General features: G+C 48.3%; 2 protein-coding genes across 2 annotated transcripts; one reads left to right on the top strand and one right to left on the bottom strand.

Annotated features, from left to right (window-relative positions):
• Positions 1-11,928: 11,928 nt before the first annotated feature.
• Positions 11,929-16,099, top strand: LOC136476256 (protein SMAX1-like). The gene is made up of 3 exons (XM_066474026.1): positions 11,929-13,445; positions 13,756-14,038; positions 14,126-16,099. The coding sequence occupies exons 1-3, from the start codon at positions 12,181-12,183 to the stop codon at positions 15,695-15,697; spliced, it is 3,120 nt and encodes a 1,039-aa protein (XP_066330123.1). The 5' UTR covers positions 11,929-12,180; the 3' UTR covers positions 15,698-16,099.
• Positions 16,100-41,123: 25,024 nt separating this feature from the next.
• On the bottom strand, positions 41,124-70,143 carry LOC136471791 (thioredoxin domain-containing protein 9 homolog). Its single transcript, XM_066469542.1, has 4 exons — positions 69,977-70,143; positions 69,614-69,886; positions 41,674-41,832; positions 41,124-41,590 (listed from the first exon to the last, which is right to left on the bottom strand). Exons 1-4 carry the CDS (start codon positions 69,995-69,997, stop codon positions 41,411-41,413), a joined length of 633 nt encoding a protein of 210 aa, XP_066325639.1. The 5' UTR covers positions 69,998-70,143; the 3' UTR covers positions 41,124-41,410.
• Between the last annotated feature and the right edge of the window lie 1,946 nt (positions 70,144-72,089).

The raw sequence follows: 72,089 nt of genomic DNA, 5'->3' as shown, positions 1-72,089 counted from the left end.
CACTCAACTTGCCATGCCACTCAATCCTAGCAATGATGCAAAGTTAGATCACTCGAGTGGCACTTAGATGACCGATATGCAAACAAGTTTGCCCCTCTTGATAGTATGGCCATCTATCCTAAACCCGGTCATCAACTTCTCTACACACCTATGACCAGTGAAATGAAATGCCCTAGGTTATACCTTTGCCTTGCGTATTCCATTCCATCTCCTCCAATGTCGATGCAACACATGCACCAACATGATCAACAATGATATGATCCACTTCATATCATCATGTGATCATATTGGTTCATCGATCTTGACTTCACTTGCTTTTCACCGTTGCCTTCATCCATCGACGCCAAGTCTTGCTCAAGCTTCACCGCCACGCCATCCATCGCTCCAAAGCCTCCGACTTGCCCTTCATGCTTGCAACCGGTCCATCAAGCCAAGTCTTGTCTTGATCTTCTCCACCTTGATCACATAACTCAATGTCATGTCTCATGTGCAATGAGCTCCTTCATCATCACATGTGTGAGCTTTACAACATCTCCAAGCCATTTTCACCTTCATGGCATATGTTGCTCACACATATGTACCTATGGACTAATCACCTATGTATCTCACATAAACATAATTAGTCCACCTAGGTTGTCTCTCAATTACCAAAACCACACAAGGACCTTTCACCCTACCTCTCCTCTTCTTCTGTATCTCCCCCAGGATCATCTCCCCCATCTGCCGCTTGCCATCCCTCTTCACTCTCTTGAACTTACCCCCAAATTTATCTTTCTCCCCTTCCTTATTCTTCATAGCAGGAGTATTCTGGGCTTTTTTGCATGGTACTATTCACATGCCCCTTACTATGCTCATCGCCCACCTCCTTTGGAAACAGCTCAGTCCTCACTGCACCTAGGGTCTTCTCTGAGAGTTGCATCTCCTTTATAGGGCTCGTCACCTCTTTCCCATCATCCTTCCTTCCTTTGATCACCTTCACAGCTCCCTTCTCTACATCCTTCCTCCAAGAAGGACCATCCGACCGAGACTTGCTTCCACTGCTCCAGCTATTAGAACGCCTAGCTCTACATGACCCTGATCCTCCAAATCCCCTGATCGGCTTACAAGGTGGTATATACCGCAACTCCCTACTATATGGGGCTTTCTCACCCTTCCCCAACTTCTTCGAACAAGCACGATCCACATGACCGATCAGCCCGCAAATGTAGCAGAAATCAAGCAAGTGTTCATAAGTGATCGGGCACCACCGATCTCCTTTGTCTAGTCCTAGACCCGCTAAGATGCCCCGACGGAGAGGTTTATGGATATCCATTCGGACCTTGAGACACAGATCTCTCCCTACTGCTAAGTCACTTCCATCCGCATCCACCTCCATGAACTCTCCAACATCATCACCAATCACCCTAGTTGCTGCCCGATTCATTAGACCTAGAGGAAGGCGCTCCACCCGCATCTAGATTGGAACAACAGAGAAGTCAAATTAATCCACCAATTTTGCCTCATCAAACTCCGTAACCACCAGAAGTTCCTTTGAAATCATCTAGGGCCCATCATCCAACGCCCTCCTCAAACCCGATGCCTAGTTGAACGAAATCAAGAAGACATTACCTCCAAGATCTTTGCTGAGATTCCCCTCGCTGGACACCAGATCCACCCCATAGATAGCTCAATGACATCAGGACAAACGTTCCTCTCCAAGAACAGCTTTGCGATCGCCTGAGGTGGGTGACCATTCTCCCCGCTCCTCGCCTCTGCCTCAAACTTGATGCTTCTCATCTCCGACGATAGTTGTAGTTTCTTTAACATCCCCTCCAGCCCCTCCATCAGAACCCCACTCGGGAGCCTGCCTCCATACTACTAATGCTCCAAAGGCGATCCGGAAGTCTGTGGACACAAGGTGCAAGGGCTAGCAGAAACTAGGGTTTTGGGGTTTTCGTGGACACACGGGGAAAAACTATACCAAACACGTAGAGTGCAGTCAGAATGGGAGGAAAACCTAGGCAAGGAATCTCCAAGGCAATGGTGCGCTCGGAGGATTAAGGAAGAGGGAGGAAGAGACAAAGATTCGGACGCCACCAACTGAATCGCTCGAGTCGCCTAGGGAAACCCTAGGTGAAGAGAAGAAAGCTTTTCTCCCTGGCTCCTGGCGGCGCAATAGATGGTGTCTGCTGCAGCCGGCCTTCCTTGCGTCTTATTTTCCCCACATCAAGTTTTCCACTTTTTAGTTTTGTTTTGAATGTATGGTTTCTTTTTCTTCCATGTTTGGTTTTCTGTTTTTCTTTGGCGTCTTACTTTTTTCTTTTCTCCACGTTATGTTTCCTCTTCTCAGTCTTTTTTCCGTTTGATCTCCTATTATGTTTTTTATCTGATTTTCCATAAATAAGTAAAATAAATAAAAATATAATATTATAGATTTTTGAACTCTTGATATTTTTAAGGAAAAAAATCCACCACCAAGATAGTGTAGTTTCAATTAGGAATAAAATTTATCTTATTTTAAATGGTTCAGTCTTTGGCCCAACCAATCAAATTATAAACTCAAATCTTGACCAAATTGTTATAGGTACGTTCCAAACTATACATATGTACCAGTGCAATCCCAGATGAGGGTTTTCATATGGAGAATTGAGAGATATCTCCCATCATAATCATTAGCTGGCCGACCAGTCCTTCGATTATGGGTCCCCAAAGGAAGTCTTAGAACTCGATATTTAATTATATCAATGCATAAATAGTAGAAAAATATCTTTATATTTTGTAATGGAAGAAAAAATTTATCAAGATTATATTATAAATTTGATACTTAATATGGCGTTGTCATATTATTACCAACATTAGTGAAGGGGACCATGATGCCTAAGAGAGGGTGAATTAGGCAACTTAAAAATATAACTTCTAAACTTGGGCCTCTTTTTCTAACCCTAGCAAAACATATACAATAGATAAACTATCTAAATGTGTAACTATGGTTTGGCTAGTGTGTTGCTATCTCTACCGCAAAAGGAGTAATACAATCAATGTAAATGCGAAAGCTAAAGAGCAAGGTAGAGATATGCAAACTCCCATCGATGACTCCGGTATTTTTACCGAGGTATCGAGAAGCATGCAAGCTTCCCCCTAGTCCTTGTTGGAACCCCTCACAAGGAATCCCTCACAAGGGCCAAGCTCTGGTCAGGTAACTCCGTGGATAGCCTCGGGCCTTCCCCACGCGCAAGTGGGTCTCCGACGTGCCTTCCGACAATCCTCTCTCGGATGCTCCCTGCCGTCTTCACTATCAAGCTTCTGGCCAAAACACCGTGGGCCTTGGTCCCTCTAGTACACGGTGGCGGCCACACCACAAACACGGTTGGTGTGATCTCGTAAGACTACAAGCCCCTCAGATGTACAATAATGGTGCGTGCAAGCACCGAGTGGTAAGAGGTATGCAAACCTCACTAAACACTAGGCCTAAACCTAGAGCAAGCGCATAAGCGGTGGTCTAATCAACCTAAGCACTTCGCAAAGCACCTATGCTAATCACCTAATAAAACACTAAGCACTATGCAAGTGGAGATCACTAGAATGGTGTATCAACACCCTTAGTATGTTTCCTTAGCTCCACTCTTCTCATTTGGCCAGTTGGGGGTTGTATTTATATGCCCCACTAAGAAAGTAGCCATTAGGGACGAAATCCCACTTTTCTGCTACTAACCGGACGCTGATCACGTCCTAACCAGACGCGTCCGATCGTCCCGACCGTTAGAGCTATGATCAACTGATCGGATACTGCCAGCGTCCGGTCACATGCCACCAAATGCGTCCGGTCGCAAGTTCGATGCTCTAGAACCTCTCTATACTCGATCGGACGCTGCTGTCCTACGTCCGGTGGGTTTGCCGTCAGCGTCCGGTCAAAGCTAAATGTGTTGCCGGACTAGTGAATAGTGCCATTAGTCCAGTTGTTTTGCTTATTCAGCGTCCGATCGTTGCAGCTGACACCTGCTTTAGTCGAGTCACTGATCGAAGCATCCGGTCACTTCCCTCCATCGTTCGGTCCATCATCTGGTCACCTCTGTGAGCTCGTTTCTTTGTGATCTTGTGTACGGCTTGGTTCTTATCTTTATGCTTAGACTTTGCTTGATATCTTGGGTCTTCTCTTGTGCTCCTAAGGTCTTGCTTAAGGTGTTGATCATCGGATCATCACGTCGCCTTCGTCCAAGTCACGTCTTGCACCATATTGAACTACAAAACAAACACTTGCAAATTTTTTAGTCCAATTTGGTTGTGTTGGTCATCAAACACCAAAATCCAAAGTAAATGGGCCTAGGGTCCATTTTCCTTACAATCTCCCCCTTTTTGGTGATTGATGACAACACGACCAAAGCAAGCAAATAATAGAATTTTGAAATTTAAAAACTACCTACTTGCTAGGATGCAATGCAAGGGGCAAGATCATATGATGCTAAAAGATACTACTTGTAAAACTAATGAATATCACATTAACAACTTATCTTGCCCCTGGAAAACGTCCCCTTGTGGCATTATGGATTTTAGCCTTGCTTCCTACAAATTGTCCATATTACATAGGCTAATCCATAATCCACTATCCTCCCTTTCTCGGACCATTACCACTTGTAGACCATTATCACTTGTAAATAATCTAGCTTTTGGTCCTACAAATTGATGCTTGCTTTTGGTTCTCTAAATTCTCCCCCTTTGGAATCAAACACCGAAAAGGAAGACATTAGTAGCACAAGGGAGGGTCAAACTTTGTGATCCTTTGTGTGTAGAGTGGAATATGTCACAAAATTTGGCTCTCACATTATACAGACTAAGCTCCCCCTAAATATATGCATACATATGGTAGAAGACCAAGTATATGCATAATTGGCAAATTATTGCACAAGGAAATTTAATCTATATAATGCATGGAGAAAGCATATAAATATCAAAATGAAATCAACATTACAATATCAGTTTAGAAATACCACATGTGGAAGCCAATTTAATTTCTACCACTTGCAATAGGTGGTGGATATTTGAAATGTGATGCTTAACTCCGGGGACTCCATTTTCCATGCAATGAGACTACTACACACAAGATAAGCTTGAAAAGGTGTTAGTCTCAAAGCATCTAACTTGTAGAGTAACCTCCCCCTAAATTTGTGCATACAAGTATGGAATACTTGTAGGTAACATGCACATTGATTTTAGAATAAAAAATACCACTTGAAAGATGACATCACATAAACATGAGAGTCATTTTTTAAGACAATATTCAAGAGAGATTATCTACAATTTGGACTTTGGCACATATTAGATGAACAATTGTAAGACAAACTATGTGTCGTGCTCCTAAATAATTTTAAACCATGTAGGTTTGCTCCAAGGGTTAATAATGAAACCGAGCAAGCCTACCATAAGATATACCTAGTGTATACATGACAAAAGATATAAGCATGCAAATGCAAACATAGGCATGTAAAGTAACTAGATGCTTAAAGATACTAATTTATAAAAAAAAGTTAAATCTAATACCAATTGAAGCAAATATAATCTAGTTACCTAACATGGGAAGGGGAATTTGGGTCCATAGTATTCACTAACCCACTTGGCAATGACTTTATCCATAATGATGCACCCCATGAAATGCACCCATACTTTTGCCAAGTCTTCAAATTCCCCGAAGTCTATCGGACTTCTCACCTTCCCTTTCAGGATCTAAACCTTCTTGGTACTCTTCATGTTGGAAATGATTTCCTTTGGCACCCAAAAGCATTTGACCCCATTGTTGGCTTGCTTGTTCACCTTGATGGCCACCACCTTGTCATTTTTCTTCTTTTTCAAGAGATAAGGTGTGGAGGCCTTCTTGTCCACCTTGTTGGTGTAGGTGTTGGAGAGCTTGCTTGTTTGCTTCTTCTCTTTCTTCTTTGCTCCTCCCCCATTCTTCACCTTACACTCATAGGACTTGTGACCTTCCTTGTGGCACACGTAGCAAACCATGGTTTGTCCTTCATCAAGCTTCTTCACTCCCTTGACGGTGTTATCTTAATGAAGTTGGGATTGCTTCGCCTTGCCTTTCACTTGAGTCAAGTCCTTGGTGAGGCGAGCTACTTCTTGCTTTAGTTGCTCATTCTCCTTTGCAACTTCTTGTGTTGCATGTATCTACAACAACTTTCTCAACACAAACTTGGTTGCACAAAGATGAGTCTAAACATAAATCATTACAAGAAGCAGAGGCATCCATTTTAGACATGTTAAAGGTAGAACTTTTCTTTTTAGATGCCTTGGTGGGGGTTGTACTAACGGCTTTAAGATTAGCAACTTTATTAGTTAGCTCATCACAATGTTTGCACATGGTTTCCATTTTAGCAAGCAAACTTTTATAAGCATCTTGTGAGCTAGCTAACTTTTCTTTTAATTTTTCATTTTTCTCTACAAGTTGCTCATCATTGATTGTGCATGCATTTGTTGTTGCACTAGCCTCAAGTCGCTCAATTTTAGTAGATAGTTTAACATTTAGATTAGCAAAGCTCTCATATTGTTCAAGCAAAGTTTTGTATGCTTCTTGTGAACTATCTATCTTTTTATTTTATTTTTCTGAGCTTCTTTTGTTGACTAGTGCAAACTTTAGCATAATTAAGATTTTGTTGCACAATTTCTTCATAAAAAGGCATTTCATCATCACTCTCACTCTCACTAGAGGATGAGCTTTCGTTACCTCGTGCCATACGGTACACAAGAGAAGAGCTTGATGATGAGTGCTTGCGCCCTCGCCTCTTGTGATGGTGTTCTTCTTCACTTGAAGAATCATCCCATGACCTTATTGATGTGAGGGCTTGGTTCTTGCATGCCTTCTTCTTTGTCTTGGGTGTGGGCTTGTTTGGACAAACTTCCATAAAGTGCCCCAACTCACCGCATCCATAGCATCCTCTCTTTCTTTGCTCATTTCTTTGATTGGTGAAAATAAGATCTTGGATTTGGATGGGCACACCCTTAACATTGAGCTTTTGGATCATCTTCTCCACCTTGTTGATTAGTTTGATTGATTCTTCATCAAGGTCGGAGGTGGAGGAGGAAGATTGATCATCACTTGAATCTTCATCATCATCATCATCATCATCATCATCATCATCATCATCATCCTCATCTTCTTCCTCATCTTCACTTGAGGAGCTTAAGCTTGAGCTTGTCTCAACTTGCTTGCCCTTCATCTTCTTTTTCTCGCTACATGCGAGAGCTTTGCCTTTGCTTGATGAAGAGGCTTCTTCTTGACCCATCTTGCGTGACATTTCAAATGCCACTATCTTGCCAATGACTATGGCGGGGGTCATGGTGCTCAAGTCCTCCATGTTGTGAAGGATGGTGATGATGCTTGCATATTTCTTTTGTGGTAGCATGGAGATGACCTTCCTCATGATGTCCGCATCATCTAGCTTTGTTAATCCTATAGAATGGAGCTCATTGATAATTAGATTCAAACGAGAATACAAATCACGAACAAGCTTATCATCATTCATTGTAAAGGAATCATAATTTTGTTTAGCTAGATAATGTTTTTGCTCACGGACATTAGATGTGCCGTCATGGAGCTCTTGGAGTTTTAACCAAATTTCATGTGCTATATTTAAAGTGAACACTTGGTTAAAGACATCCATGCTAAAAGATTCAAACAAGCAATTCTTAGCTCTAGCATTGAAGTGAATTTCCTTTTCTTCACTTTTTGTGGGTTCATCAGTATTCTTAATGGGTTTCATCCCATCATGAGTGACTCTCCAAACTCCCAAATCAACCATCTCAAGGTAGCAAGCCATGCTAGCTCTATAGTAGGGGAAGTTAGTCGTCAAAGTGCAGAACCCTAGAGGTATCTATCTCAACCACTGTAAATAGTGTTGGCTCAACGGCGGTTAAGCTAAAGGTTCAAATTGAGCCAACCGGCTCTAATACCAATTGAAGGGGACCGTGACGCCTAAGAGGGGGGAGAATTAGGCTACTTAAAAATCTAACTTCTAAACTTGGGCCTCTTTTTCTAACCCTAGCAAAACCTATGCAATAGATAAACTATCTAAATGTGCCACTACGGTTTTGCTAGTGTGTTGCTATCTCTACCGCAAAAGGAGTAATACAATCAATATAAATGTGGAAGCTAAAGAGTAAGGTAGAGATATGCAAACTCCCATCGACGACTCTGGTATTTTTACCGAGGTATCGAGAAGCGCGTAAGTTTCCTCCTAGTCCTCGTTGGAGCCCCTTACAAGGAATCCCTCGTAAGAGCCAAGCTCCTAGTCGGGTAACTCCATGGATAGCCTCGGGCCTTCCCCCACGTGTAAGTGGGTCTCCGACGTGCCTTCCGGCAAGCCTCTCCCAGATGCTCCCTGCCATCTTCACTATCAAGCTTTGGACCGAAACACCGTAGGCCTTGTTCCCTCCAGTAGACGGTGGCAACCACACCACAAATGCGGTTGGTGTGATCTCGTAAGACTATAAGCCCTCTGATATACAACAATGGTGCGCGCAAGCACCGAGTGCTAAGAGGTATGCAAACCTCACTAAACACTAGGCCTAAACCTAGAGCAAGCGCATAAGCGGTGGTCTAATCAACCTAAGCACTTCGCAAAGCACCTACGCTAATCACCTAATAAAACACTAAGCATTATGCAAGTGGAGATCACTAGAATGGTGTATCAACACCTTTCGTATGTTTCCTCAGCTCCACTCTTCTTATTTGGTCAGTTGGGGTTGTATTTATAAGCCCCACTGAGAAAGTAGCCATTGGGGACGAAATTCCACTTTTCTGCTACTGACCGGACGCTGATCATGTCCTGACCAGACATGTCCGGTTGTCCCAACCGTTAGAGCTACGATCAACTGATCGGACGTTGCCAGCGTCCGGTCACATGCCACTGGATGCGCCCGGTCTGAAGTTCGCTGCTCTGGAACCTCTCTGTACTCGATCGGACACTGTTGTCCTATGTCCGATCAGTTTGCCGCCAGCGTCCGGTCAATGTTGAATGTGTTGTCGGACTGATAAACAGTGCCATCAGTGCGTCCGGTCGTTTTGCTTGTTCAGCGTCTAGTCGCTGCTGCTGACGCCTGTCGTAGTTGAGTCACTGATTGGAGCGTCCGATCACTTTGCTCTAGCGTCCGGTCCATCGTCCGGTCACCTCTGTGAGCTTATTTCTTTGCGATCTTACGTACGGCTTGGTTTCTATCTTCGTGCTTGGACTTTGCTTTATATCTTGGGTCTTCTCTTGTGCTCCGAAGGTCTTGCTTAAGGTGTTGATCATCGAATCATCACGTCGCCTTCATCCAAGTCAAGTCTTGCACCCTATTGAACTACAAAACAAACACTTGCAAATTCTTTAGTCTAATTTGGTTGTGTTGGTCATCAAACACCAAAATCTAAAGTAAATGGGCCTAGGGTTCATTTTACTTACAATTAGCTTATATTATAGATGTTATGATTATCATAAAATAAATTAGTTTTTAAATTTTATGGAAATGGTAAAACATAAATAGATATGTATTATTCACAATGTTGTTTTTCATGGATGTTTGATAGTTTTTCTCCTGTTGCATCACACGGACATATTTGCTAGTCACTAATAAAAAGTGAATTGGATTTGGATGGGTTTGCATGCATGCATATGCCAGGTGGGGGTATCTTTTGTTCACCTTTCTGCTAAGATGTTTCTATGCTCGGTGAAGAAGTTTATGATTGTAGATTTTGGTTTTTATACATGCATGCAGTGGTTGAAGAACCAACTCAGACCATAATCCCAAATGTAAAACTCAAGTCTAGGTTTCCTTGGCTACTCTACTTTTTCTCTCGCCCCATCCTCAAAACTTTGCTCATTGGCCATAGGAGAAGATACAGTTAGCGCCTATGGGTGGATGCGCAGGGGTGAGGGCAGCGGTAGTGACTTGGGCTATAGCCTACGCTCGCCTGGTGCGGAGGGCGATGCAACGTTCGATGGGGCAGGAAGCGACAACATTGAGGGATTGTTAGCTGGCGTCGAGGTGAAGTGTAGAAGAGACGAGGATCATCGTAGGGGAGAACCTATTAGGCTTTGAAGCATTTTTTAATTGTAGGCAGAGCCCACAACTAGACCTTTGCATTGGCTTGATAGCGATAACTAAAGATCACTTCAATTTTATACATCGCTCATGCCCTTCACATATATATCTCCTATTATTATCGATGGTCAACCTGACCACCAGACATACCTTTTGTGTTCCTTCCATTTGTTAGGTCATCTTGTGTTAATAATTTGAATGTTTTTGAATTACGTGGATCAAATCCAAGGTATTTACTAAAAAGTCGTTGAATAATGAAACCTTCCATAATTTTCAACAAACAGTTTTACAATTAAAAGACATGAAAAGGAATAAAGATCACAACAATTTTGTAGACTTTATACATCACCCGTGGTCTCCACTATAGATAAAGCAGCAACATATCGGCCACTGAATTTGGCATGAAGACGAGCAAGCCCTACTTGACCACTTGCCGTTGATGACCTCGCCACGAGGTGAGCTTGGTGAAGACAAGTGTCGTTGCCATATGGTAAATCTATTGAGGGCTCTCCGGCCTCTTCACCTATCGTCGTCGTCGCTGCTATGGTTTCCTCGGCTACTCTACTTTTTCTCTCGCCCCATCCTCAAAACTTTGCTCATTGGCCACAGGAGAAGATACAGACAACGCCTATTGGTGGATGTGCAGGGGTGAGGGTGACGGTAGTGACTTAGGCTATAGTCTACGCTCGCTAGGTGCGGAGGGTGATGGTAGCGTTCGATGGGGCAAGAAGCGACAGCATCGAGGACTCGAGGGAGTGGTAGTTGGCGCCGGGGGTGAAGTGTAGAAGAGATGAGATCATCGCAGGGGAGAACCTATTAGGCTTTGAGGCATTTTTTAATTGTAGGTAGAGTCCACAAATAGACCTTTACATTGGGAGGGAGTTATCGCGCGACCGCTGAGGGGGTGCGTGACCCGTCTTCAACCTCCCGCCGCGCCCTCCTCCTCCACCACCTCCTCGTGCCCTCCGCCACCGAACCTCGTCCTCGTTCCCGCCCTCGTCCTCGACCCCGCCCTACCGCCGACCACCACCGGCGACCCTAGCACACCGGAGCTCCGACGAACCCTAGCGCCAACGGTGGTCGCCTTCTTCCCCTCCCCCCTCACCCCACCGCCGCCATCTTCTCCAACTCCGACGGGCTGGGCCGCCGCCATCTCCAACTCCAGCGAGACTCCCCCGCCCCGACTTGGCCTGACCACCGCTACCACCGCCAGGGCCCCTAAATCGCCCAGCCACCATACCCACCGCCTGGCTTGCTTGCCTCCCCCTAGCCAGCCCCTTCTATAGCCACCAAAGTTGGAGAAGAAAGAGGGGCGATAGGCTAGCCGGAACCCTAGCCATCGCCATCGTCGTGGCGATAGGCTAGCCGGAACCCTAGCCATCGCCATCGTCGTCTTCGTCTCCGGTGATCACAGATCTAGTAGGAGGAGGAAGAGGAACCAATCTACCCGGGCGCGTGCGAGGCTGCGAGGGCTTCACGACCGTCGTGGTTAGAATTTCCGTTTACATTGTGGCATATAGAAATAACTAAAGATCGCTTCCATTTATACATCATTCATGCCCTCACATACATATCTGCTATTAATATCAATGGTCAATCTAACCACCTGACATACCTTATGTGAAATTCCATTTGTTAGGTCGTCTTGTGTTAATAGTTTGAACTTTTTGAATTAAGTGGATCAAATAAGTAGGAGACCTTATAGTAAAAAACATAAATGTATAATATACACAATACATATAATTAATAATAATAGAAAAGGAAAAAGAAAAGAAAAAAAACTGTTCACCTCCTTCCCTGGACCGCGTGGGTAACAAGAAGATGGTGTGGTGATGAAATGCGACGTCGTCGGGGAGATGTTGTAGGAGACGAAGATTCTATTCGCCTTCCCCTTCTCTCTGCTCACCTTCTCTCTCTGCCCTCACCTGACTCCCTCCTTCCTGCCCTCTCTCTCTCTCTCTCGATACCACCGCCTCCGCTCCCCTCCAAGCCTCTCCTTTTTCCGCGCTCCGACGTCCTCCGACTTCCAGGCCGGCGCCGGGCAACAACTACTTCTTGGTCACCGAACCAAAAGGGGATTCTTTTTTCGTTGCTCGCTGATCGATTGATGAGCGGCGGGCGGCGGCGATGAGGGCGGATCTCAGCACCATCCAGCAGACGCTCACGCCGGAGGCGGCGGCGGCGCTGGCGCGGGCCATCGATGAGGCTGCGCGGAGGAGGCATGGCCAGACCACGCCGCTCCACGTCGCCGCCGCGCTGCTCGCCGCGCCGGCCGGGCTGCTGCGCCAGGCGTGCGCTCGCGCGGCCGCCGCCTGTGCGCACCCGCTACAGTGCCGCGCCCTCGAGCTCTGCTTCTCCGTCGCCCTCGACAGGCTGCCGGCCGCGGCCTCGGTGGCGGCGGCGCATGCGGCGGGGCCGCCGGTGTCCAACGCCCTCGTCACGGCGCTCAAGCGCGCGCAGGCGCAGCAGCGTCGGGGGTGCCCCGAGGCCGCGCAGCAGCCGCTGCTCGCCGTCAAGGTCGAGCTCGAGCAGCTCGTCCTCTCCATCCTCGACGACCCGTCCGTCAGCCGCGTCATGCGCGAGGCCTCCTTCTCCTCCGCAGCCGTCAAGACCACCATCGAGCAGTCGCTCGCGTCGCCCTCCGCCGCCGTCTCCACCCGGACGGTCGCCGCGACTACACCCCTGGCCCCCTCCCCCTCTCCGCTCCCGCGTGTCGGCCCAGCCAACGCCTACATCAACCCTCGCCTTGCGGCAGTCGCAGGCGGCGGCGGGGACAACGCCTACATTAACCCTCGCCTTGCGGCCGTCGCAGGCGGCGGCGGGGACAACGCCTACATTAACCCTCGCCTTGCGGCCGTCGCAGGCGGCGGCGGGGACGATGCGCGCAAGGTGCTCGACGTCATGCTCAAGCCGGCGCGCCGCAACCCGGTGCTCGTGGGCGACGCCGGGCCGGACGCGGTGCTCAAGGAGGCGGTACGCAGGATCCCGACGGCTGGCTCCCCTGCTCTTGCCGGAGCGAAGGTCTTGCCGCTCGAGGCGGACCTCGCCAAGCTCGCCGGCGACAAGGCCGCCATGGCGGCGAGGATTGGGGACCTGGGTGCGGTGGTCCAGAGGCTCCTCGCGGACCACGGCGCCGTGGTTCTTGATCTTGGAGATCTCAAGTGGCTGGAGGACGGGCCGGCGGCAGCAGCATCAGAGGGGGGCAAGGCGGTCGTGTCGGAGATGGCGCGGCTGCTGAGGCGGTTCGGAAGCGGCAAGGTCTGGGCCGTCGGTACAGCCGCCTGCGCCACCTACCTCCGATGCAAGGTCTACCACCCAACCATGGAGGCCGAGTGGGACCTCCAGGCCGTGCCTATCGCCCGCAGCGCGCCGCTCGCCGGCGCAGCTCTCAGGTGTGTTTTTCTTCGCTATTTCGCCTTTTTGTTGCATCTGCCATGTCTGCTGTTCTTGTTATTGTTTTTTGGTGACTCAAACTTGTATCAGTTTTTCCGTTGTCTTGGACCAGAGTATGTCTTGGACCAGAGTAAAATGATCAAATTAGTTTATTCTTGATAACCAAAATTTACTACAGTTGAATAGTTCATCATGATTGCTAGTACTACTCTAAAAAGTTTGGTGCCTTTTCTAATAATGCAATAGGTTTCTAATTTTGTACTCTGTGATCCAAAACAAATGATCTAATCAATTTATTGAAATTTATAGGCCTGGAGGCACTGGAATTCTGGGCAACTCAATGGGGACGTTATCACCTACGCTCCGGCCTATGCCGCTGACACCAACAGCAACAGCACTCCGATGGCCACCAGGGGCGGGGAGTGACCATCCTCTGATGGCTAAGCCGGCCATGTGCCTGAGTTGCAAGGGTAGCTATGATCGTGAGCTTGCCAAGCTCGTGGCGGAGCAGAAGGAAAAGCCAGTGTCACGCTCTGAGGCTGCTAAGCCTGGTTTGCCACACTGGATGCAGCCCAGCAGTGATCAACCACAGGTTTGTGTCTTTTCTATGTGTTAGCTCGTAAAAGTAGCTTTGGTTCTAATGGAAAGGTGATTGATATAGTTATTTATGCTTTCACAGACCAAGGAACAAGAGTTGAAACGGAAGGAGGCTGCCGAAGAGCTTGAGAAGAAATGGCGTGAGACTTGCGCCCGTACCCACGGTAACCGTGCTGGGGCGCCAGCTCTCTCCTTGCCGCTGGCTGCCTTAGCTCCACGCCCGCCCGTCGAGCCCAAGCTACAACTTGCCAGGGGTGGTGTTCCCACCCTTAAGATGAACACCAACTGGGAGAAGCCTGAGGGTACCCCTACGTCTGAGCTTCGTAGGAGTCCGCCAGGCAGCCCAGTGAAGACTGACCTTGCCCTTGGTCCCTTGGATCCTGGTGCTACTGTGGAGAAAGACCAGAAGGAAAATTACACAGAAGGGCTAACTGCTATGCAAAAGGCTAAGATAGCTGGAATCTCTGATATCGAGTCTTTCAAAAGGCTCCTCAAGGTGCTCACAGAGAAGGTCAGCTGGCAATCTGATGCTGCCTCAGCAATTGCTGCTGTTGTAATACAATGCAGAACTGGCAGTGGGAAGCGGCGAAACATTGGGACAAGAGGCGACATATGGCTCCTGTTTGTTGGTCCTGACCAGGCAGGCAAGAGGAAGATGGTGAATGCATTGTCTGAGCAGATGGTAAATGCTCAACCAGTGGTTATAAACTTTGGTGGTGACTCTCGTTTAGGCAAGGATGGTAATGCGGGTTTCTGGGGGAAAACCTCTCTTGACCGGGTCACTGAGGCAGTTCGACAAAATCCATGTTCAGTTATCGTTCTTGAGGGCATTGATCAAGTCGACGCTGTTGTGCGGGGAAAGATCAAGCGTGCAATGGAGACCGGTCGCCTGCCAGACTCCCGGGGCCGTGAGGTCAGCCTTGGTAATGTCATCTTTGTTCTCACCACAAATTGGTTACCTGAGGAACTCAGGAGACCAAAGTTTGAAACATTGCTCCAAGATGAAGGAAGGATGTTTGAGGTAGCAAGCTCTAATTGGCAGCTAGAGCTTTCTATTGGGGACAAGCAGGTTAAGCACCAAGCGGATTGGCTATGTGATGATGCTCGTCCAGCAAAGGTAGCCAAAGAATTGTCCGGTGGGCATGGTCTATCGCTTGACCTCAATTTAGCAGTTGGGGCATTGGATGACACTGAGGGCTCACGGAATTCCAGTGATCTCTCTGTGGAACAAGATCAGGAGAAAGGGCACCTTGCAGTCAAGTGTTCAACACCAGGCCCTGACTGTGATCTCTTGAATCTCGTTGACGATGCCATTGTGTTTCGGCCAGTTGACTTTGCACCATTTAGGAAGACTGTCACAGATTGCATATCGGCAAAATTCGACTCAGTCATCAGGAGCAGCAACTCGTTCAGAATCGATGAAGACGCTGTTGATCGGATGGCTGGCAGCATCTGGCTCACTGACGAGAAGCTTGAAGACTGGGCCGAGAAAGTGCTTATGCCCAGCATCGAACGATTGTGGCGCAATGTGAAGCATTACAACAGCCGTGCTGTTGTCCGTCTTGCAGCAGTCACAGACAAGGCATTGCCAAGGTGGGGAGGGGGGCGAGAAGGGCTACCAACGACGGTACCGATCGCCATTGATGGCATGTAGGGAGGGAATTGGGGGAAGTACATTCTTTTGTATGGTAGGTATGTAAATATTGGGGAGAAACTCGGGGGGAGGTTACTATATGAAACATATAGGGGAGGAAGGGAGAACATCCCTTTGACTACCAAATAGGCATGGAGGTTATAGATTTTATAACAAAAAAGATGTGGTCTATAGTTTTAGCTATGTTCCTTGAAACAAAAAAAAGGTTTCTCTTTTGCACTTGCTAATGTTGCTAGGGTTGATGGTGTAGAGGAAGCAAATAATGATGTAGCCCTCAATCAAACTCAGACTCCTATCAGAGCAGTTGTGATGCATAAACTGTTGAGCTTGCATCAAGTGGCAAAGATTTGACATGTGAATATATGGGTTTTCTTTTCTGGGAGCTCTCTAGAGGTGTTTGCTTTGTTTGATGCGAATGTATCAATACATCATCCTCAGCTTCCTGTATGCCTCGGCATTTCTGTGGAAGGCTACTGTTGGAAAATGAGACTCATATGCTTTGTTTAGTTCTAGAGTGTAAAGTTTTGGGTGTCACATCGGGTATCATATGGAGGTGTCATAAGGGGTGTTTGGATATTAATAAAAAAAAAACAAATTACAGAATCCGTTAGTAAACCGCGAGACGAATTTATTAAGCCTAATTAATACGTCATTAGCGCATGTGTGTACTGTAGCACTTTATTGTCAAATCATGAACTAATTAGGCTTAAAAGATTCGTCTCGCAAAGTAGTCGTAATATGTGCAATTCGTTATTTTTTTAGTCTATATTTAATACTCGTTCAAATATTGATGGGATAGTGTGTAAATTTTTGGGATGAACTAAATGAGGCCATATTGATAGTTGTCTTTCTACTGCAGAATAGTAAGGTCAAATAGATTAAATGAAGAAACACGTGTGGTCCCTCTGTTTTTGTTCGAAAAAGTTTACTTCTATTTTTTTAATCACACTAGGTTGCGTGTCCATGTGTTGCTATGGGATAACTAACAATTTATACTTAAAAACACATGGATCACACGATAAAATAATAATACTGTAAAAATTAAATACCAACGTTAAAGTGACATTTAATCCAAAGACAAAAGGCCCTCCCTCGATCGGTTTGTTTATCCGATCATGCTGTGTCACTAAAAGCTTTTCGAAAAGACATGGCGACTGTTTAAAGCCCCTTTCCATGTGACAAAAAGATAAGGTCTCGCACCATTTTTGTCTGATATTGACATGGGAGAGGAGGCGTTCGTTGGTGGCCTGTTGGATCAGCATCAGCATCCTTCTCAGACGGCCGCAGATAAACTTGGCTTTCAGGGGGTCCACTTGTCACTGAATGATTGGGTGGCCATACCGCTGCTGCTGCAAGGGTCGTAGGTAATACGTTTTAGTCAGTCACCATGCATGGTGGGGGAAAGGTTAGCAAGCCGTGTGACTGAGTGGGCACTATCAGTTGCCTTTTGCCCAGGCTTTTTAGTTGCTAATGGGTTCATGCGTCTCCTTCTTTTCTTGTTTATTTTATTATTGATTATTGATCTCCCCGTCACTTGTTTGTGACTTCACCTTTTTATGGCCTTCTTGTCCCATGTGGAGCGAAAGTGATCATCATGAAGCAACAGCTTGGCTTTGAATGGCAGTTTTCCTTTTGTTTCGGTCACGTTCGCTTGAACTTATCAGCTAGAATCTACAATATTTTTCTCTCACAACAAACACAGCTTCAGCCGGCTTATGTATCAACCGAACAGAGCTGAAACTATAGATACAAAGTGGAGGATGGAGTGAAAAGATTATGTATTGGCTTTTTTTAGCCTAGAGCAATTCTAGCATGGCTCCTACTTGAGTCGTCGTCCTACTTTTCAAGGCTGAGAGTGAAAAACTGTATAACTTTTCAAGGCTAAGAGTGAAAAAGTGCACAACGGGTCTCTACTAGTACATACCCTTCAAATTAGAGAGGGCCCAATCCTACCCCTCATTCCTAGGGGTCTGGGTCTGGTCCAAGCCCTCAAATCACCATTTCCGACAGTTACCTGTGCGCGCTTCTTTCCCGTTCATGACAGAAACCTGCGCTCACCACCCGCTTCCCTCGCTTATGCGCAGCCCATTTCCCTATCCACGTGTCACCCACTTCCCTGCCCGCGCGTATCCCCATCCACATGCCACTCTAGCAAGAAGACACTACGCCACCGGATCTGCCGAAGATGTCGCGCCCCCAGCTCCTTACTTCCGGTGGCTTCCCCTCCCCATCTGCGTGCCGCCGGAGCAGGAACATACCGGCGCTGCCGTATCTGCTGGAGAGGTCGCGCATCGGCTCCTTCCCCTCCCAGCTGGAGTCCCTCCCCAACCGCTGCTACATGGCCATGTTTGTCAACGGGGAGAAGATGATAGAGGAAGAAGAAAGGAAAGAGGGTGTCAAGTGGGTCATATGTATCATTCTCTGTTAGAGTGAATGAGGGTCCTACTTTGAGGGTTTTTGTTGGAGTGCAACCCAGAAAAAGAGTCCTGAAATAAAAAGTAAGGGTCCTATTTTCAGGGCTACCGCTGAAGTTGCTCCAAGAATTCTACATGGAAGGTTTTTATGCCGAAATTCAGGTAGGGTGGCATGGGCATGGCACGTGCTCCCTCCGTCTCAAATTATTCGTCGCTTTTGGTTTCCGTGTCACAAATTTGATTTGATTTATAGAAAATACGTGCAACATTTGTATTTCTAAATAAATTTATTAAAAAACCAAACTCAAAGATCTTTCCAACGATACAAATTATGTAGCATTAATATTAATATTTTTTAATATATATACTTTGTCAAAGTTGTTTTTGGGAAGCGAAAACGATAAATATTTTGGGATAGAGGGATTACCACGCGAGGTTTACATGAGTGCTTCTCAAAGAGATAACATTCCTACAGCGTTAATAAGCACATGTCTGTATAAAAATAAAAATGAGTTCCTCTAGACTCCCTCCCATGCAAATGGGTACTTGAAAGTACTACCCTGGGAGTGGAGAGATGGCGGGAATAGCGTGTACCCACGTGGCAATGGGCTGGATTGGTGGAGTACTGTATTCTCGGGTGGCGTGGACCCATTCTTGTTTTAGAGGATCCGAGGGTAGGTTGGTATATGTAGGTCGGGGACTTGCATATGTCGTGTGGTCTGTAATTCCCAGCTGGGTTTTTAATCAGTTTGAATCGTCGTTGCTCCTCGGTTATGGAGACTCAACTCACTGTTCATCATCGTAGATTAATAACTGGAACTTGAATAATGCTTGTGAAGGTGTTGGATATGAAGTTTCATGATCTCATCATGGATCGTGTCAGCTTTGTATATGATTTTATGAAGTTTTCTATATAAAGAATTTTGTTAAAAAGCTTTTACGCAAAAGAACTTTGATTATTGTTAAAGCCATACCTTGAATCCTATGAACCGGCATTCCTGAGTTCTATCAGTTTTATTTCGGTTAAGTCTTGTTGAGTACTTTTGTACTCAGGGTTCGTTGACCCTTGTTGCAGGTGAGCCTCATGAGCAGATCTGTTTTGGATCGTGCTGCATGATAGTTGTACCTTGTGATGACGATGAGAAGTAAATGTGTGGCCCTTGGGCAGGGCAGTCTCATTGTGTGTTTTGTATTATATTATAATGCCACTCCACTATTTCGTTTTGTAATAAACATCGAACCTAGTTGCGAGGTTTGAAACTACTGTTTTGTAAATTATGTTATTGTAAGACTTCCGTTGTTTTTACTCTGGTATTGATGTTTGAATAAATGTTGTAATACCGCAATGACTCTGTAACGTGATCCTGCTCAGAAATCGTGGATGATTCGGGGTTCCCCGAGGACACCGACAGTCTTTTTAAGTTATTGGAAACATATGCATAAATGTCAAAGGTCGTCGAACAGTGACAGGTGCATGTGGGCCCTATAACTTAGGAGGTTCTGCCACAGAATGGTATCAGAGCGATCGTTACAAGGTTTTTGTTGTATTGTTTTACAAAAACTTCAAAATAATTTGGGATGACTAAATTTAACTTGATAATTTGGTCCAAATTGCTTCTGACTTATCTTATTTCTTTCTCACCATTCCGTATTTGATTAAAAAGGTCTTGTGTGGTGGAGTAGTAATTTTACTATGCCCTATATAAAAATAAATGTTGTTTATGTGCATTATAAACTTTGATGTTTTTGTTCGTAAGAACGATTCATGCATCATGATTAATTCACTCGTTACTTCCTTCACCTCTTAGTCTGGAGTTGAGTAGTGAGACTGGTTTGAGTAATGTAATCCATCATAGCTGTTCTTTAGACTTTGATCAAATGGTCTTACTTGGATTAAATTGGTTTCCTACAGTATGGCTCGTGCCAAGATGACGCCCCGTAAGTCCACTGGACCCAAAGGAGTTCCTCGTCACCAACTTGCCCCTAGAAATGACGGTGCTAGCAGTAGCAGTTCTAGGCCTGATCCCCAAACAGAGATACAGAGGATTTCTATAGAGTTAGCACAAGCTACTAGAGATAGGGCTTTGGATGCTATACAGGTAGGAGAATTACAGGATCAATTGAGGCGTCTCACCACCGCACATAGGAACTGCGAAAGCATGTTAGTTCGTACGGTGGAGGGACGAAATGAGGCTTGGCATAGGGAAAATGTAGCTAGAGCTAGAACTCATGAGCTAGAATTCTATGTAGAAGATTTAGAAGAACATAATACCTATCTACATGAGGAAGTTCATAGACTTAGTAATCTGCTAAATCCGAATCATGAGCCTCAAGCTGATGCCATGGACCCCGGTGTCATCCTTGCCGATGATAACGAATCGGAAGAGGAAGAAGAAGAAGATCCTGAAGAATTAGTAATGATCAATGAAAGTGATGACGAAGGCGGTAATAATTCCGAAATGGATACCGAGTCTGAAGTTTGAAGTAATCACGGAAAAGAGTAGAGTTGTATAATAGTTAATTAGGGTTAAGCTATGTATCTTGTTTTGGTACTTATAGGTTCTGGTGTTTATAGTAGTAAACCCTATGCAAGGTGTTTAGAGTAAGCTTTTGTGCAATTCAATAAAGGCTTGTGAATAAAGTTTGGTTTGTTATGAGCAGATGCATCGTACGCGGGGTTCGTATGTTCCTAGAACTTCGCAAGATGAGGATGGTATTCCAGATCCGCCACCAGTTCCAACAAATCTAGCTGATGCTATAACCGCACTTGTTAATGTGACAGCTGAAAATTCCCGTTTGCTTCATGAGATCGCTCTAAGTAATCCGAATCAGATGCAAGGAAACCGTGGTCGTCACCATAACAGACAGGAGGCTACATATGTTGACTTTACAGACAGAAGACCACCGGTGTTCACCAAGTAGATGAACCATTGGAGGCTGATGACTGGCTTCGAACCATGGAGCAGAAATTTGACCTTATTCTATGCACGGAGTATCAGAAACCTGCGTTTGCCGCCCAGCAACTTAGAGGAGCAGCAAGTGCTTGGTGGGCAAACTTAGTAGCTATGCAACCAGCTGGCATTCCAATAACTTGGGCTGAGTTCCGTACTGCCTTCAGAGCCCATTATATCCCTGAAGGAGTGATGGCGATGAAGCTAGATGAATTCCTTACTTTGAAACAAGGAGATCAAACAGTGATGCAGTATGTGGGAAGATTCAATCACGTGTCACAATATGCATCCGAACATGTTAATACTGATGCCAAGAAGAAGAGGTGGTTTATGAGAGGTTTGAATACCAAGCTGCAAACAATGATGACAACTTGCACCAATGTCACTTATCATGAGGCAGTAAATATTGCAATTGCTTCAGAGTCAAAGTATCGGCAGCATAAGGAGCTCAAAAAGAAAAAGAGTATGCCATCTGGATCTTTTGGGGGAAATCAGAAAAGGCAGAGGGTGATTTATCATCCAGTACATCATAATTGTCATCCTTACCGTCCACCATAGTCTCAAGCCGGGCAACAGTCAAATGTCCATCCTGCTATAACCTATCCGAACTCACAGTCGACCAATGCTCCTGGTGGCAATGCTCCAACGTCCTAGGGTCACAACTATCCATGTTACAATTGTGGAAGGACTGGTCATTTCTCTAGGGAATGTCCATATCCTAGGCAGGCTAATCAAAATTATCAGAAGGTCCCTGCCAATCAACAACAGGGTCAGGCACCAAACAAGAACCCCAATCAGAATGCTCAGAAGGGCAAAGATGAGAGGAAGACAGGACGGGTGTTCTATATTCAAGCTGGAGAAATTCCAGAAGGGGAGCCAGTGATGATGGGTATGTTTCCTGTTGCCAATCACCCTACAGTTATACTTTTTGATTCTGGCGCATCGCATTCATTCATCAATAGAACATTTGTCGTGAAGCATGAAATTTCAATTGGGGCAACAAAGGAAAGTTTCTTTATACAGTCGCCCGGGGGACGTCTATGTACTAAGGAAATGGTATACCAGGTACCCGTAAACCTGGGTGGGCATATTTTTCCCACTACCATGATTATCCTTAAGGATCAGGATATAGATATAATCTTGGGAATGAATTGGATGTATCAGCATAAGGCTGTTATAGATGCTTTGAATAGGACCTTAAGAGTAAGTTTGCCTGATAGTAATTCTCAACTTCTCATCCAGCTTCCAACCCTAAGAAGATCAGTGGACAAGATTTGTGCAACTGCTGTCAAAGAGATTAGAGATATTCTGGTAGTGTATGAATTTCCGGATGTGTTTCCTGAAGATTTACCCGGTCTACCACCTGATAGGGATGTACAGTTTAACATAGAGTTACAACCTGGAACAGCTCCGATTTCTCGGAGAGCTTATAGAATGCCACCTAAGGAATTGGCCGAGTTGAAGACTCAGTTACAAGAATTGATTGAGAAGGGGTTTATCCAACCTAGTTCCTCACCTTGGGGATGTTCAGCAATTTTTGTGAAAAAGAAGGATGAGACCCTAAGGTTATGTGTTGACTATCGTCCGTTGAATGAAGTGACCATCAAGAATAAGTATCCCTTACCTCGGATAGATTTGCTTTTTGATCAATTGGCCGGAGCCAAAGTTTTCTCCAAGATAGATTTGAGATCAAGGATATCACCAAATCAAGATAAAGCCTAAGATATTCCCAAAACGGACATTTACCACAAGATATGGATTATATGAATACTTGGTAATGTCTTTTGGATTGACAAATGCTCCAGCTCATTTCATGTATCTGATGAACTCAGTATTCATGCCTGAGCTAGACAAGTTTGTAGTGGTGTTTATTGATGACATTCTAGTATATTCCAAGAATAAGAAAGAACATGCGAAACATCTCAGAATTGTTCTGACCCGCTTGAGAGAACATCAACTATATGCCAAGTTCAGCAAGTGTGATTTTTGGCTTAAGGAAGTGCAATTTCTTGGACATGTCTTGTCAGCCGAAGGAGTTGCAGTTGATCCCGGCAAAGTGAGTGATGTACTTGATTGGAAACCGCCAACCATAGTTCATCAAGTTCGGAGTTTTCTAGGATTGGCGGGGTATTACCGTCAGTTTATTCTAGAATTCTCTAAAGTATCAAAGCCTATAACTGAATTGTTGAAGAACCAAGTCAAGTTTGTCTGGTCATCAGATTGTGAAGAGGCTTTCCAGACCTTGAAGAGACTGTTGACTACTGCACCAGTATTAGCCCAACCTGATATCGAGAAGCCGTTTGATGTGTATTGTGATGCTTCAGGTATTGGTATTGGATGTGTGTTGATGCAAGAAGGCCGAGTCATTGCCTATGCGTCCAGGCAACTTAAGTAGCATGAAGAACACTATCCGACTCATGATCTGGAGTTAGCAGCTGTGGTTCATGCTCTGAAGATTTGGCGGCATTACCTGCTTGGTAATACATGCCATATGTATACAGACCACAAGAGCTTAAAGTATATCTTTACTCAGTCAGAATTGAACATGCGACAAAGAAGATGGTTAGAACCGATTAAGGATTATGATTTGGAAGTACATTATCACCCGGGTAAAGCAAATGTGGTTGCAGATGCCCTTAGTCGCAAAAGTTATTGCAATTGTCTGACAGTGAGAACAATGGGTTTGAATTTATGTCAAGAAATGGAGAAGTTGAATGTAGAAGTAATTCAACAAGGAAGTTTGACCAACATAATTGTTGAAGCTACTATTCGAGATCAAGTTATTGCTGCTCAGAAGGAAAACAAGGGTATAGCCCATATCAAGGAAAAAGTCAAGAATGGAAAAGCGGAATGCTTTAGCATAGATGATGAAGATGTGTTATGGTTCAAGGATCGCCTGGTGGTACCAAAAGTTCCTGAGTTGCGGCAGTCAATTCTAGATGAGGCACATGCTACTAGGTTATCTATCCATTCGGGAAGCAACAAGATGTACCATGATTTGAAGCAAAGATTCTGGTGGACTAAAATGAAAATAGAGATTGCTAGATATATAGCGAAGTGTGATACTTGTCAAAAGGTGAAAGCTATACATTTGAGGTCTGCTGGTGAATTACAACCATTGCCTATTCCATCTTGGAAGTGGGAGGACATAAGTATGGATTTTATTGTTGGTCTACCCAAGACATCAAAGGGATTTGACTCAGTATGGGTTATTGTAGATCGACTCACTAAGTCAGCACATTTTCTTCCAGTTAAGACAATATATCCCATGATCCAATATGCCAAGATGTACTTAGCAAGAATCATGAGTTTGCATGGGGTACCAAAAACCATAGTGTCAGATAGGGGTACACAGTTTGTCTCCAGCTTTTGGAAACACTTACATGCTTCGTTAGGTACCAAACTTCAGTATAGTACAGCTTATCATCCGCAGACTGATGGGCAGACTGAAAGAGTCAATCAAGTACTTGAAGACCTGTTAAGATGTTGTGTCCTTAACTATTCCAATAAGTGGGATGAGTGCTTACCTTTGGCCGAGTTCTCATACAACAATAGTTATCAGGAAAGCATTAGAATGGCTCCATTTGAAGCACTCTATGGTCGTAGATGTAGAACATCATGAGTTGGTCTGAGCCGGGAGAGAGAAGATTCTTTGGAGTTGACCTTGTGAAAGAAACAGAAGACAAGGTTAGGCAAACACAGAGTAATCTAAAGATAGCTCAGTCCCGCCAAAAGAGTTATGCGGATAGACGACGGAGACCATTGGTATTTAACAAAGGAGATTTTGTATATCTGAAAGTATCACCAATGAAGGGAGTTACCTGTTTTGGTGTTAAAGGAAAGTTGGCGCCCCGATACATTGGACCGTATCAAATTTTGGAGAGGTATGGAAAAGTAGCATATCGCTTGAAATTACCTGAATATCTCGCAGCTGTGCATGATGTGTTCCATGTTTCTTAATTGAAGAAGTGTCTTCGAGTGCCTGAACAGAATGTTGAAGTTGAAGGAGTGGAACTAGAACCGGATTTAACTTATTCCGAATATCCTATCCGAGTGTTAGATCAGAAAGATCGTGTTACTCGAAGATGGACAATCAAGTTCTATAAAATACAATGGAATCAACATTCAGAAGAGGAAGCTACTTGGGAATCAGAAGATTACTTGTTAGAAAAGTTTCCAGAGTTTCTAGCGTCAATATAGAATAGAGTAATGTTAGTTGAGCTTCGGTGGTACAAGTTGTGTTTTGTAAAGGGACCTCAGCTGTTTTATGGACAAGTTTTGGATGTTTTTGGACTGACACATTTCCTTTTCCATTACTTACTCTATGGCTTTGAATCTCGGGGCGAGATTTCTTTTAGGGGGAAGGATTGTAACACCTCGGGTGTTTAAATATTAAAATCTGACATGTCATCATATGCATTGCAAAGCATTTGGCATTTGGTGAAAACTTTGAGATGCATACACTAATACAAGTTTATATTTATGTGGTATGTGTTGCATTATATTGTTTGACTCAAGTTCAAAGTTTGTTTGGATTTTGAATTTTTCGAGAAAACCCCGCTTTTCAGCATTTAAATCCTACCCTGAAAATCCATTTCAAAATCTAAGCATATTTTGGGGTTGAGCCCAAAAGCAAAAGTGTAGAGCTTGGCAAGTTATACAAAGTTTGTTTTTGGAGTTTTTCAAGTTGTTTAGTAAAATTTGGAGTAATTCCAAAAGGCGTAATTCGTTAAATTTCCCTATTCAAATTCAAAAGTTCATTTCAAAATCTAGACCGAATTAGGAGATGGTTATAAAAGCAAAGTTTTAGAACTTTTGATTTTGAACAACTTTTGTTTTTGGAGATTTTTGAGTTGTTATGAAAAATTAGGAGTAATTTGTGAAATTTGGCGAATGGCAATTCTGTAATTTCGATGAACAGTGTTCACCGCTTGCGCTACACCGCCGACGAGCTTCGGTTAGCTTCTAGTCGCGCGCGTGGCCGTCTGGGCGTCGCGTTGGCACGGCGAAGGCTTCCGCGTGGCTTCTTTGCGCTTTCTTGGTCGCGTTATAAGCCAGCCACCGTTGCCGTTCTTCATTTTCTCTTCTCCTCTGTTTTCCAGTCACTGCCGCCGCAGCTCCGTCGAGCCCTCGCCGTTGAACATACGTCTACGTTGTCGTGGCATAGTGCTAGATAGCTTCGCAGTTTCCTTACGCACCCAGCCAGCTAGCTCTGGTCGATTGATTTCGCCGTGAGTTCGCCGTTCGTCGCTTTCTTCCTCGTGGCCGGCAACCTCACCCGAGACTCCGTTTCACCGCGGCCAGCCTACTCCGGTGAGCCGTTGGCCTTGATCGGTGTACCTACGGCTTCGTCTCGATGCTGTGGTGCTTAATCCTATGTTGCTTGCTCATTTTGATCACTGCAGTCGCCGGTTCTTCCTCACCAACGATCTTTGCTCCGCCGTGATCACCGTGATCGTCGTCACGCCTCTCCGTTGCTTCTCCGACCTCGCTCCTTGCTTCAACGCGTTCGGGGTGAGCCACTGGTGCTTCCTGGATCCCTTGTTTGAGCTCTACCGATCGCACACCGCCGGCGTAGCGCTGCCGTGCCACCGCGTCCGCCATGGCCGACGACGAGCTAGTATAGGGCCGTAATCAGTGCTGATAGGGACGTCGATCGATGCGCCTAGTCTTGGTGATCATTTTGGTACGTTGGTCGTCGCCGTTGGACTCACCGTCGACGAGTTTACGTCGGTCAGCGCCGTCGCCGTCGTGGTCAAACGCGCGAGGTTAGGGATGACAGGTGGGACCCGTTGTCAGTGACTCAGCGTTCAAATGGATTTTTCTATTTTCAGATTTGAATGAATAGTGTCTGTTTTTGTTATTTTTGTGTAGATTTATTTAGAGCTCCAAAAATTATGAAAATTTTTGTGTGACTTCTCTGGGATGTATAGTATTTAATAAAAATATTAAATAATGTTTTTCAGTAATTTTTGAATGTGATAAAAATTGCTCAATTTATTAATAAATGGATTTCCATGATTTTTCTAGGCTTATTTAATTGTCCAAAAATTATGAAATTTGTTTTTCCACTTACTTATCATGTAATGAACATGTACTAAAATTTTGAGTTCAATTAGAATAAGTTGATTTATTTCATAATTTTGAATTAAATAATTAATTCATAAAAGCAAATAGTAACCTTTAATGATTTAGGTTTTGTTTGCAATTTTGGATTGAGTGATGATATTGGGTCATTTGTTGATAATGATCCTTGGCCATTGATGTATGTGTTACAAAAAAGATTTAGTTTGTTTAACTTGCAACTGTACCGCGAAGGAAAGTTGTATTCAAATTATTAATTTTTCATCCATCATCGAGCATCATGTTTCGTATTCCGTATCATGTTAAACATGGCATTGTTATTACATGTAGTGAACGAAGGTGAAAACGTGGTAGTTAATCAAGTTGTTGAGGAGGTTAATCCGTCTGTTGAGGTCGGATCGAATACTTGTGAAACATCGCAGGAGCCGGACTTTTTCGTCAACGAAGGTAAGCCCCAGATGCATACAACCCTACCTTGTGTTTTATAAATTAATTTCGCTTTTGCTTTCCGTTACTGCATTTAGTGATTAGGAGTTAAGTAAGAGCCTAATTGGTGCATTACCACCCTTGTTATTCCATATTTACCATATTACCAGTTTTAAACTCATATATGCCTAGTTTTGCTTAGCTATGCGTAGAACGATGAAAGTCGGGTGACTACCTGCCACCTGCAAGTTTTAAATAAAACATTGGTTAATTATGTTAGCATGTGATATGGGAATGTGGAGTAATAAATCTAGACCGGGCGGACTCGGTGAGTGTGAGCCACCAGACATGGAGGTCTGGTGAGCGGGTTCTTTCCGCCTGTGTCGATTAAGGCACGTCCGTTGTTGAATTGCATGAGGTGAGAATTTGTAGTACTAACCACATACTCCGGTAAGCCTGAACTTGGCAATTCTATTACGAGAATGGCTACTCGCGCACTAGGAGTGGAGAGATGGTGGGAATAGCGTGTACCCACGTGGCAATGGGCTGGATTGGTGGAGTACTGTATTCTCGGGTGGCGTGGACCCGTTCTTGTTTTAGAGGATCCGAGGGTAGGTTGGTATATGTAGGTCGGAGACTTGCATATGTCGTGTGGTCTGGAATTCCTAGCTGGGTTTTTAATCGGTTCGAATCGTCGTTGCTCCTCGGTTATGGAGACTCAACTCACTGTTCATCATCGTAGATTAATAACTGGAACTTGAATAATGCTTGTGAAGGTGTTGGATATGAAGTTTTATGATCTCATCATGGATCGTGTCAGCTTTGTATATGATTTTATGAAGTTTTCTATATAAAGAATTTTGTTAAAGAGCTTTTACGCAAAAGAACTTTGATTATTGTTAAAGCCATACCTTGAATCCTATGAACCGACATTCCTGAGTTCTATCAGTTTTATTTCGGTTAAGTCTTGTTGAGTACTTTTGTACTCAGGGTTCGTTGACCCTTGTTGCAGGTGAGCCTCATGAGCAGATCTGTTTTGGATCGTGCTGCATGACAGTTGTACCTTGTGATGACGATGAGAAGTAAATGTGTGGCCCTTGGGTAGGGCAGTCTCATTGTGTGTTTTGTATTATATTATAATGCCACTCCACTATTTCGTTTTGTAATAAACATCGAACCTAGTTGCGAGGGTTGAAACTACTGTTTTGTAAATTATGTTATTGTAAGACTTCCACTGTTTTTACTCTGGTATTGATGTTTGAATAAATGTTGTAATACCGCAATGACTCTGTAACGTGATCCTGCTCGGAAATCGTGGATGATTCGGGGTTCCCCGAGGACACCCGACAGTCTTTTTAAGTTATTGGAAACATATGCATAAATGTCAAAGGTCGTCGGACAGTGACAGGTGCATGTGGGCCCTATAACTTAGGAGGTTCTACCACAACACCCTAAGGGAGAACCCAAAAATCCTCATTTTTGCCATCAGGATCACAAACGAGAGAATAAAGCTTACATTATTCGTAACCATTTCTTACATCACTTTTAATACAACATCAGAGTATAATATTTATTAATATAACAGCGGAATGAAATCATATTATCAGAGTTATAAACAATTTAATTGAACAGCAGGATATAAACATGTGAACAGAGTTACAACGGAAATAAACATCTATTAATGACATGATGAAGTATTGGTATATAGACTACGACAACAGATTATGAAACTTTTATTTATAAAAGTATTTGGTGAGAGTTATAAATAACAACTACGATCGCAGCGTAAAGGAGTCCTCGCTGAGCCCACTAGGAGGAATCCACACACAAGAGTCAGCTTTAGCATCCACCTGTCACCTGCAACAGGGGGAATAAAACCCTGAGTACTCAATTGTACTTAGCAAGACTTACCCGACAGGAGGAAAGAAAAGACTCTAAGGATATGCAAGGCTATCTGGCTTGTGGGTTGCATTTGCAGGAAGCATTACTAAGCGTGCGTCCTTATATTCGATTTTTATTAATAGCTGCATTGGTTCATTAACTAACCATTCTATGTAAGCACATGTGCTACTTTCAAGCAGGTGGTAAGCAATCAGATTTCCTTTTCCATCCTTCACCTTTCATCTTCAGTTCTTACTACGATGCTAAACCGTAGACAAGCCATACCGGATCGCCCGGCGATTCGCGAATCAATGCCCCCAGCTGGGTACCCCAAAAACACATGCATCGCTTGTACCCCAGGCACAAGCAGGACCAACCCATCACTCTCCTATCCTGGGTGTCCAGGACCCCGTCCAAACTGGGACTCCAAGCCCCCGCCCCTGAGTCCCGGACTTAGTGTGGTGCAAGGACCTCCTCCACCAAAAACAAACCCGGACAGTCGGTCCAGAAAGAGCCAGATCCGCGACAAGAGAGCAACAAGTCTTCCAAGCGCCCATACACAAGTATATGCTCGGGATAATAAGTCTGTGACCTACCTAGAGTCTTATGCAACGATCGGTCCTTAACCGACCAGACAGGGAAAAACAGTGTAACCAAGCTATGTCCCGTGTCCACGGCGACACAACTCCTTACACTCACCAATACCCAAACCATATCCCTGCCCGGTCACCATTTTTCCTTTCCACCATTTATATTTTCCAAGTGATGATAATCCAATAATATATTTCCTATATCTCGCGAGTGACAGGCAATCACTCGACTTCTACCGGAGTCCTGTAGCATAGCAATCTACCCGATCCTGTCATACTAGTAAGACTCATAGGATAAAGATATATATGCAAGTGGGTTTCATTCAACTCCTTGAAACTTAATGCACCAATATAATTTAAACTGTAGAAAGTAGGGGTTATGCACCGGGGCTTGCCTGGGTAAGATATATCAAAAAGTTAGTGTCTGCATCTTCAGATCATCCACCATCAACTGGATAGAAGCCCATTGCATCATCTCCTGGAGGGAATACCCTGACACCATATTTGGATTCCCAACCATCCTTCAATTGATCCGTTGATCCATCATCGTACCTATATGATATGCATGCGATGCAATACAAAGATGTAATTAATCAACTACAATCGTGACTCATAAAATACGACGTACGCCACTCGAGTTAACGGCTAGTTCTAACGACGACCATACTTAGGCTACATATACACGTTGTCGGATAAAACGTTATTTCCCAACAATTATTTTAGTTATATAAACCCAAGTTGTTTCTTTATTTTATTCCATCGATTTAATCGTTATTTGAAATAAAGCATCATTATCTACCTAGCAAACTAATTATTATTGAGCTACAAAAATTACAGTGAATAGATAATAGTATTAGTAGTTTATTGTCAAATTTTTAGAGTCAACACTATTACCGATTTATCCCGGAAATTTCTACAAGTTCATCTTTTAACAATATTAAGCATTTTAAAATACTTCTATAGCTCCCAAAAATATTGCCAAACTTTGTGAACAAAATATACTAACAGATAGAGCATAATTTTAGGAGACTAACAAAACTGGTTTCACTATTTTTGGATCCCTATACTATTTTATATTGGTTTTACAATTTTATTCCCGAGACTAAATTAGCAATCGCTTAGAACTAAAGGGCCAACAGACATCAGCCGGCCCAGTGGCCCGTTCGGCCAGGCCCAGCGGCGGGCAGGCGGTGGCCTAGGTAGATGGGCGCGCGGAGGTCCAGCGGCAGGCAATGGCCCAGGCACGGGGACCAGCTGCCGGCCCATCGCGAGACAGGTGCGGCCCAACGGGGGGGCGCGAGCGGCACAGCAGAGTGCGGCAGCGGCGCAGGTGGCCCAGCGGACGCGCGGCCAGCCCACGCACGGGAGCCGGCCCAGGCGCGGCGTGGCGATTTATGCGAAAACGACCCCACGGTTCGATCTATTTCGCATTAAACTATTCATGTGAGTCACTGAACTTGCATCGAGGACCCTGGAAAGATTCTATCTCACCTATCTCCCCTTTCCCCTTCACAAAAACAGAGCACGGGCCGGGAGGGCACCGGCCGGCGGAAACGACGCATCAGCAGCGCGCGCGCGGGGAAGGAAAAGGGGGGGTGCGCGACGGAGCAGCGGGTTCGGCGCGGGACCGAGGACGCGCGCGGACGGCGGCGTGGTGCTGCAGAGCTCGGCGCGAGGAGGCAGTGGCATGGGTGGTCGTGCCTCAGGGGAGGAGCAGAGGAGACCCGGCCGGCGGTGACCGAGCACGGGCGGGCTGCGGCGAAAGTCGCGAAGACGAGGAGGAGCAGCGCTTCGGCAAGGCACCAGCACGGCGTGGCCACAGCGGCGCTGCAGGGCGCGGGTCCTCGGCACCGGCGGCAGGGCGCGCATCCGGCCGGGGCGACGTCGTGGAGGTGGAGACGGCAGAACGGCGTGCTTGCGCGCTGAAGAGGCAGCGGGGTACGGCGCCTGGCCACGGCGGCAGACCGAGGCGGAGGGGAAAGAGAGGGGACGGGTCGTGAGGCGGAGCTAGGTGCGGCCATGGTGGTTGCGTGCGTGCAGGGCACCGAGCAGAACGACGGCACCAGTGCGGGCGACAACGGCACCAGGGAGGACCGGGCTGGCGGTTCGGCCGGCTCGGCCAAGGCGTGTGCTGCGGGCTGAGGAGTGCGTGGAGCAGCGGAGCAGCACTGCGGCGCAAGCGCGGCCAAGGAGCAGCTCGGCCTTCGGCTTAAGACGCACGCGGGGACGAGGTGTTGTGATTCGGCGTTGGCGTGCTTCAGCGGCCCTCAAGAGCGACGGGACAAGGCGTGCAGGGCATGGGGTAGGGCGCACGTGGTACCGTGTGGTCGGCATGTCGCCTAGCACGGACAGCGCCACAAGGTGCGCCTGCGCGCGGTCAAACACAACAGCGGCCGGCAACGCGACGACGCCGTAACAGGGCAAGGTGGACACGTCGAGTAGCAAGGGACGCAAGACAAGACCTCAAGACAGACAAAGAGACAACGGGAGTCATTGAAAAAGCAGGCGCGTGAGAAACAGCAGGAAAAGAACAGGGACGTGCTGCAGCCTAAATGCTCGGTGCAACTGCCGCTCACCTAAAAACATCGGACACGGTAGTTCATATTCGTACCAGGAAATGAAACGAAATATTAAAGCGTTATATGATTATTTTACTCAAAACAATTCGCCACAAACAACGCTTTAAACTATACTTTCCGATTTTTACTGTTGACGCGAAAAGCTGGATTTTTAAATTCTTAAAATCCGAAAAATCGTCTCGATAATTTTTCTTAGGACTTAGTCAAGGTGCTAAGCGAAATCGTAACACCGGGGTGTTACACTATATAAGTCAGACTGTTGGTCACAGTCTATGAGATTTGGGTGATCTCTAAATACTCATGAAAGGAACTGGAGTATGACTTATATGCTTCAAATAGAGGGGATGTCTTTTGCAGCCTAGTATCAGCTAAGGACTTTAGTGATATTCACCTCACACAAAACTATCAATTCAAGGCTTAGTCCATTGTTCAGTTGTGACTGAGTGAAACTATTGCTCTAGATGGATGTTCAACTTAACAGTCTCCATCGAAACACTGGTATATAAAAGAAATATGGTTCTGAGACGACTTTGTTATAAACCCTAGAGTTTGGTGGGGATTGTTGGACATATTATGGGCTTGGCCCGTATAATATTTAATAAATCAAATAAAACTCTATGGTATGTAACATTAAGCGTTGTATGGTTTAATACCGTATGGGATTTTGACTGGACATTTACTCAGCTTATTTGATTGGAAATTATCCATCTTAATTGAGAAGCTGAGAAAAGGACAAAGGAGTGCCACACGCGCGCGCCGCCGCCGCCGTAGGCGGCCGAGCCAGTCCGGGGCGGGCCGTGGTAGGCGGGCGGCGGGCAGACGGGCGTGGCCAGGTTTTGCCACTTAATCCACATAATTATGAGAGTTTCTCTCTTTTATGGTGGAGGCGAGTTGATTGCGCCAGTTACCGTCTCTTCGTATCTCCGTCTCCTGAGATCTTCCGCTGTCTTTCTTTCTTCCCGCCGCTGGGCATAAATCAGAAGTCCTTCGTCAGTTCAATACTTCCCCTTTGCTTTCAAGAGACCGCATCTTAGCCGCCCTTTGGCTTTCCCGTCCCGTACCTCTGCGCGCATGGAGTAGCGCGAGAGCAGGTGCCTCTAGAACCCTCGTCCGTCTACGAACCTTGCACGGGGTGTGCGGCGATTAGGTTTTTGGGGAGCGATTCCACGGCTGCTCGTCCGACATCTTTATTCTGGTGATCGCTCACGGAACTCGTTTTCTTCCTGGTGACTGTTCGTGGGACTGCACTGCAAACATCTTCCTGTATCGACTGTGGTCCACGACTTCGAGCAACGCACTATGTCTGGTGCGAATGGAGCCTCCGATGCCCTCGGCATGGGACCCTCCGCTGGGTACATTCTAATATCTGTAATTACAGTACTTTACGTACTTACTGTATCGATCAGTATATCCTATTTGCATGCTGTAGCGATTGTTAGAGATATACACATACACATATATGTCGTCACGAACCTACTGATGTTTTATTTCTGGATTAAATTAACCATGAAAATATCTAATTATCTAACAAAGAAAAGGTGTTTTTCCCCCTAGCTACAAATCAACACCTCCTTTAAGCACCCCCGTTGTGCGCACTCATACTCTACCTCCTCTCACTTGCATTGTACATTTGGATATGCCATATGCTAAGCAAACATTGCATATTTCCTTCCATGTGCATCCATTTAGTTTTTGCTTTTCCTCCCCGGACCTAACTCGTCTCGTCTGCTGCTTGCTGGTCTCCATTCCATTCATCTCCGGCCGGCGGCCTCTTGTTTAGCTAGCTGCTCATCTTGCTTTTCCACTTGCTATTAGTGGTGGTTGTCAAACAAGGCCAATGGTTGAATTGACCAGATCAAATGGCCAGTGGAATCGAATGTCAAAGGGACTCGTAAACCTTATTTCACAGCCTCAGTGATTAATTTTCTACCGTTAATATTTCAATCCGAACATGCAGAGATACTGTGGGGGGGAAATTCAGCAAGAAAAGGCCCATACCGTTGAAGAAACAAGAAAGAGAAACAGGACCACTACTTTCTGTCACAGATCCTGACTAGGTGCTTGTTTAGTTTCCAAAAAAGTTTTCCAAAAAGTGCTACAGTAGTCATCACATCGAATCTTGCGATACGTGTATGGAGCATTAAATATAGACGAAAAAAAAACTAATTACACAGTTTAGTTAGAAATCGCGAGACGAACGTTTTGAGCCTAATTAGTCCATGATTGAACACTAATTGCCAAATAAAAACGAAAATGCTACAATAGCCAAATTTCCAAATTTCGCGAACTAAACACAGCCTAGGAACTAAAGTTAATTGCACTAGCTGCCTGCCTGCCTGCCTGCCTGCCTTCGTTGACAGCACAGCAGCAACGTACGGAGTAGGAGTAACAGCAACCCAAGCATGATCAGATCAGAGGGAGGAGACCCACGGACGGACGTACCACCCATGGGCTGATCTGATTTCTCCTCCTCCCTGCCATCGATCAATAATGATCTCCTCCGCCTTGTTCCAGCACGCAATTATGGGGAGGCAGAAAAGGCCATGGGGTCAGATGCCATGATGCTCGACCGCCTCACTTTTTGGCCTCATCAGTCACCACCCACCTCCTCCGATCCTCTTCTTCCAAAAAAGTCTCCATGGCATCATGGATTCGCCAAAAGGCGGAGCAGAAAGGCAGCAGCGAGCAGGGCAAGGCCCCTCTCGTCTCGTGTGCTGCTGCCTGCTCGTGCTGTGCCATACTGCCATTTTGTGCATTTGTGCTGTGCATGCCATGCCATGGATGGTGGTTGGGTGAAAGTGAGGACGACGATGCTTGCAGCAATAGCAATGCAACTTTATTTAGCACCCTTTTGTCACTCCTGGTGGGAGTGGAATGGGATCGGGTTCCCAAATGCATAGCATACACGCAGTGTATGTGTGTGTTGAGCGTTTGCACGTTTTGTTGGGGGCCTGTCCTGGGGTTCGTTCCATCTTTTGCACATGCATATATCCACGAGCGTGAAAGAGGCCTTGCCGGAGTATTTTCACATCCTTCGTGTTTCCGGAACCCGGATCGTCTCTCCACCAAGAATAAAATCCTTTGCTGCCTAACCAGTGGCACTCTAGATGGCGAGGTGTCTGGTCTGCCTTTTGCCATGTAGAATTGTCGATCTGGTTTCTTTCGATATAATTCTTACGCCCTTCTGTGGAATTGAATTTTATTTCAAGAAAATTAAGGATCACGTTCCATTTCATATCTTAATTGAAGTGTTGCCGCCGGTGGAAGCTTGATGGCAGCATGAGGATCCCCCACAAGGAGCTTTTTGTGTCCGGACTCGGGACAGACGAGTGAAGGAGATCAGGTTGCGAGGGTCTTGAATCTCACTCTCCGTTTCTTACTATATCTATTTTCATTTCTACCTTTTGAATTTGACATAGGTCTGTGAGCAAAATTCACCGTCGGTCTCTGAACTTGGCCGGCGGTGCCATCTATGTCCCTGAACTTCTAAAGTAATATATGTGGGTCTCTGAACTTAGCAGACAGTGCCATCCAGGTCCTTCAACTTTCAAGGTAATCACCTCAGGTCTCTAAACTTGGCCGACGGTGTCATCGCGGTCCATGAACTTTCAAAGTGATCACCACAGGTCCCTAAACTTGCCAAGTGGTGTCATTCCTATCCAAATATGGTCTAACCTACCCTATAAGCTGGCGTGGCATGCTGACTTTACGTTAGATGTGGATCCAACATGTGTCAATTAATCAATCATTATTTATATAATATTTATCATGAAAATATAAATTATATAAAATAATTTACATCAGTAAAAAATAAATTAAAATATTAAAATATTCACAACAACATATATATTAGGTTTAAACTAAAATAGAAAAAAATACAAAAATTAATTTAATATTTATGTATCATTAATAGTATTAAAATAATATTAAAATTCCTATAGTATTAAAAGTTTTCTCTATTAAAAGTTACTTCTAATTTTAGTATTATTTTAAAAGTTTTAATAGTAGTATTATAGAAGTAACTTTCCTCTATTATTAAAACTATAATACTATACTAGTTTTAATAGTAGTTTTATAGTATCAGAATTTTTAATAATAGTATTATAGTATTAATAATAGAGAAAAGTTATTTCTATAATATAATAATACTATTAAAACTTTTAAAATAATACTAAAATTAGAAGTAAATTTTAATAGAGAAAACTTTTAATACTATAGGTAACTTTTAATATTATTATATTTGGACAGGATGACACTGCTTATCAAGTTTAGGGACCTGTGGTAATCACGTTGAAAGTTCAGGGACCGGGATGACACCGTTGGCCAAGTTTAGGGACCTGCACTGATCACCTTGAAAGTTCAGGGACCTGGATGACACCGTCTGCCAAGTTTAGGGACTCACAGATATCACTTTAGAAGTACAGGGACCTGGATAACACCGCCGGCCAAGTTCAGGGACCGACGGTGAATTTTACTCTAGGTCTGTACTTGAGATTTGGAAAGCGGTGGAATATCAAATTTTAAGTCAAATAGCCTAGTTCATGAAGTAGATTCGAATTCAGCTCTAATGAAAGGATCCAAATGGGTCCTTGGGTTATTACATGCTAATAGATTTGTTTGTCTCAATTTCCGGATAGACATTTGGAAGAAAAGGAGCAACTAATAGTTAGGTTTACACAAAGTTACTTTTCTTGAAGTGAATCAATCAGTAGGGCTGCCAATTATATTGACAAGAAGGTCCAGACTGAACAAACAACAACTTTGGAGGAACACAAAACAAGAGAAGTAGCAACAACTACAATGACTAACTAAGGCAAATATACTAACAACATGAGCAAGCAAACAACTGCAAACCCCTAAAGAAAGGATAAAGAAATATTTGCCACCAATTCCTAGAAGGCATGATCTTTTAAACCCATAAGTGGCTTGAGGAGGCCATGCGGCAACACTCTTTTAGACCTTTGCACAGTAGTCTTGCACTCTATCTTGGTTGAGATTTTCATCATTTCCAATAATGCGCAAATCTCCTAACACATTGCGTTGCAAATGTTGTTCCTTTTGAGGTGTCCATTACAGCGCTATGTCTTATTGTTAACCTAAAAGTAAACCTAAATTTGTCGCTCTTGGTTGCACAACCCACCTTCAACGACATAAATTCTATCATATTTAGATGTTGACTATTTCAGATAAAGGAGACAAGCCCGACTTCGTCTCTTAAGACCAAGAGAATCAGACCAATTATATGAAAAAGAATAAAAAGTAAAAGTGTCCATCTCAAAGCTCAAATTAATATTATGGCCATCCAAATAAGATAAAGAGCGCGTATCTAGTGCTCAATAAATTGAAAGATTTGTTCCTTGTTGTCTTTATACATTGCTGTAATTAACTGCGCTCGTTGACAAAACCATCAGCCTGTTCGGTGGGCTGGTTCGTATCGTTGCTGGTTCGTGAAGAAGTACTGCTGGCTGGTTTGTGTGAGAGAAAAATACTGTTCCGGCTGGAAATTTACGATCGTTTACGACAAGCCACAGCCAAACGAATAGGCTGCATCAGTACTGTTCCTTTGAATAGTACCTAAAAAATATTTAGATCGGCAGTTGTAAAAAACAATCTTATTTCTTGTAACTGATATTAAACAACAAATGACTCAATGCACCTCCTATTAACACTGAGGACTTATTCCCTGTACTAGGAGAGTGGGACATATATCCATGGATGGATGTGCATCCACCAGTGTGAAAGTGTGTGGCCGGCATATTTAGGATTTCTCATCTTTTTCAATCATCTGTACAAGAATAAAATCCCTTGCTGGCTACCTATTGGTGATCCAACCTGTTAGGTGTGCAATGAGGACGAATATGATCTTGTTGCTTTTCTGAGAATTTACCTTTAAGACTACTTCAATTTTCATCTCTACCGGTGAAGTGAAACACTTCTTTTTTTTCTTTGAGAATTTTTGGCAAAAAATGCCACTTGCGTTATTTGTTAGTTATATATAAATTAGCATGATGTAAATTTTGTCACTTGTGAGGTTTCAAGATCATTATTTTCTCTACTGCTGCAAGTCCCATTACATATGAAAACTGTTGTACAGTACCATTTATTCGGATTCCTCAACTTCAGAATTAAACTCTATATATGTTCTATAACAATCTTCTCGAACTTTCACTGTTGAAGTTTTCAAGTCGAACACTTCAGCATCTAGCAAGTTATATACTATACAGGTACTCAAATATATATGAAGGTTGCACATCAAATTAGTCAATGATGCAGGACCTAAAATTGTTGTTGCGTTCCAATTTACAAGCATATAGATATATTATAACGACTCTTTCCGGTGATGCTTTCCAACAACTCCTCAGCTCCGAGTCCAATTCCTTTCTGTCGCTTCCTGCTTGTGATCCTCCGGAGATCATGTCAAGGTCGTCGTCGTCGTCTAATTCATAACTAGCTAGTAACCCCCCTTTTTTTTTGTTAGGGTGTGTTTAGTCGGCGAAATGGTACTGTAGCACTTTCGTTGTTATTTGACAATTAGTGTCCAATCATAGTCTAATTAGGCTTAAAAGATTCGTCTCGTGAATTTCATCTAAACTGTGTAATTAGTTTTATTTTTTATTTATATTTAATGCTTCATGCATGCGTCTAAAGATTCGATGTGACGGGGAATCTTGAAAAATTTTGGGAACTAAACACTACCTTAGTCCGGCTGACGCGTACCTTTTTGTGGTTACATCAGCCATTAGGTGTCCTAAACAAGGGACATAAACCCTAGTTTATTGGCCGGCCAAGTAGATTAACGTGACAAAAATGCCGTCATGTCGTGTTGCATCATTTTATTGCACTGGATCTAAGTAATTGACCCCTCCTAAGTACTAGTACTAGTAGTATATATTGAGACGTCTCTTGTTGGACCGAGTCACAGTCAAGATGTCTTCACAGAAACAACATGAGTGCCGTTACATGTCGTGTTTTTTTTTTTCAGTGTCATGACTAGACCCGAGTCGCGCTAAAAAAGTATATATAAGAGGCCTGTAAAGCTCGCCCATTCGTTTGAACTTATCAGCCGACTTATCAGGTAGAATCTACAGTATTTTTCTCTCACAACAAATTAGTTTTAGTCGGCTTATCAGCCGGTTTTAATACCAACCGAACAGGCCCGCTGGAGGCGTTTCTATAGAATAGAAACTATGATTCTCCGTGCTGAATGTTTCACACGCTAAGAATAATTCTCTACTCTCGATCGTGCGTCTGATGTAACCATCCACCTAACCCGAATTTGTTTACTCATTTTGTATATTATTAGGGCCAGAGATTTGTCTACTCATTTTCGACATGTTCGCTGGTTGGTTTCTGAGCTGGTTTGGGCTGGCTGGTGCTAGTTTGTTGTGAGAGAAAAACACTGTTGGCTAGCTGGTTTGGACTGACTGAAACCAACCAGCGAACAAGATGTTTGTATATTATTAGGGCCAGAGCTTTGTGGCTCCACCAAAACCGCTCCTGCTCCTCCCGAGCTTGTCAGGAGTACTACTACCAAACAGCCCTTAGTAGGACCAAGGCGGTGGTATTATGCTATTTTTACCTGTAGTTTTGTAAATATCCCCATCTTCTGGTGTCCAATTTAAGCCAAACAAAATCCAAATTTGAGCTCTAACTCCACTGTCAACTGCAGGTACCGGAGATTGAAATGAATTGAAACGTCCAGTGCTACGTAGTAGTACAAAAAAAAAAAACTGCGTGGCGTCCAAACATGCCAATACAAACAGTTGTAGCACACACAATCAATAGTCCCAGAAACGCATTGATACTGGCATACCAACCGACCGATCTGAAGCTGCAATTCAATTGGGGCCTCGTTTAGATTGCGAAAAAATTTCAACCCGATGAATAGTACCACTTTCGTCTTATTTGATAAATATTGTCCAATCGTGGACCAACTAGGCTCAAAAGATTCATCTCGTGATTTCCAACTAAACTGTGTAATTAGTTATTTTTTTTACCTACATTTAATACTCCATGCAAGCGGCTAAAAATTGATGTGATGGAGAGAGAGTGAAAAAACTTGGAATTTGGGATGCATCTAAACAAGGCCTGGGATTCAATCCAGTGCAATCCCAATCCCTAAATTTGCCGGCATTCAAGCTGCCGTCAGGGCTGTACCAGTACCAGCAGGCACAATCTGCGCAAAACAGACCGCGGATCCGCCACCTTTACCGTTCTCCTTTTGATCTCATCTCATCTCAGTGCTCAGGTCCCAGCAGGATGATCAATGATGAGCACATGGGGAAACGGGTGAGCAGAGCAGCAGCTGAAAAGGTGACACTGCAGGGCACGGCACAGAATCTATTCATGGATGAGCAACAGCAGCAGCAGCAGCAGCAGCAGCTGCGGCCATGTTGTACAGAGACGCTGCAGGGGATGATGACGACGACGCAATCTGCACATGGTCCTAGATTGAGACCGCTCATTCATGGCGCATCATCATGCGCAGCACACAGACAGTAGTACTCCGAAGCTCTTTTTTTCTCATCACTCATCAGGGTTGTCCTGGCGGTACAAGGAAAACAAATCACTCAAGCAAACCAATCAGATGTGATCCACAAGGCAGCACTATACAACCCAACAGCTCAAACCACAACCTGTTTTGCTTCAAGATCTTAATCCCAGCTCAAATTTCAAAACTCGACTAACACCTCCTTGTACTGCTAAGGATAACACAACAGGTTGCCTGTTGGCGTAACAGCCAACATATCTGTATTGTGTTACTACCCACCTAGATATAACAGAGGGGCTATTCAGAGTCAGATGAGTTGCCGGTGTCTGATTGCCGAACGCTTCGTTTGGTGGCGGCAGCCTGCTTTGCTGCGTATGCAGACCCTTCTCCATCGAGGATAACTTGGGATTTTGCGAGGCGTTCTTCCAGATCCTCGGTGCTGAAGTCGTCTTTGCCGCCAAGCTCATCAAAGCCAACCTTGCAATTACCAGAACAAAATATATGACTATTGTTAAATTAAATACAAAGCTAAGGAATCACTAACAAGAGTGTTCACTTACCACATAATCCTCAACCTTCGCATTCTTAACTATAGCAAGAGTGGGAAGGACAACTATCCTGAGCTTTTCTGTCAAGAAGGGAGCCTTCTCCGCATGAACTTTCACAAACCGTGTTTCAACATGCTGTTTTGCAAGAATCGACAAGTGTTTATCCACAACCTGCAGGTCAAGAGAGCAACATGATAAAATGATATTGCACAGCACAAGATGGCAAGATTGAACACAATGCAACTGATACCATCAGTTCTAGTGACCAACACAGTGAACGGATCATAACTGTAATAATAGGAAGAGGAAGAACATCAGCTTTGAGATTATACGAAAAGAAGAATTGAAAATTCAAAGACGAATGTAGTCGAATCTTGCAAGGCATCCCAACCATTGCAGTTTGCACCATTTGTTGTGAGACAGCCCAAACATTGCAGTCTGCCCCATTTGTTGTGAGGTTATGGGATTAAGGTGTTGTAGAGCAGCTGCTACGCTCGATAAGCCTCGCCACCCTGGTGCTAGGATTATAGAACTGAGAGAGAGGTTAAGATATCAACTTTTGCTTCCTTAATCATGAATGCTGACTCCCATATAAATTCAAAGATGAATGTATTCGAATCTTGCAAGGCATCCCAACCATTGCAATCTGCACCATTTGTTGTGAGACAGACCAAACATTGCAGTCTGCCCATTTGTTGAGGTTATGGGCTTAAGGTGCTGTAGAGCAGCTGCTATGCTCGATAAGCCTCACCTCCCTGGTGCTAGGATTATAGAACTGAGAGAGAGGTTAAGATATCAACTTTTGCTTCCTTATTCGTGAATATCCACTCCCATATAGAGGACAATGGAAGTATGGAACAAGTTAATCTTGATCCTAAGTTCCTAACAAACCAATCTTAATACAAACAAGCCCTGAACTAACACCTAACAAACCTAATAGAAAGCACTAATCCTCTTATCATGCTGTGCTGACCATCTTGCAGTCGGTTGTAGGCCTGGCACCACGTAACACCACTCCATAAGACAATCGAAACTATGGTGGATGAAAAGATTGGAAGTGTAACATTAATTGACCACAACCCTAGAAAACCTTTCTAGATACTGTCCTAGAAAGGAATGATGTGGAAGAACCAAATGAGATCATTTCGTTGCATCCACAACTTGCAATGCACTGTTGCAAACAAGCATAAGCAACTGGTCACACAACAGATGCATACTGCAAGGTCAATTGGAAGTGGTCATGGAAGATTGGATGCACTACGAGCACATGACTGGATTATATAGAGGCTATATGCAAGGAAATACAAAGATGACTGGTAGGAATTCCAAGATGTTTTAATTCATGCAAATCAAACATTTCCCCCCTCATTCTGAAATCAGGGGTCACAAGTGCAACCAAACCTTAGGAGTCCAACAGAGGCTAGATCGCCTCCTTCAATCACTGAAGGCTCTATGTCCGTGCAATGAACTAATGAACACATCTACTGATTGCTACCAGCAAAGCTTAGATAAGCTACAGCTAACACATTATTCCAACATGCACTCCAACTCATTATCATAAATCTCACCTCCTTCGATCACTGAAATGTTCTATGTCCGCGCAATGAACTAATTAGCACATCTACTGATTGCTACTAGCAAAGCTCAGATAGATACAGTTAACACATTATTCCAACATGCACTGCAACTCATTATCATAAATCTCAGAAGCCTAGAACCTTAATTAAGGCGTTGCAGGTTCATTTGTCTGAACTATTGGTGTTTTTAAGGGGCTAACAATGAACATTTCCTGTGCCAACAATTGGAATTGTCTAGAGCTGTCTCTACCAAAAACGGATGAACTAGGAGAAAAACTGCCCTGGTAAACCAAACAAAGCACAGAATTAACTTTCCATAGACTAGAAGCTAGCTCTTTTTATTGATAGGGTGTCCTTAGGCTTTGATTCATGTTTTAAATTCCGAAAGATGAATGGTTTTATCCTGATTTATGCATTTCAGAATAATTCAGGTTTGTTCATCTTCCTGAGCATTTTTGTCATTCAAAGATATGGTAACCAAAGTACCGAACAACGTTCTTAGAAAAAACATGCATTATCCTTCAGTAGAGCAAAGCAAGGATGTCATGGAGGTTGGGCTCTAGGGTAGCTGGACCTCGGCTATGCAGTTCATACCCTCGATCCGTAGGGTTGGGGCGAGGTTTTACCCCTCAGCGCCCTGTTGTTGAAGGGGATGAGATTAAGACTAATTGTTCTTCATTGCTTGATTCTCAAAGGCGTCTCATACATAGCTTTTAGAGGCACTCGGCCGGCTAAAGGAAAGAAGAGTTCACACTCCTAAAAATAGTTGAAGGTCCTGTCCACTGCATGCCTTCCCGGTTGATCAAGCCTGTCCACTGCATGGCTGATGAAGCCGCTCGGGCGCGTTGCTTCCATGAATAGGCATGGCCTGCCTCCTGGACCGCAACTGCGCATGCGTCCGCTCTTGCCTGGTCAGCATGCGTGCTCTTCCATTGCCCGCTTCTCGCGGGGTGTTCCCTGGCTCTCCTCCTAGAGGGGGTGTAGCCCCACATGACAAAGGACACAGGGCTCGAAGCACTTCCTGACCACGGATAGATACCATGTTACCATTCATTTGTCATTATTTGAATCTATCTCTGAGGAAGAGTGTCTGTTAAAGTTAACAAAAGATTTCAAAGGTATATTACCTCTACAAGAGCTTCTACACAAATAGAAACAAATTTGACTACCTCAACACTCTGTGAAGGAAAAGGTTCAGGAAGCTTATGATGCTTGGAACGAACTCACACTCGTATTTGCTCATTTTCCACATGAATTCCTAAGTTTTTCTTCAGCTAAGCAGTGATGATGTCCATGTAGGTCATCAATTGTATCCCAAAGAAGATATTTGGCTTGAAGTCCCTAGATGAACTTTTCCTAGGCCAAAGGGAATTCAAGGTGCCACCTTAAGTGTTTGGGTGCTCAGGGTCACCAACTATGGCGTACCCAGTGCAGAGAGCTCCCGCTCTGTGCGGGGTCTGGGGAAGGGTGTCAGTGGCAAGCCTTACCCTCGCCTGTGCAATGCGAGGAGACCGCGACTCGAACCCGGGACCTTCCGGTCACAGGCGGTAAGACTCTACCGCTTGCACTAGGCCCGCCCTTCTCAGGGTCACCAACTATCAGTTGGCAAATTGAGCCCTCAATGCCACTCTTAGTAACTGAGGTGTAGTATTATTGGCTATGGATCAGATCAAAAGGGTTACATATGAAAATGTGAGAATGGATTGAGTTTGAGCACTTAAGAATGTGAAGTTTGTACTCTCATGACACCAAGAGTGAAAATTGAGGCGAATGAACACAATTGAAGTTTGTACGGGGGAAGAAGTGGTTGTAGGACAAGCTTCGTGTAGTGGGAGGCTGAAATATAGGGAGTGGAAGCACAAGCACCCTATTCAACCCTCATACTCTCCCACAGAGTCCACCTCATTTCTCTGTCTTCTTACTCATTCTTCCAGTGATGATGTCCCTACACCATCCTCATCCATTATGCCCATTCCCGATCAACATGTGTCCATCACACCTACTGTGTTGTCTCCACATGAGACACACTTCTCCTGCGTGTTCGAGAAAAAAAAAATGTGTTGTCTCCACATGAGACTCCTGCTCCTGCTCCTGCTCCTGCACCCCCACCCCCACCTCCGCCGCCTAAACCTCGGGGTCGCACTACTACTAGGCCTGCTGACAAGTATTGTTTTCCATGCATGAGTGTTGTTGCTGAGCCATCCACGTATCACAAAACTTCTATCATTCCTGAATGGCAGCTTTCGATGTCTGAGGAGCTTGCTGCCCTTGATCGGACATGCACTTGGGATCTTGTTCTATTACCATCACATGCCATGCCTATAACATCTAAATGAGTATTCAAAAGACCAGGTCTGATGGTTCTATTGAGCGATATAAAGCTAGGCTTGTTGCTATAGGTTTTCAACAGACTCATGCTTGTGATTATAATGAGACATTTGCATCGGTTGCTTATATGACTACCGTCCATATTCTTATTGCAAAGGCTGCTACTTCATCATGGGATATGTCTGACGTTGCTTTATATGATGATTTGAATGAAGAGGTAGCCACCCCTAGGTGTTGATGCTCCCTTGGGATATTTCTGTCGTCTTCATCGTGCTTTAAATAGTCTTAAATAGGCTCCTCGTCCTTAGTTTCTGTGACACGGGCTGCTGGTTTTTCACCTAGTGCTAATGATCCTGCTCTATTTATTCACCTTTCTCCACGTGAACGTACTTTGCTTCTTTTATATGTTGATTACGAGCGACGATGTGGAAAACATTTCTCATGTGAAGCAGCAGCTTGGTGAGCAATTTCAGATTTATGATGATTTGGGTCCTCTCAGTTATTTCTTAGGGATTGAGCTTTCCCATTCTGCATAGGAGTATTATCTCTCTCAGTCCAAATACATAAAGGACCCTATTGCTCGTTCAGGCATTACTAATAATCGCATAGCTGCTCCACTTGCAGCTTTGTGCTACTGATGGTATACCTCTTGAGGATCCTTCTCGATATACGCATATTGTGGGCAGCCATGTTTATCTCACTGTGAAGCAGCAGCTTGGTGAGCAATTTCAGATTTATGATGATTTGGGTCCTCTCAGTTATTTCTTAGGGATTGAGCTTTCCCATTCTGCATAGGAATATTATCTCTCAGAGTCCAAATACATAAAGGACCCTATTGCTCGTTCAGGCATTACTAATAATCGCATGGCTGCTCCACTTGCAGCTTTGTGCTACTAATGGTATACCTCTTGGGATCCTTCTTGATATACGCATATTGTGGGCAGCCATGTTTATCTCACTGTTACTAGACCTGATATTGCTCACGCAGTTCATATTTTATAAATCATTTTGTGAGTGCTCCTATTTATATTCATTTTGGTCATTTGCTTCGAGTGCTTGCGACTACCAATATAGAGATTTATGGCTTTGATGGTTGCTTGCTGATTTTGGTATTTCATGTGATGTTCCCACACCTCTTCTACGTGATAATACTGGATCCATAAAGATTGCTAATGAAAAAATGAAACATCGGTGTTGCCTTCTTTACTCGTTCCCACTATCATAAAAAAAACAATTGCTCTTCAGTATGTGTCCTCAGAGTTGCAAGTGGCAGACTTTCACTAAAGCACAAACACGAGAGCAGCATCGGCTTCATTTGCTCAACTCAATGCTTCAAATCCTCTGCTTCCACCTTGATTTTGAAGGGGGTGTTAAGTATATATCAAGGACCATATGGCACACATGAGGCTCCCTATATAATGTCATCTCCACTAATACAGTGAAATCTTCAAGGTTAATAACAGTTGAGACAGCATGGGGAAAGGAAGCATGGGCATGGAAATTGTCCACCTAATCGTGCCATTTGTGGCCACTGGCCTCCTTTTTCCGCCATAAGCGGCCAGGGATCGGCTCCAAACAGGGCCTAAAGCTTTTGCAATTTGAGGAACAGTATTGCAAAATTTATGTCAATTACTGTTGTATTTCATGTGACAAAAGGCAAGTTTTATAGGACGGCGATTTATGTGACAAAAGAGTACCACAGAAGCTAAAAGACAAGTTTTATAGGACGGCGATTAGACCTGCTATGTTGTATGGTGCAGAATGTTGGCCTACGAAAAGACGACATATTCAACAGCTAAGTGTCGCGGAAATGCGTATGTTGCGTTGGATTTGCGGTCATACAAGAAGGGATCGAGTTCGGAACGATGATATACGTGAGAGATTAGGGGTAGCGCCAATTGAAGAAAAGCTTGTCCAACACCGGTTGAGATGGTTTGGACATGTGCAACGGAGACCTCCAGATGCACCGGTGCGTAGTGGAATCCTAAGTCAGGATAGTAACGTGAAGAGAGGCAGAGGAAGACCGAAGTTGACTTGGGTAGAGGCAATAAAAGGAGACTTGAAAGGATGAAATATACCCAAAGACTTAGCCTTAGATAGGAGTGCTTGGAAGACAGCTATTCACGTGCCTGAACCTTGATTGCTTTTGTTGGGTTTCAACTCTAGCCTACCCCAACTTGTTTGGGACTTAAAGGCTTTGTTGTTGTTGTTGTTGTGACTGTTGTATTTCATCTGTACATAAAGTATTTATTGCATCCCTACAGAGTGTCTACTGACATTTGTCAAGGATTAGCAAGCTGCTTCACAGGATCCCAAGTGGAAAGACGCCAAGGATCTTTGCGCACTAGCAAAGAACAAGAAATCAAAATCTAATTACCTTTAACACGCAAGATATATGGTGCAAACGGGTGCTTACTGTGAATCTAACTCAAGAAGACAGGATCGGCTGCAAATCTAACAGGAAAGACAGCAATATGGTGCAAATGGGTGCTTAATTTGAACCTAACCAAAAAAAGCAAGGTTGGCTGCAAAAGGTTTTAATATAATCAGTACCAAAGATGGGCATGATGAGTTGAGAACACTCATTTCTTGTATCTCAACTTTGTATCGCCTCTCTGTCACTTGAATGCAAAGAATATTTTCTTCCACGGTGGGAAGAGATTTTTCTTGATATCCCATCGAGATATGAACTCCGCCTATGTTGCCTCAACATAGCAGGTCCCAAGCCCTGATAAAGGAGGAGGGTTGTGATAGACGTGGCGAGCCAACGTTAAATCTAGCCATTCTAATGGAGATGAAACCCAAAAGAAAACCGTTGGGGCGTAACCCTCTTAGCGACGCGCCATATGGAACCCGGGTATGGTGTTAAATGAGCAAGGGCCGGGTTGTCACCCCCGTGACGCGCCGTGTCGCGATCCGGGCACGGTGTCAAGTGAGGAAGGATCGGGTCGTCGCATCCTTAGTGGCGCGCTACATCGGCGCTCGGGTGTAGTGAAAAATGAGCAAGGGTCTTCACATCTGAGTCGACGGGTGCGAAGGGTAAGGAAGCTAGTCGAACCAACTAGGATCCGTTTAGGTAGTTGAAATGTAGGGTCGCTTACAGGTAAGTTAAGAGAATTAGTTGATACCGCGACTAGGAGGCGTGTTAATATTGTCGGATACCAGAAAAAGGGATACCCCAAGCAAAAACCAAAAAACTGCTTAGACCCTAAAAACAAGAACCAATAAGACAAACGAGGTCTCAGCCAAAATCTCCGATTCGCCCGAGGCCCCCTCGCCGAGGCCCCTTCGCCCGAGGTCCCCTCGCCGAGGCCTCAGAAGAAGTACCGATTCTCCGATTCGCCCGAGGCCCCCTCGCCGAGGTCTGCGATTCTCCGATTCGCGCGAGACCGGCTCGCCACCAGCCCCGCGACCACCGCTTTGACTAGACAACTCTGGCTGGACATCACATCCAATCAAGGCGCTCAACCACTCCGACAACCACACAACGGCACAGTGCAGCGAAGTGGTAGACCCGACGTCAGTCACGTCAGCGCCCTGCCATCCACGACGGGACTGTGCAGGGGTTACCGGCTACTGTGCTGCCTAAACTCCTGCACCAAGGACGAACACGACGTGGGGAGTCAGAACTGGGTTCCTGTGACCTCGGGACCAGCGGACCGACCGCTCCGCCTCGCCCGAGACTCCCGGTAGGGCCTCGGGTGAACTAGCCATGCTCCGCCTCGCCCGAGGCTGGGCTCGTCCCGCAACCTCGTCGCCTCCGCCTCAAAAGTCGCTCTGGCAGGCTGTCGCATCCAATTAATGCGCCCAGCTGCACCCACTACGTAAGCCACGATCGGCAGTGCGCCGCGACAGGAGCGACGGGACAACGGTCAAATCGCCTTTTTACCATCCCTTACTGACAATACAGGGTACCGTATCCTGTAGACGCACGTTCCGCACTGTTTCGCCTAAATCAACTACGACGATGGCCGCCAAGACCCCACATTGCCACCTGCAAAGGCCTCGGCACAGCAGGCCCCAGCACAGCGGGTCTCGGCCTCAGCACAGCGGGTCTCGGCACAACCGACTACAGCAGCCACCAGGCCTCGGCACTTCACCAAGTCAACAAATGTACGGGAGCGCAGCACGTCGCCGGCCTTGGAGACCATACCGACTAGACACCGACGGGAACTCCCACGACGCCACGCTGCTCCAGGGAGCAGAATACGTCAGCAAATAGTAGCCTTCTCATGTACTTCCGGCTTCCTCCTTGTGGCTATAAAAGGAGGTAGCCGGTACCATTTCTGGGGAAGCAAAGGGGAACAACCCACACGGGCAATGTGCCTCACCCTGTAACCTGCATTTCTCTCCGCAGAGACTTGGGACGAACTCCCTCTCTCGCTTAGCTTGTAACCCCCTGCCACGAGCACCCCGGTGCAAGGAATACAAGAATACCCCCTCAGACTGGACGTAGGGCATTCACTGCCTGAACTAGTATAAACCTTGTGTCTCTTTGCATCACCATCCGGAATAAGGAGCACGCAGCACGAATTCACTCGTCGGTTGAGGGACCCCCGGTTCCAAAACACCGACAGTTGGCGCGCCAGGTAGGGGCCGCTGCATGTCGTTTTCGTCATCCCAGCAGGACCCGGATGGCAGATCCCATACGACCATTGCGTCTCGGCACGATAGTCTGGTTCGGGAGCCTAGAGTTCGTTTCTCTAGGACATGAGTACGATATGGTATTCCTCCCACCCAGAGCCTCATCGACCGACGACGACGCCACGCACCAGCAGCCCGCGCGCAGGCGGCGCTCGGGCCGACGCTCCCGCCGCAACCGACAAGCACGGCGCGCGCGGGACCGCCTCAACATCACGCAAGACCAGGGCGACGCTCCGCGCACCGCTGGTTTCCCCCACCCGGCTGTCGGTACAGAGTCCCTGGCTGGGGACCTGTCCAGCTTAAGTCTGGGCGAAAGGGAGACGCCGGCAGCACGCAGCAACGCCCCGTCAGCAAGCTCTGCCCCGCCGCCTCCTGAGGAACCGACTCCGGCGGGGCCGAACCCGGCGGTGGCCCCATCTCTGTACCCCTTCGGGTTGAGAAATGCCGCCGCCACCTACGCTCTCGCCTACGCCTCCACTCACGCGGAGCCTTCGGAGCCCTCGGGAGGCCAACGTTTCGCCCTTGACTTCTCCGCCGGAACGTCGGCCTGCACCCGCGCCGAGTCCTCGGAAGAGGACGAGGCGTGGGCCGGAGCAGACTTCTCAGGCCTCTGCGACCCTGAAGCCATGCGTCGCTTCATGGCCGCAAGCGACTATTGCTTCGGTTACTCCGACTCCGATGACGAGGGCACTTACAACCCCACTCGCGAGTGCTTCCACGTCGGGCTCGGGATGCCAAGAGCTGGTGATGAGGATGCAGGGGCAGGCAACCGTTCCCCCCCCCCCACGCGAGGGGGGAGGTGGCGCAACATCTCCGCACATCGGATCCCCGGCAGCGCGGAACGAGAACCCCGCCCCCGAGGGACTCCAATGCCTTGACCTGGAGCAACTCCGTGAGCTTCAGGCCAAGGTCGAACAAGACCGGCTCCTTCTGCGGCAGCTCCGAGAGACACTCGAGCGAGAGCAGCGGGGGCGCGGTGACGGCGGAGCATCCCGGCTAAGGGCTCGCGACGTCTACCACCGCATCAACAACGACGAGGGGGGTGCGCTACCCCCCACCTTCAATCGCGCTGGCCAGAACATTGCCGCAGCGGCGATGCTGATCCGAACGATGCCCGAGCCATCAACCACCGAGGGGCAGCGAGTCCACGGCGCGCTCCGAGGCCTTCTCGAGACCGCCGCGGTGCAACAGGCCGAAAGCTCCGCGTCTCGACGGCGCGGAGACGCCTCAAGATAGCCCTCAGTACACGACCGCCTCAGGGCCCCCTCGGTGGACGATCGCCTCAGGGCACCCTCGGTGCACGACCGCCTCGGCGAACGGCGCGAGGCGCAAGGCGACCACGACGTGGTCATAGGACGACGGCGCCGCGACCGTGATGGGGCTGCCCGAGGTTACCAAACGCACCGGGGCGGCCGCTACGACAGCGACGAGGACCGTAGTCCTTCTCCGGGACCACCCGGCCCTCGAGTCTTCAGCAAGGCTATCCGCAGCGCCCACTTCCCGGCCCGGTTTCGACAACCGGCCAACCTCTCGAATTACAGCGGCGAGACCAACCCCGAGCTGTGGCTGGCCGACTACCGCCTGGCGTGTCAGCTAGACGGTGCGGATGATGACCTGCTCATCATCCGCAACCTGCCTTTGTTCCTGTCAGACTCAGCGCGAGCCTGGCTCGAACACCTTTCCCCCATGCAGATCCACGACTGGCGAGACTTGGTAAAGGTCTTCGTCGGGAATTTCCAGGGCACGTACGCACGTCCAGGGAACTCCTGGGACCTCAAGAGTTGTCGCCAGAAGCTAGATGAGTCTCTCCGAGACTTTATCCGGCGATTCTCCAAACAATGCACCGAGCTGCCTAGCGTCGGCGACTCGGAGATCGTCCAGGCGTTCCTCTCTGGCACCACCTGCCGAGACCTGGTTCGGGAGTTAGGCCGGAGCGTGCCAACCACGGCATCAGCACTCCTCGACATCGCGACCAGTTTCGCCTCAGGCGAAGAGGCCGTTGGGGCCATCTTCCCCAACAACAAAGGGAAACGAAGCGACGAGATCCCCGAGGCCTCGACATCCCGCCCCGCCCTGAAAAAGAAAAAGGGTCGTCAGGGGAAGCGGGAGGTCCTCGAGGCCGGCCTCGTCGCGGCAGCGGACCGCAAGAACCCCCGAGGCCCAGGGCTCTTCGACGACATGCTCAAGAAACCCTGCCCTTACCATCAGGGCCCGGTGAAGCACACCCTCGAGGAGTGCACCATGCTTCGGCGTTACTACGCCAAGCTCGGACTCCCCAACGACGATGTCAAGAGAAGGGGCGCGGACGACAAGGGCAACGACAAGGACGACGGATTCCCCGAGGTACACAATGTCTTCATGATTTTCGGCGGTCCCTCAGCGTGCCTCACGACGCGCCAACGAAAGAAGGAGCGCCGAGAGGTCTTCTCGGTCAAGGTGGCCACTCCCCAGTACCTCAACTGGTCTCGCGAAGCAATCACCTTTGACCGGGACGACCATCCTGATCACGTCCCAAACCCCGGGCGGTACCCGCTCGTCGTCGACCCGATCGTCGGCAACACCCGACTCTCCAAGGTGCTCATGGACGGAGGCAGCGGCCTCAACATCCTCTACGCTAACACCCTGGAGCTCCTGGAGCTCGACCGGTCACAACTCCGGGGCGATGCCGCGCCCTTCCACGGCATCGTTCCGGGGATGCGCACGCGGCCCCTCGGGCGTATCGACTTGGCCGTCTGCTTTGGCTCCCCCTCCAACTACCGCAAGGAGGTCCTTACCTTCGAGGTGGTTGGGTTCAGGGGGACCTACCACGCCATCCTGGGACGTCCATGTTACGCCAAATTCATGGCGATCCCCAACTACACCTACCTTAAGCTCAAGATGCCGGGCCCCAACGGCGTCATCACTATCGAGTCCACGTACGAGCATGCATACGACTGCGACGTCGAATGCGTCGAGTACGCCGAGGCTCTCATCGAAGCTGAGACCCTCCTGGTCAACCTCGACCAGCTCGGCAGTGAGGCACCAGACTCCAAGCGCCGAACCGGGACCTTCGAGCCAGCAGAGGCTGTCAAGCTCATCCCGGTCGACCCCACCTGCTCCAACGACCGAGCACTAAGGATCAGCGCCACCCTCGACAGCAAATAGGAGGCCGTGCTCGTCGACTTTCTCCGCACGAACGCCGATATTTTCGCGTGGAGTCCCTCGGACATGCCGGGCATACCGAGGGAAGTTGCCGAGCACGCCTTGAACATTCGGGCCGGCTCCAGACCGGTGAAACAACGCCTACGCCGATTCGACGAAGAAAAGCGCAGGGCCATCGGCGAGGAGGTGCAGAAGCTTTCTGCGGCCGGATTCATCAAGGAAGTATCCCACCCGAAGTGGTTAGCTAATCCTGTGTTAGTTAAAAAGAAAAATGGAAAATGGAGGATGTGTGTAGACTACACCGGTCTAAACAAGGCATGTCCAAAAGTTCCGTTTCCATTACCTCGAATCGATCAAATCGTCGACTCCACGGCGGGGTGCGAGACCCTGTCTTTCCTTGATGCGTACTCCGGTTACCATCAGATCAAAATGAAAGAGTCCGACCAGCTCGCGACTTCTTTCATCACCCCATTTGGCCTGTACTGCTACACGACTATGCCATTCGGCCTCAGAAACGTAGGGGCCACGTACCAGCGATGCATGACCCAGGCCTTTGGCGAGCACATCGGGCGAACCGTCGAAGCCTATGTGGACGACATCGTAGTCAAGTCCAGGCAGGCCAGTGACCTCGTCAAAGACTTGGAGATAGCCTTCAAATGCCTCAGGGAAAATGGCATCAAGCTCAACCCCGAGAAGTGTGTCTTTGGGGTCCCCCGAGGCATGCTCTTGGGGTTCATAGTCTCGGAGCGCGGCATCGAAGCTAACCCAGAGAAGGTCTCGGCCGTGACCAACATGGGACCAATCCGAGACATCAAGGGAGTGCAGAGGGTTATGGGATGCCTTGCGGCCCTGAGTCGCTTCATCTCACGCCTTGGCGAAAAAGGTCTGCCTCTGTACCGCCTCTTGAGAAAATCTGAACGCTTTTCCTGGACCCCCGAGGCCGAAGAATCCCTCACTAAGCTCAAAGCAGTGCTCACCAATCCTCCCGTCCTAGTGCCACCAACCAAAGGCGAAGCCCTCTTACTCTACGTCGCCGCAACAACCCAAGTGGTTAGCGCGGCCGTAGTGGTCGAGAGGCAGGAAGAGGGGCACGCTCTACCCGTCCAACGACCTGTTTACTTCATCAGCGAGGTGCTCTCCGAGACCAAGACACGCTACCCCCACATCCAGAAGCTGATCTATGCCATAATCTTGGCTCGACGCAAACTGCGTCACTACTTCGAGTCCCACCCGGTTACCGTGGTGTCATCTTTCCCCTTGGGAGAGATAGTCCATAACCGGGAGGCCTCGGGGAGAATTGCTAAGTGGGCCGTAGAACTCATGGGGGAAGCCCTGTCTTTCGCACCCCGAAAGGCCATCAAGTCTCAGGTCTTGGCCGATTTCGTGGCGGAATGGACCGATACCCAACTACCACCTACTCAAGTCCAGGCGGAGTACTGGACCATGTACTTCGACGGGTCTCTGATGAAGACCGGGGCAGGCGCGGGTCTGCTCTTCATCTCCCCCCTCGGGGTACATATGCGCTACGTAATCCGACTCTACTTCGCCGCTTCCAACAACGTCGCCGAGTACGAGGCCCTCGTTAACGGCCTGCAGATCGCCATCGAACTTGGGGCACGGCGCCTCGACGTTCGAGGAGATTCGCAGCTTGTCATCAATCAGGTGATGAAGGAGTCAAATTGCCACGACCCCAAGATGGAGGCATACTGCACGATGGTACGCAGCCTAGAGGACAAGTTCGATGGCCTCGAACTCAACCACATCGCACGAAAGTTCAACGAGGCCGCAGACGAACTGGCAAAGATGGCGTCGGCGCGGACCCCGGTCCCCCCGAACGTCTTCGCCAGAGACCTCCACAAGCCATCCGTCGACTACGCCTCGGCGACGGAAGAGGGCCCATCGGCCGAGCCCACCACAGGGCCCGAGGCCCCCTCTGCCACCGAGACCCCGCCAGCCGAGCCCGAGGGCCATGGCGATTGACGCAGAGCCTCCCAAGGCCGACCAAGGAACGGACTGGCGAGTCCCTTTCCTTGATCGCCTCGTTCGAGGAGAGCTTCCTGCGGACAGAACCGAGGCCCGACGGCTTGCGCGACGAGCCAAGACTTACGTCCTCTGCAACGGCGAGTTGTATAGGCGTAGCCCATCTGGTATTCTCCAACGATGCATCACCACCGAGGCTGGCCAATCCCTACTTTGGGACTTGCACGCGGGAGTCTGCGGGCACCACGCGGCGCCTCGGGCGCTCGTGGGTAACGCCTTCCGCCAAGGTTTCTATTGGCCAACAGCGGTGGCCGACGCCACGAAGCTAGTACGCTCCTGCGAGGGATGCCAGTACTACGCTCGACAGACGCACCTCCCGGCCCAAGCCCTCCAAACCATCCCCATCACATGGCCATTCGCTGTGTGGGGGCTGGACATGGTTGGGCCTCTGCAGAAGGCACCCGGGGGCTATACCCATCTGCTGGTAGCCATCGACAAATTCTCCAAATGGATCGAGGCTCGTCCGATCACTCAGATCAAATCCGAGCAAGCGGTGCTGTTCTTTACGGATATCATCCACAGGTTCGGAATCCCAAATACCATCATCACCGACAATGGGACGCAATTCACCGGCCACAAGTTCCTGACATTCTGCGACGACCGCCACATCCGTGTGGCCTGGTCGGCCGTAGGACATCCCAGGACAAACGGCCAAGTAGAACGTGCAAACGGCATGATCCTACAAGGTCTCAAACCTAGGATACACAACCGGTTGAAGAAATTCGGCAAGAAATGGCTTGCCGAACTCCCATCGGTCATTTGGAGCCTGAGGAATACGCCGAGCCGAGCCACAGGATTTACACCGTTCTTCCTGGTCTATGGGGCCGAGGCCATCCTCCCCACTGACCTGGAGTACGGTTCCCCGAGACTACAGGCCTACAACGAGCAAAGCAACCGCACTGCCCGCGAAGATGCCCTCGACCAACTGGAGGAAGCCCGAGACGTCGCGCTACTACACTCGGCAAAATACCAACAAGCCCTACGACGCTACCAAGCCCGGCACATTCGGAGCCGAGACCTGAAGGTGGGCGACCTGGTGTTGAAGCTGAGGCAGAGCAGTAAGGGCCGTCACAAGCTGACCCCGCCATGGGAAGGGCCGTACATCGTCGCCCAAGTACTGAAGCCCGGAACCTACAAGCTGGCCAACGAGAAGGGCGAAATCTTAACCAACGCTTGGAACATAGAACAGCTACGTCGTTTCTACCCTTAAATTTCCAAACGTTGTTTACATTGTTTCTCGAAATACAATAAAGAAGCGTTCTTAGTTGTTATAATGTTTCGAGGAGCCCCCCTTATAGACAAGTCGATTGTATAGAACCTAAGGACCGTATGATCGTCTCAAGGGCGAAAAGGCCGGCCGAGCCGTGAGAACGGCCTACGCCTCCGGGCTACGGCAGCTCCCTCACCACCTTTTCACCCAAAGGACAGCGTAGGCTCCGAGGAAGTTCTGTGCAGAGAGCTTGTCTATCAATAGGGGCTCGACGTCACAATAGCGCTATAAGGGAGACTCGGCTCTGCCTCTGCAAAGCCGAGCCTCCCTCGGGGGCTAAAAAGGGGGAACCCCCTAAGTCCCGAACACCGTTTGTTAATGGTCTTTCAAAAAATTTCTACGCCAAACTCTCTCGCGCTCCGACGGGACCTTCACAAGAAACCCAAAGACCAAAAGCTTGTCTCGAGGCCAAAGGGCCGGTCGAGTCGTGAGAACGGCCTACGCCTCTGGGCTACGGCAGCTCCCTCACCACCCTTCGCCAAAGGACGGCTTAGGTTCCGAGGAATTTCTTTGCGGGTTCCCAAGATCGAGACAGAGGGCACAGGCTCGGAAGTAGAACAGAAAACGGTTAAAAGACGCACATACGCAAATACTTTAAAGGCCTCGACGGCCACAAAAACGTCACGGTATGGCAACTAACTCAATCCGGTTACATGGCCCCTTTTGGCCCAGGTCAAAGCTCAAGGATCGGCGGCCGGCGCGGGAGGGACCACCTCTTCTTCAAATAGACCGGCCAGCGCTGTGCCAGGTGCCTCGGCCGCCTCCAACAGCTTCACGACCTCTGCATCAGCCTCCTCGTCATCTTCTGGCAACACGTAGCCGTCGCTGACAGCCTCGAGGTTGATGGCGTAGTGCGAGGAGACGACGGCCAGGGCGCGCTTGACACCCGTGTGCAACGCCCCCCGGAGCCTCTCGTGGACGCGGCCGCTCAACGCAATCAGGCGGCTCCCAAGGGAGCTGGCTGATTGGACCCCCTCGACGTCCAGGGCCTCGCAGGCGGTACGGACAGCGCTGCGCAGCGCCTCGTGCTCCCGGACCTCAACATCCAGCGCCGCTTGCGCTGCGACGGAGGCCTCAGCCGCCTGGGAGGCCTCTTTCTCCAGATCTACGTAGCGACGAGGGGTCAGGAGTCAAACGCGAACCAGAACAAAAAGAACAAGGAGCACGGTTCAGCGGAACTTACCCTCGGCCTTGCTCTTACAGGCTAAGGCCTCGACCCGAGAGGCCTCGGCCGCCTTGGTAGCCTCTGCCAAGGCGACTTTCGTCAGCTGATGCTCGCTCTGCTCCGCACCCAGCTGCCCGGCTGTGGCCTTGGCAGAGGCCGTCGCTTCTTGGGCCCGAGACCTGAAGGAGTCTCGCTCCTCCTCCAGTTCCTTGATCTTCGCCACCAAGAGGGGCAGACTGCTCCTTAGCCGTGGCCAACTCGGCCTGAATGTCAGCACAACGAAGGCGGAGGTCCTCCACTTCCGCACTCCGCGCCGACAAAAGACCCTGGGCATCGGCAAGCAGGCCCTTCTGCCGCCGGAGCTGGTCCCAGATATCCCTCTCCCTTCGTAGGAACACCGATTTCCCAAGGGATCGGGTCTCGAGCTCCTAAAGAGGCAAAAACAAAAAACGCACGTCAAACACTGCAAGGGGGCTCGGAGAGAAAACAACGCGGCGCGAGAGAGGAAAGTACTTACCTGGGTGACACCGGGCAAGTCCCCTTCCATAATAGTCATCGCTAGTCTGCAGCGACTGCACTGCCAGTTGGCGGTACTGCTCGAGGGTATCCCATCGCCCCCCCTCTGCGATATCTTCAAGGGCGAACACGGGCTCCCCCTCAGGGTCAGCCCGGTCTCCGCCAGAAAACACGCGGGAAGTTCCACCCACGGGGCTCGGGCCGTAGCCGGACAAGGGCCGAACTCCCCTCGGCGGGATCTAGGACTGGCTGCTCCGCGGTACTGGCCGCCTCGACGTCCGCCGCCTCCTTCCCATGGGAGGAATCATCAGACGAGATCGTTTGAACCAGGCGCGGCGCCAAAACCTGCTCCGTCTCCATCTCCATCGCCTCGGCCTCGACGGACCCGGGGGCTCTGGCCTCCGCCATCTCTACCTCGGTGGCCCCGGCGTCCACCGCCCTGACTTCGAAGGTCTTGGGGGCTCCGGCCTCACCCTCAATGGCCTCGGCAATGGTGGACGCCCCAGCCTCATTCGCCCCAAGACCCACGACATCGCGGGGCGTGGGCTCCTCCTCCTCCACTCGCTCCGCGGCGGCCTCGGCACCCTTTTCCTGGGCAGCCACCTCCTCCGAAACGGCCCCGCCAGACGCCGCGCCACGCTGCACGCCAAGCCTGCGCCTCCGCTGCCTGATGGGCAGAGGAGCTAACGTTCACCTTGAGCGCCTTACGGGGCGCCAAGGCAGGATCTTCCACCAGATGCTTCTGGCTGGAAGCAAAGACACTCCCAAGGTCAGCATGCGACCAAGGGGCAAACAAGAAGTACTACGGACTCCACCAGAAAAAGACGCTTACCGCGAACGGGGATGCAGCCGCTTCGGCACCGCCAGCCTCCTCTGCAACGGCGGCGGTGGCAGCAGCAGCACGGCCTCTGTGTCCACCGGTGCCAGCTGGCCTCCGCCGGACCCCGGCACCTCCTCGACCCTTCGCGGAGACAATGGGGTCGCCCCCACCGTCGCTCGCTCCACCTCCACCGTCGAGCCCATCGGGCTGACGGCACGCTCCTCCGACACCCGCGCCTCGGGCGTGTCGGCCTCGGCCCCGGGACGGGCCGCCACCGGCCCCGGGACACCTCCTCCTCCTAGGAGATGTCAGGCTCCTTGCCGGCGCCCCGGGCACCATCTCCCTAATGTCGGGAAGGTTTTCCAGGCAAGCCGTCCCCACCTCGCGCCCGCCGCCGTCGCCCGAAGAATCCGACACCGACGACGAGGGAGACGGCTCCAACGGGAGACCGTCGAGCTTCTGACGCCGGCGACGGGCGTCCAGCTTTTCGCGCGCGAGGAGCTTCTTCGTGCGCTTCGCCTCCTTGGCATCTTTCTTCTTCTTCTGCTCCTCGGCGCGCGCCCTGTTCACGGCTCGCCGCCGGGCGTCCTCGGGAACGGGCGGCGGGGAGTCTCGCACGTCTCTTATCCCCTGTGGGAACGACGAAGTAAGACAACAGACAAAAAAGGCGAAAAACAAGAAGGCCGCGAAAGCCTCGGCGACATCCAACTTACCAGTGAAATGTGCCCCCGCGACGGGCGCATCGGGAACGGCATCAAATCGTCAATCTTCGGCTTCCCGTCTACCGTCTCTCTCACCCGACGCAGGGTCTCGTCGTCGGTAAGGGCGAAGGCGGACATCTTGTTACCGGCGATCGGATCGCTCGGGGTCATCTCGAACAGCCGCCGCCGCCGAGCCATCAGCGGCAGCACCCTCCGGCGGTGAAAAGCCGCCACGACCACGGCCGCCGAAAGGCCGCGGTCACGCAGCTTCCCCAAGGCCCTCAAGAGCGGTTCCAGCCTAGGCTGATCGACCTTGACTGACGCCGTATCCCCATTTCTCTGGCTGACTCTCTACAACCCGCCCGGTATAAGGGGGAAGTCCTCCGTCGTCGTTGCGGAGGTAGAACCAGCTGTCATACCAACGACGGTTGGACGATGACAGCTGGGCCGGGACGTAGAGGGACTGCCGGTCTTGGCGCACCTGAAGAGTGCAGCCGCCGGCCCTCAGCACCTTCCGAGCCCCCTTCGTACCCCCCGGCTTCGTGGTGAACGTCGCTCGGAACAAGTGGAGCCACAGCTCCCAGTGGGGAGCGATCCCCAAGTACCCCTCGCAGACGGCGACGAAGTTGGCCGCCTGCGCGATGGAGTTGGGGCTGAAGTTGTGAAGCTCCACGCCATAGTAGTGCGGGAGTGCCCGCATGAACTGATCCACCGGCGACCCGAGGCCTCGCTCGTGGAAGACGACGAAGCTCACCACGTAGCCGTCACGCGGCCTCGGCTCCGACTCGTTCCCCGGAGCGATCCACTCCGGCTCGTCGGGATCGGTGATCGGGCGAAGGAGACCGGCCTCCACGAGCGACTGCAGCTTCTCCTCGGTGACAGTCAGACCGCTCCCAGGGATCCGCCGGGAGGATGACGGGACCACCAGCCATTGCGCGGTGGAGGACGCTGCTACGGCGGTAACCTCTCTCTCTCTTTCTTTCAGTCTCTCTCTCTCGCCCTTCTCCTCCCCGGCGCTCTACTGCTCTCAGCAACGGCACGGAGGCAGCGAAAGCGAATGCGGAAAAGGTAAGGAGGGAGAGGGCGAGGCTCTTTGCGTATTTATGCAGGGACGAGACGAAACCACCGGGCGACGAAATCGGGGGAGTTTCCCTCAGATCCGGTGCATATAATCCAGATCCGATTTCTCCGCCCACGCGCCCACTTTCTCCACATTTAATCGTGCGGACAGTTATGTCCTATCCACTGACACCACGTCGCGCAGCAACGGCACCTCCCGAGAAGATCGCCTCAAAAGCCGCGCCGGCCGTTGTCAGCCGATGAAAGGGGAATACCCCAGGCGATTCCTTCCGAGCTAAGGAACTGGGCGCCGAGCCCGCTACGGTCCAGAGGTTCGAAGGCTGGGCCATCCAAGGCCTCGACAGCCGCCTCAGGGCAACAGAGTCAGGGACAAATATGGGCGAGCCCGTACATGGCCGAGGCCCAGGCAAGCGATCGCTTGGGATGCCCTAAGTCGTGTCCGAGACTAGCAGGAGTTCTCTAAAGGGGATCCCATCGAGGGAGGCACCGAGCCCCCAGGGCCAACCGAACGGCCCTGGCACCCGCTAGAGAAGCCCTCTGGTACTTTTTGGAGTGCGTCTCTTGACCACTAGCCGACCCCTAACGAATGGGGCACGGGCCTCCACTCGGACTTACCCGATAACAGCTCACCGGAGGTGTCACTGCTCGAGCCCACCGAGGGTAGCCTGACACATTCCACCCCTCCTTCCGAACGAAAAGGATGCGCGAGGGTCGTCTAAAAAGCCAGGGGAACCCCTGACCGCCCTCTCGCTCCGTGCGGAGGCACGGGGGCTCTCCCTGCAAACCTTGCCGAGACCCAGCGACTTATGCTCGCACGCGAAGGGCTCGGCAAACAACCCCTCCTTCCGAGCGAAAAAGGATGCGTGAGGGTCGTCTAAAAAGCCAGGGGAACCCCTGACCGCCTTCTCGCTCCATGCGGAGGCACGGGGGCTCTCACCTGCAACCTTGCCGAGACCCAGCGACTTATGCTCGCACGCGAAGGGCTCGGCAAACAACCCCTCCTTCCGAGCGAAAAGGATGCGCGAGGGTCGTCTAAAAAGCCAGGGGAACCCCTGACCGCCCTCTCGCTCCGTGCGGAGGCACGGGGGCTCTCCCTGCAACCTTGCCGAGACCCAGCGACTTATGCCTCGCACGCGAAGGGCTCGGCAAAACAACCCCTCCTTCCGAGCGAAAAGGATGCGGCGAGGGTCGTCTAAAAAGCCAGGGGAAACTCCTGACCGCCCTCTCGCTCCGTGCGGAGGCACGGGGGCTCCCCCTGCAACCTTGCCCGAGACCCAGCGACTTATGCTCGCACGCGAAGGGCTCGGCAAACAACCCCTCCTTCCGAGCGAAAAGGATGCGCGAGGGTCGTCTAAAAAGCCAGGGGAACTCCTGATCGCCCTTTCGCTACGGGCGGAGGCTCGGGGGCTCTTCCTGCAACCTTGCCGAGACCCCAGCGGCCTAGGCTCGCACACCCCGAACTAAAAACAAACGACCCAGACTCGCTCTCGTAGGTCTGACGAACGCAATAAAGCACCTTGCTCAACGAAGAAAAAAGCCCCTGGAAGAATGAATTCACTCCTCCAGGGCCTCGGGGGCTACACCCGGCGGGTGCGCTCGCGCGCACCCACCGGAACCACGAGTACAAAACAAATCCAACAAAAAGCCACTGAGGAACAAAATCTATAAAAAACCTCAGGGAGAGTGCCTCACACTCCCACCCGAGGCTCGGGGGCTACTGTCGGATACCAGAAAAAGGGGTACCCCAAGCAAAAACCAAAAAACTGCTTAGACCCTAAAAACAAGAACCAATAAGACAAACGAGGTCTCAGCCAAAATCTCTGATTCGCCCGAGGCCCCCTCGCCGAGGTCCCCTCGCCCGAGGCCCCTTCGCCCGAGGTCCCCTCGCCAAGGCCTCAGAAGAAGTACCGATTCTCCGATTCGCCCGAGGCCCCCTCGCCGAGGTCTGCGATTCTCCGATTCGCGCAAGACCGGCTCGCCACCAGCCCCGCGACCACCGCTTTGACTAGACAACTCTGGCTGGACATCACATCCAATCAAGGCGCTCAACCACTCCGACAACCACACAACGGCACAGTGCAGCGAAGTGGCAGACCCGACGTCGGTCACGTCAGCGCCCTGCCATCCACGATGGGACTGTGCAGGGGTTACCGGCTACTGTGCTGCCTAAACTCCTGCACCAAGGACGAACACGACGTGGGGAGTCAGAACTGGGTTCCTGTGACCTCGGGACCAGCGGACCGACCGCTCCGCCTCGCCCGAGACTCCTGGTAGGGCCTCGGGTGAACTGGCCATGCTCCGCCTCGCCCGAGGCTGGGCTCGTCCCGCAACCTCGTCGCCTCCGCCTCAAAAGTCGCTCTGGCAGGCTGTCGCATCCAATTAATGCGCCCAGCTGCACCCACTACGTAAGCCACGATCGGCAGTGCGCCGCGACAGGAGCGACGGGACAATGGTCAAATCGCCTTTTTACCATCCCTTACTGACAATACAGGGTACCGTATCCTGTAGACGCACGTTCCGCACTGTTTCGCCTAAATCAACTACGACGATGGCCGCCAAGACCCCGCATTGCCACCTGCAAAGGCCTCGGCACAGCAGGCCCCAGCACAGCGGGTCTCGGCCTCAGCACAGCGAGTCTCGGCACAACCGACTACAGCAGCCACCAGGCCTCGGCACTTCACCAAGTCAACAAATGTACGGGAGCGCAGCACGTCGCCGGCCTTGGAGACCATACCGACTAGACACCGACGGGAACTCCCACGACGCCACGCTGCTCCAGGGAGCAGAATACGTCAGCAAATAGTAGCCTTCTCATGTACTTCCGGCTTCCTCCTTGTGGCTATAAAAGGAGGTAGCCGGTACCATTTCTGGGGAAGCAAAGGGGAACAACCCACACGGGCAATGTGCCTCACCCTGTAACCTGCATTTCTCTCCGCAGAGACTTGGGACGAACTCCCTCTCTCGCTTAGCTTGTAACCCCCTGCCACGAGCACCCCGGTGCAAGGAATACAAGAATACCCCCTCAGACTGGACGTAGGGCATTCACTGCCTGAACCAGTATAAACCTTGTGTCTCTTTGCATCACCATCCGGAATAAGGAGCACGCAGCACGAATTCACTCGTCGGTTGAGGAACCCCCGGTTCCAAAACACCGACAAATATATTATGCGTTCAAGAGACTAAATGGAAAGGTCAGAAAGCGAAGGAGGTGGACAATACAGGTTTCAAGCTTTGGTACACAGGGACAGTTGCGAATAGAAATGGAGTAGGAATTTTGATTGATAAGAGCCTCAAGAATAGTGTGGTGGGAGTGAGAAGGCAAGGAGATAGGATTATCTTAGTCAAGCTTGTTATTGGTAATATGGTCTTGAACGTAATTAGTGCGTATACCCCCAAGTAGGTCTCGACGAGAGTGCTAAGAGACAGTTCTGGGAAGACTTAGATGGCCTGATTAGAGCTGTACCTAGTAGTAAAAAGCTTTTTATAGGAGGAGATCTTAATGGGCATGTAGGTACTACAAGCGCAGTACCTACATGCGCAGGTTTCGAGGCAGTTCATGGAGGTTTTGGGTATGTTAGTAGGAATCAGGAGGGGGAGGAAGTTCTGGACTTCGCGGTAGCTTTTGACCTGATGATAGCCAACACTTTCTTTAGAAAGAGAGAATCTCATCTAGTGACCTTCAGTAGCGGACAACACTCTAGCCAGATTGACTTTGTCCTCACAAGAAGAAAGGACAAACGAGCATGCTTAGGTTGCAAGGTGATACCAGGGGAGTGTGTTGTTTCTCAACATAAGCTTTTGGTGGCAGGCTTTCGTTTTCAGGTGCGTGCCCGTAGGGATAAACAAGCTAAGATTGAAAAAACAAAGTGGTGGAAACTAAAAGGAAAGACGTCAGAGGTATTCAGGGAAAGGGTTATCAAAGAGGGCTCTTGGAAGAAAGAAGAGGACATAAACAACATGTGGGAGAAGATGGCAACCAACATTCAGAAGGTGGCCTCAGAGGTGTGTGGAGTAACCAAAGGAAGCGGAGGCAAGGCTAAAGATACTTGGTGGTGGAATGAGGAAGTCTAAAGGGCTATTAAGGAGAAGAAAGAGTGCTATAGACGCTTGTACCATGACAAGAGTGTGGACAACATAGAGAAGTACAAGGTGGCAAAGAAGACTGCAAAGCGAGCTGTAAGTGTGGCAAAGGGTAGAGCGTACGAGGATCTTTACCAACGTTTGAGTACGAAGGAGGGAGAGAAGGACATTTATAGGATGGCTAAGGTTCGTGAGAGAAAGACAAGGGACTTCAACCAAGTTAAGTGCATTAAGGATGAAAGGGAACATCTCTTGGTGAAGGAGGATGAGATCCGACATCGATGGCAAGAGTATTTTGACAAATTGTTCAATGATGAGAATACGGACACAACCTTTCAGTTGGATGACTCTTTTGATGACACCAATAGGCGCTTTGTGTGGAGAATCCAAGAATTTGAGGTCAGAGAGGCGTTGAAAATGATGAAAGGAGGTAAGGCGATGGGACCGGATGCTATCCCAATCGAGGTGTGGAGATGCCTCGGGGACATAGCTATAGTATGGCTAAACAAGCTGTTCAACCATATTTTTTGATCGAACAAGATACCTGATGAGTGAAGAAGTATATTGGTACCGATCTACAAGAATAAAGGGGATATTCAAAGTTGTACTAATTACCGGGGAATTAAGTTGATGAGCCATACTATGAAGCTATGGGAGAGAGTTATCGAGCATTGCTTGAGAGCGATAATGCGGGTCTCTATGAACCAATTTGGTTTCATGCCCGGAAGGTCAACCATGGAAGTCATTTTCCTAATAAGACAAGTTATGGAGCGGTATAAGGAGAAGAAGAACCTACACATGGTTTTTATCGACTTGGAGAAGGCTTATGATAAAATATCAAAGAATGTTATGTGGTGGGCTTTGGACAAACATAAAGTCCCAACGAAGTACGTCGGGCTCATTAAGAACATGTACAACAATGTTGTGACTAGAGTTCGAACAAGTGATGGAGACACGGATGACTTCCCGATTAGGATAGGACTACATCAAGGGTCAGCTTTGAGCCCGTATTTGTTTGCCTTAGTGATGGATGAGGTCACAAGGGGACATCCCTTGGTGTATGCTTTTTACGGACGATGTAGTGCTAATTGATGAAAGCCGGACAGGAGTGAATCAGAAACTGGAGTTATGACGGGAGGCTTTGGAGTCCAAAGGTTTTAGACTTAGTAGAACTAAAACTGAGTATATGAGATGTGACTTCGACACTACTACTCGGGAGGAGGAAGATATTAGTTTGGAAGGTCAAGTAGTGCCTAGAAAGGATACCTTTCGATATTTAGGATCAATGCTACAGAGAGACGGGGATATTGATGAAGATGTTAGCCATAAAATCAAAGCGGGGTGGATGAAGTGGCAGCAAGCATCTGGTGTCCTATGTGACAAAAGGGTACCACAGAAGCTAAAAGGCAAGTTTTATAGGACGGCGATTAGACCTGCTATGTTGTATGGTACAGAATGTTGGCCTACGAAAAGACGACATGTTCAACAGATAAGTGTCACGGAAATGCGTATGTTGCGTTGGATTTGCGGTCATACAAGAAGGGATCGAGTTCGGAACGATGATATACGTGATAGATTAGGGGTAGCACCAATTGAAGAAAAGCTTGTCCAACACCGGTTGAGATGGTTTGGACATGTCCAACGGAGACCTCCAGAGGCACCGGTGCGTAGTGGAATCCTAAGCCAGGATAGTAACGTGAAGAGAGGCAGAGGAAGACCGAAGTTGACTTAGGTAGAGGCAATAAAAGGAGACTTGAAAGGATGGAATATACCCAAAGACTTAGCCTTAGATAGGAGTGCTTGGAAGACAGCTATTCATGTGCCTGAACCTTGATTGCTTCTGCTGGGTTTCAACTCTAGCCCACCCCAACTTGTTTAGAACTTAAAGACTTTGTTGTTGTTGTTGTTGTTGTTGTTGTATCCCATCGAGATATGGAAATTAAGGAATAATTATGATTTATGAAGGTTGCAAAATCAGAAGGTCAATCTATGGCCGAAACCAGTTTCCGAGAGCATGGTGCAACGGATCCAAGAGTATGATCTGTAATTCTGTAGTACAAGTTACTGTTAATACTAATAATAGTAGACATTACTATTTCAAAAGGAAATATTTGCAGAATATTTTGGTTTTAGTCCTTGAATGGCTTCCGCTGCCTCACGCCTCACTAACTGCTTCAACAGCTAACAAAAATATAGAAATTTGGTCCCAAACTTGGTTAAGTTCATTATGTCACCATCCACCACTTGAGGTTTAAGTTCAAACAAGGACCAATAGCTAGTATAGTCGCAACGTTTATTGAAAAGGGAAAATTTCCAAGTCACATCCCCTGAAATTCAACATTTATCTACTTTACACCGTTAACTACAATAATTCTACATTTCAATCCCTAATTATCAAAACTATATTCTTATACCCCCCCCCCCCTCCCAAACCCTAAAACAGCCACATTTTTTTTGCTGATTTGATGACGGTTTTTAACATGCAAATAGAGCAATACGACTGATTTGGCCACAAATAAAACCACAAAACACAAGATACTGCATCGGTAGGAGCAACACTAAGGGCTTGTTTGGATGCACTCGTATTCACATCAATACATGTGTGTTGGGGTGGAAATTAGTTAATTTTCCACCCCAATACATGTGGATTGAGATAGTTACAAGTGCATCCAAAGAAGGCCTAAGTGTGCGTCCTAGTGGTTTCCTACGGAGTAAAGTAAAATGTTTTGATAGTTGAGGCTTGTCAATTAGACTGTTTCATAGTTCACGGTGTAAATTAAAAGTTCATGGGATGTAAAATGGACTTTTCCTTCAAAAAAAATTTAAATACACAAGCAGAACTGGGTATCTTTGTTTTTAAGGAGAATTTGGGATTGACTTATGGCCTCATCTACCACAGCCTCATACTCTACTGCTAGGTAAACCTCCCCCCCCCCCCCCCCCCCCCCCCCCCCCCCTCTTGTAAGAGGTAACCACCTGAAAATCTGAACATGTAGCTCTAGCATGCTCATCTATGTTTGTTTTGGCCCCTTTGCCCCCAAAAAACACACAAATAAGATGTGGCCAAACCTTTCGATTATGCTACCTTGGAAGTATCAACCAAGTCAGAAAATGTTGAACAAAGTGAGAGCCTGAGAGGTGCCAGCAGCAACCAATAAGAACATAGGCAAGGTCCATATATTCACTCAAATGAGTTAGTGAGGGGAACAATTGTCAATGGCTGGGAAATCAGCACTCCATATGCTGGTGGAACATCAGCAGATCAGCCACAAACAGCATTGCAGTGGTACCCTAGTCTTTTGGGAATGTTACTTAAGTGGTCCATACTGCCATGGTGGACAATGAGCAGTGTTTTAAAGGCGTCGCCTAGGCGTCCAGGCATACCCAGCTCGCCTTGGGAAACAGTGCGCCTTGTCGCCTAGGCATCCAGGCGACCCAGCACTCGCCTGGACGCCTAGTCACCTTTAAAACACTGAGAATGAGGCAGGAGATCAAATGAAATTTATCTAGAACAACAATGTAGCTCATATTGTTAAATCTTCACAGCTTAGTTTTCTGGTATTTCACTGAACGTGTGCATTCAAACATAATGGGGCTTTTAACAAATAATCCAACATATGTGTACAACAAAGCCTCCAATGCGTCAATAAATGAAGTTGATCAACACAATGGGATGTACGAACCTCTCCCAGACAAGATCAGGGTCATTCATGTAAGTAAACGTGGAAATAGGAAAGCAATACCCAAATACTCTGTAACAAGTATGGTGAGGTGCTCTAGGGTATCCCATGTATAGGGCGTACCCAGTGCAGAGAGCTCCCGCTCTGTGCGGGGTCTGGTGAAGGGTGTCAGTGGCAAGCCTTACCCTCGCCTGTGCAATGCGAGGAGACCACGACTCGAACCCGGGACCTTCCGGTCACAGGCGGTAAAACTCTACCGCTTGCACCAAGCCCGCCCTTCAGGGTATCCCATGTATGATTGTACTAAAATAAAATAACTATTGTACTATTTCTAAGTTGACAGCGCCCACCCCCCTCCCCACCCAACCAAAAACAAAGAAAAAGTTGAGTCTCTGGCTCTGCCACTGAACTGATTGAAAACAAAAGCCTGTCAGTCCCAAGCAATTTGGGGTAGGCTAGAGTTAAAACCCACCAAGAGCCCCTAGTCCCGGCATGGCGCATCGCTAAGAGGGTTATGCCCCAATGGGATTCTTTTGGGTTTCATCTCCATACTAGTGGCTAAGTTTTTACATTGGCTCGCCAAGCCTAACACAACCCTCCTCCTTTATCAGGGCTTGGGACCTGCTTATATGAACTTCAAAGAATGTGCCTACGTTCCATTTCACTCTAGGGGCAGAGCAATCTAAGCGGGCTGTTAACATATTTCGGATACAACAGAAATTTCAGCAGTCCAGCGCATGCGAGCCAAAGGGAACGATACTAGGACCAGTATGAAAAGATCTTATCTTGATAAAAAAGAGTACGAACAGCATAATAAAACACCATTCCTAATAAAAGCCAATTTACCACGAGATCTGCATCTAACTGCGCCAATCATACCACAACAGTGAGAATGGGAGAGCAGCAGCACCTTGCAGGGCCAGTTGTCGCGGTAGAAGTGGCAGACGAGCCGCTCGCTGGCCTTGGCGGCGGAGAAGAACTCCTTCTCGGGGACCTCGGTGTACTCCCCGTGCCTCAGCGCGCGCCACTTGGCGCGGCGCTCGGCGGCGCGGCGCATCTCCTGGATCCGGCGCTCGCGGAGCGCCTCGATGTCGTCCGGATCGAGATGGTCGAGCGCGGCAATCTCCTCATCGAGCTTGTCCTCCACCGCCTTCGCGGCCGACAGCACTTGCTTCTCCAAAATCTGCAGCCACCGAAACCAGCACGCCTCCCGCGCTCAGAGAGAGCAAGGACAGAGAGGGGGCGGATTGAGGAGAGGTGGGCGGATGGCTACCTGGCTGACGACTTCGTCCATGGCAGCGGCGGCGACGGGTAGAGGGAGGGAAGGAGAGGAGGGGTGCCAGCGGCAGGCTGAGATCGGGATGGGAAGCGGAGTCCGGAGAGCGGAGAGGAACGGGGAAGGGCGGAGGCGGTTGCGTTGTCTGGGCGATGGGCCCGGCCTACGATTTTTTTCCTTGAAATTTTATCAAACCCAAATTATTCCTTGGTCCTCAAATACAGGATATGGATTTATATGATATAATCTCTCGTAACTAAAAAAAGACTAAGAAGTGGACACCATTTTGGTGTGACAATCCAACTTAGTCTCATCGGTGCGCCTAGTGCGATCCCACGCACGTCTTTCGCTCGGGAAATTTAAATATTTGCCATATTTGCCATCGTTCTGGTTGTCACTCTTTTAGTTGCTAGCTTTAGAATGACAATTACACATTTGCCACATGAACAATTCAAAGTACTCCATTTTTGTCACTTTTGGCGACGCGCCAGCTCATCCTTCCCGCATGGAGAAGGCATAGGAAATGACTGTCCTACCCCTATCCCCTTATCCTCTCATCCTCCCTATCACATGGTCCCCACCTGCCTCTCTCTCTCACCCGCCGACAGGTGGACCCCACCTGTCAGCTTCATCCCCAATCTCCAGCCGGCCTTGCCGGTCTCTGTTTCTGAAAATCCGGCGAGGAATCACCATGGCAGCCGGCCACCCCAGCCGCACCCCTTACTCACCGCGCACGCCACGCCCCTACAGTTGAACACGAACGCTGCTTCGCTATTGTGGCCGCCCATGCCGGCGAGCCACCCCATCACGCGCCTGTCGTCGCCGCTTAGTTGTGTGTGCATCCATCACCCGTGCATGTAGTACATGGCAAAAATGGTAGCTCGAACAATGACCGCCATGTTAGATGGGCACATGCATCTAGTGCCAAATAAGGCTATCTCCAACAACATTACCCAAATATACAAGACATATTTCACGTTTGGGTAGCGCTACAGGTAAATGATTCCGTACCTATTTTTGGTCTTCTCCAATAACAGAACCAAAAAAAAGAACCCTTTCTGCAAATAAGTCTCCAGGAGAGAGGATACTCATATTTAGGTTGTGCCTTTACTATAACCTAAAATGTGTCTCGCATATAGGTGCTCTGTTAAAGATGGATACAGTACCATTCGAGACATATTTTAGGTATGGATGCCTATATGGGACAACCATTGGAGACAGTCTAACCACACCACACGTCATAGTTAGCCGCTCCGCTCCATCCTGCTTTCGAACGCTTCCACGACTAGCTGGTGCATATCGAGGACGACAGCCTCACCACTCACCAGCCCCGCGATATCCCGCATGCATCCAAAGCCGCGGTTGAATCCATGCCCATCCTCAACCGTCGGCGCCGCACATATTTCCACCCATGTGAACTACAGTTGCCTGCACGTGCCTTCGTCGCCACCCGTGCACAGACGAGCTCGCCGCCGTCCGCACACCTCTGTGTCCGACACGCCACCGTGGTCTTTGCGGCTGCCGCACCTCCACACATCCGCTACCCGTCACAGGAAAGTCATTGCCGCCCTTGGAGGCGCCTCGGGCCACGCGCTGCTCCACCCCTGCTATTCCCTCCTCCATGTGTCGCCTCTGTAGAACAGAGCAGGCCGCCGACTGTGCCACTCGGGCACTGTCCTGTGCAGGGTGGCCCTTGCCGTGGGCTCACGGGGGTGCCCCACCGCGCCACTGCAGTTTCGATCGACTGGCCGGAGCAGCCCCTGCTGAGCCCCACGTCTCCCCTACGCAGGTGTAGAGGCAAGCCGGCCATGGACGCTCCTAGAAATATCCACTTTTATGATAAAAATTTTAATGATGAACCCAAAATCGTCATAAAATTGCTTTTTATGATGAATATTTTGGTTTCATCACATATCATTGGTGATGATCCTCAAACCCCCCTTATCTATGATGAAATCAGATATCGTCACAAAAAATGTCATAGAACAGCGTATGGTTTCGTCACAGATCACTCACGTGACTATTCCTACACATATGTGACGATCTTATTTAGAACTATGACGACCAGGGCTTCGTTATTGAACTAATTACACATCTGTGATGAATAATA

The sequence above is a fragment of the Miscanthus floridulus genome, chromosome 8 (assembly GCF_019320115.1).
Source record: "Miscanthus floridulus cultivar M001 chromosome 8, ASM1932011v1, whole genome shotgun sequence".
NCBI lineage: Eukaryota > Viridiplantae > Streptophyta > Magnoliopsida > Poales > Poaceae > Miscanthus > Miscanthus floridulus.
This window is presented reverse-complemented; position numbering and strand designations above follow the sequence as displayed.

Coding starts and splice junctions, on each gene's coding strand:
- LOC136476256 (XM_066474026.1), top strand. CDS start 12,181: ATGAGGGCGGATCTCAGCACCATCCAGCAGACGCTCACGCCGGAGGCG. Junction 13,446..13,755: donor CTCGCCGGCGCAGCTCTCAG/GTGTGTTTTTCT, acceptor TGAAATTTATAG/GCCTGGAGGCACTGGAATTC. Junction 14,039..14,125: donor CCAGCAGTGATCAACCACAG/GTTTGTGTCTTT, acceptor ATGCTTTCACAG/ACCAAGGAACAAGAGTTGAA.
- LOC136471791 (XM_066469542.1), bottom strand. CDS start 69,997: ATGGACGAAGTCGTCAGCCAG. Junction 41,833..69,613: donor GCGACAACTGGCCCTGCAAG/GTGCTGCTGCTC, acceptor CTTGACCTGCAG/GTTGTGGATAAACACTTGTC. Junction 41,591..41,673: donor CGAAGGTTGAGGATTATGTG/GTAAGTGAACAC, acceptor GGTAATTGCAAG/GTTGGCTTTGATGAGCTTGG.